Raw genomic sequence first — 72089 nt, forward strand, 5'->3', positions numbered from 1 at the left:
TCTATTGAGTATTTGATCGATTGAATATACTATTTTAAAGATTCAGTATCCAATATCAATTAACAAATTATTTGTTTAATAATAATTTTTATTACTTGTTAAATATTCTTTTTGGTTTACACATTGTTACCAACTAAAATAGTCATTTTTTTAAGGTTATACTATATAAATTAAATAAACAAATGTCATCCCCTGTAACCTTTCAACAGAACCCTATTTTTTTAAAAAAACATAAAACCCTAAAATCACAAAAAGTAGAAAGTCTCCAATTTCAATATCTTTCACTTATATTAAGATATTAAAACCCAAAATCAAGGAAGAAAGCTTGTTATATCTAGGTTTCTACACATACAACTAACTTTAAATTTTGTTTATATGAAGATTGTGTATTGTTCTCTAGTGGGTTCATTTCATTTTTGTAAGCATGGATTGAATTTCATAAGTATACATAAGATTGAAATGTAGTATGAGATTTAGGCATTCTAGGTTGTGACAAAATTTTACAATGTGTAATGCGAGGGGCTTTTGATATCTTATTATGTGTGATACGTAAGGTTAATTGAAATTTCACTATGTGAAACACGTAGGGGCTTTTAATATTGTACTAAGTGTGATACATAGGGTTAATTGAAATTTTACTATGCATAACACGTGAGAGGCTTACTAATGTTTTATTGTCTAATATGTGGTGACATTATTGAAATTTTACAATGTTTAATGGGTGGGAATTTGGATATTTTATGCTTAGGGGGTTGTTTAATATTTTCAACTATAAATGGTGTAAAATTTTTGGTAAAATTATAATTTTTGACACAATTTAGTTTTTTCAATTCTTAAATAATTCATTTATGTATTATATATTTCCATTACAAGATTGATCAAAATGTCAAATGTTATTCTCTTGATTGAATATGGGCCAATGGTGGACAACAAAGGATAACACATTTAATTATACTAACAGGAAACATAAAATGGTGATAATACATCCACACATAATGTACAAGAAATTGTTTTTGTTATTGAGAAAATATCTACATATTAATTGTAGGCACAACCATATTCATATAACCATGAAATTAGAAAATGACATCAATGGAATGTCTTATGACATCTAGGGTGATTATGGCACTACTTGTATCATTGCCCTTCATGAGAAAGTGTCTAACCATTTCTTGTTTTTGTGAACGTTATCCTATGACCAAGAAATGCATTTCTAATAGTTGGTTCCAAAGCACATAGATTCGGGATTTGAGATAACTTGCACATCGAGCCAATAAATACACCTAGTAAACCATCTAATCCATTTTCAAGGGAATATTATCTTTCTTCCTTAAAAACTAATATTGAAGTTCAATAGTTGCAGAATGATTTTGAATAGGGTGATGAACCATAGGAAGATTAGCATGAAGATTGTACTAACAATTATGATATTGATGAGGATGATCTTGCAAATATATCCGATATTAAATTACTAACAACAATGGAGGATTGGCTATGTGGACAAAGAGAAAATATTTTAAGCGGTGGTGTGTGATACCCTTAGGTAAATCCCACATCAACAAAGCATGGAAAAGATATTGGATCTGTCTATGTATCCCACATTGGTTAGTGGTGGAAGAATTTGACTGGTTAAATAGTCTGTGAGCTCCTTAACTATTAAAACGTGTTTTGGGTTGCAAAGCCCAGAAGCAAACCCATGATGGACTGTATGTCCAACGTGGACAATATCTTGACAGTGGGTCGGGTTATTGGATCAGGGATGTTACAAATAGTATCAGAGCAGCTCCGCGTGTCCTCTTGAACGATGGTGGGGCAAACCTCAACGAGGACGCTGAGTCCCGTATGGGGGGTGTATATGATACCCTTAGGCGAATCTCACATCTACAAAGCACGAGAGAGATGCTGGGTTTGTCTATATATCCCACATTGGTTAGTGGTGGGAGAATTTGACTGGTTAAATAGCCTGTGAACTCCTTAACTGTTAAGACGCGTTTTAGGTTGCAAAGCCTATAAGCAAACCCACTATGTGTCCAAAGTGGATAATATCTTGACAGTGGGTCGGGTTATTGGATCAGGGATGTTACATGGTGTCTCTAATCATGGTGAGAAAATATATGATATTTCAATCGAATAACCTATGTCTAAAGAAACAATGAATGTTAACCATAGTTTAAACGTTATAAGAGCATCTAAGCTTAATTACCTTTCATGTATCACCAACATGACTGATCAACCACTATCTACTATCATAAAGAACCAACAGTCTATGATTCAATGCATTGGCTACCTCATTTCCCTAACCATCAAAATACACCTAACATCAATAGAGTGGTGAGTTCTAAAAGCGGTTTTCAATTGATAGATATTTTGAGGGATAAAGACATGTTACAAGATGCATTTAGTAGACATGTTTTAGAGACTTAGTTTCAATATAAAGTTTTCATATCAACAAGACATAGATGGGAGATTAAATGTCTTCATGAACTATATTAATGGCGTGCAAGGGCAATGATATTAAAAGGTTGTGTGTGTTTTCACCTTCTATGCATGGATACTCAACACACATATCTTAGAGATCAAATCATATTGCATCATAGACAAGCATGCACTTGTGCACTAGGACAACTATTGAAAACAATATATGTCATGGTGGATCAAGCATATGGGCCAAAGAAAATCATTCCTAATTCGTACAAAAGTATAAGATTAATATATCTATACATAGGCATGGTGGACCAAAAATTAGGCACTAATTGCATTGAAAGGTATGCTTAAAGAATCATTTATTCTATTACCCAAATACTGCTACAATTTAGAGTTTTGTAACTCAAGGATTGTCACACATATTGAAATGAAGGTTAAGCAACAATATAAGTATTATTTTCATGTCAAAGTTGCATTCACCCAATGATTAGTGTTGACGGTGCATTCTTAAATTTCATTTATTGTTGTCGCTAAATATGACAATAATCAAATTTATCTATTGGTTTTTAGTGGTACAAGCAATAAGGAAACTAAACCCTAGACTTGGTTCCTAAACTAAGTAAGACATTGAATTGGTCATGTACATACCTAATTGACATTGATTTTAAATCGACACCCAAACATTATTATTGCATTCACAAATGTCTTCCTACATGCTCTCATGGTTGTTGTTGCCATCAACCAAAGGCCAACAAGTGAATCAAATACAAAAGAACAAAAGCAATATAGGGTTTATATTGGAAAGTGGTAAAGGCTTATAGAATGTTTGATTTATGAAATGTATTGAGACAAATATGATGTGAATCTTGATATTGCTATTTACCTCCAGACACGTGTAGCTTTGAGCAATAAGCATAATCTCAAATACAATATTAAGACCTCTAACTGCAAGTCAATCAGTGCACTAGTCGAAAACGCTCATAGGTTGCCAATAATTTCACCTTTTGAATTCATTAAGGCTACTTTACAGAGATGATTTATAAAAGACAAAACAATGCATGTAAACATATCAAACAATCTCTTTTTCTAGGATATATTTTCAACAAATCTTTATAGGAAGAAACTCTAATTGAGAATCTTTTGGTCATTTAACTTTTCACCCTATATCTCTTTACATTTTTAAATGTCATTCCAAGGATATTAATTATTTACTGAATAATAATTAATATCTAATAAAATCTAACGAAAATAATAAAATAAATAGTACCTAATAAAAAAAAAAAACTAACATAATCATCAATCATGCAACCAACAACTAGATTATTCAACCATTAAAGCCTAAGAACTAAACTCATTGTTCATCCTCCTTGCATATTGTACTCTTTCATGTTCACACAACTCTCAAGCATTATACATATACATAAATTGATAAAGGGATAATGGAATGGGTGTTCCATTATTGAGGAACTTGCATTCCAAACGATGTAATTCGAAACATGGTCATTCCTAAGCTAGAAACAAGCATTCTAGGATTTGTAACAAACCAAAATGAGACAATTCCACAAAAATATATTTGACTATCCCAAAAGCCCTTTAGCTGTTCTTTTCAAGGACAAGTTATTCCAATGGTTGTTCCAAGCATGTCTTTACCATCTGAATTAGAGGAAGTAGAATTGAAAGGAAAATAGGGCCATCTCCACACAAAACGACCAACATGCATGAGCATTACAGGTGTTCCTGAAGGAAGATTGTTTTGTTGGGGGCTAAAGAATTTTAATAATATTAAACTTTCCAATTTCAGAGTTCCAATTTAATTGTTTCTAGGGTTTTTCTAAGGCCATCTCATGAGTTAGTGATTAATCACTTTTTTGATATCACTTCTATCAATTTGATTAAAGAGGGGTTTGATCACACACTACTTAGTACTCATAAATTTGAATGAGTCAACCGGTGCAAACATGATGATAAATTTTAATGGTTGAACCAGCCTTGTATCAATAAAAAGCAGAAGGCTGCACTTACACTTCTAGGAATATGCTCTTTCAAAGTAGACCTCTCACCAACAAGAACAAGAATTCTTACACTTCGGAAGACAGTAGTGTTTTTATTTCAAAGACTGAATAATTATAGGGGCCATATATATTCAAAATCTAAATCATTATGCTCAATCAATTTCTTCATCAAGGATTGTAGTCTAATAGGGCGTTCAGAAAGAATATATATAATTTGGTGTCAGCTCAATTTCAACTCATCACACAGCCTGTGGATTCTCCAAAATATAATATAGCATATATCCAAATCAAATTATTTCTTTACTTGATTGCTAGAATATTAACATAACTGTTCTCCATATATGATTTTAATCCTAAGAAGATGGAATGTTGCCTAAAGTTAGCATTCCTGTGAATGTTTTACTCTAACAGTGTGGAGATGACAATCAAAACAATGGCTTAACTATTTATATATAAAGTAAGTCAAGTTACTACAGTTGTATGCACTAATCTGGATGTGACAAAGGAATTTAGTCTTGGAATAATTTGGATATATATGGATTAGAATATATTATAAAGTGGATATATGATCATATATTCATATCTTTTAAGAAAGAGATGATGATGAGAATCAAATTTACATGATGTAGCAGTATATGCTAATAAGTTGTATGGTTAGATTTTATTTAAAATTAGATACACATTAGACATTGAAAAAGAAGAATGTGACAAATTAGTTAAACATGCAGACCTTCTCTTATCTTCGAGTTCCATCCAGGGAACAACCTCAAATTTTTAATATTTTATAAAGCTATCCATAATAAAATCGTTTTTTTATTGTCAGAAAGAATTTCAGGTACCCTTTTATAATATAAAAACCATTAAGTGTAAATGCTTTTCCCCTGTAAAGTAAAACCAGATAAATTAGCCCCTTTTTTACCTTTCAACTGTAGTGAACTTTTCGAGGAAGTTCACTGATTCATCTCTTACAAAAATGTCATTTGTTCTTGTCAGTATCATCACAAACTACCATTATTATGAAGGGCTTGCATCATATTAATTAGCTGTATAATTTGTGTCAATGTGCCTGTAGTCGAAACAGCAGCCCTCAACAGTCCAAAACCATGAACACTTCTTAATAAAGGAATATGAAACCTAGAACTTCTCATACATAATAATGACTAAAGAGTACCCACAAGACAAAGAAAAATAAAAAGGAAAAGTTCTTTTGGAGTTGCTTTTCGCCAGGAAGTAGACAATCTTTGTAAAGCATCCAATAAAAATTTTTTAACAGTAGTAGGTACCGAGGAAATAAAAATCTGACACTAAAATTCACCTTAGTTGATTCAAGAGAAAGCAAGAAACATAAATTTAACTCTCCACAAATGAGACTGATTGCCCGAGTAATACGTAACGTTTTATTCATTAGGCCAAGATAGCTAAAGATTTCCTCATATAAGTCTATTGGGCCATAGAGAAAGTCAATTTTGAAATTTCCCACGTCGATTTTACTCTTGAAGAAGAAACTTAAGTTCGATGAAGTGTCGCACTTAAAGTCAAATTGTTATGGCCATTAGTCAATGCATAAATAATACAAATCCATGCATGAGCAATATTTCTTCTTTCAAACAGATGAATATATGCTTTTTAGATGTAGTCAAATTGAAATCATGCATCTTGGTGAAACATAATATGCTGCGCACGCAATAAGAGATACATCGAGCCTGCAAATTTCTTGGTTACGACTCGCATAATCTTGAAGAAAAGGACCTTTTACTGAAATAACAAAGAATTCTTTGTAACTCAATCTAATAAGTCCATTTCAGTATCCCAACTGAGGACAAATAGTCAAGTATCTGATCAACCAACTCAATCACGTATCGCAAATAGTTTTGGAAGATCAAGTTAAAGTCTACATTCATACAAATGGCAGTGGCTTCTTCTTCATGCCAATCTTTTCAAATATCTAATGATGCTTTCACACTTTCGAAATCATAATCATAATACCAAACTTCTCAACTTTTGTAATCCTTAAGCGATTCCTACAAGTATCAAAACTTTCAGCCTGTTTTTGAATCCTTAAAATTGCTGGTTTCACACCTTCAATTTAGAGGAGTTTTTAGCAGAGATAATGCAGAATATTAACTCTATCAATCTGCTACTTTGAAGATGTGTGAACGTGAAAACCATGAATTCATTATCTTAATTCTTTAGGCCAAAGGACTTATTCCCACCAAAGATCACTCTTTTCCCAAGTTTTCATTCTTTATATTTCAAAAACTCAAATATTCACCCTTCAATGTTAGGGTTATGGATAAAAATGTTATTTAACTAAAAAATATTTTTAAAAAACTTATCACATTACCCCCTCTTTTAGTTTAAAAATCTAATAATTTTTTCTCACCTAAAGTTTAAAAAGTGACAAATTCCCCCTAAGATTTTAAAACTATCACTACAGACAACGAATTTCGTCATCTCTAACTGTTTTTGTCCATTCTCTCTCTCTCTCTCTTATGAACTTACTTGTCTCTCTCTCTCCCTCCCAAATCACCTTCATCGAAGATAAAGACAAAATTGTTTTTGTCAGACAATTTCGCCTTCATCTCCAACGAAGACAACCAACGATGGAGGGAGAGAGACCGAAGGGAAAAAGAAGCCAAGAGAGAGAGAGAGAACGCGATTAGAGAATGCAAACTGTACTATCTCTGAAAACAATTTGAAACCCTTATGAAAAATTTGTCACTCTTTAAACTTTTGATAAAAGAGAATTGTTAGATTTTTAAATTAAGACAGAGAAATGTGATAAATTTTTATTTTTTAAATATTTTTAATTAAATGATATTTTTATCCTTAACCCAAATAATGAATTTTAACATAACAATAGTAATCTTTTAGTGATAATAAATCCTTTGATCTGATTCTTTATTTTTTATGAAATATTTGCTCTTGGTGAGCAGAACTGTCACTGGAATAGGATTAAGTTGATTATTAATTATGATAAATTATGATGACATACACTAAATTAAACATTTATTAGTCTACATCTTAAATAAAATACTCATTGCAAACAAAAAATAAAATAAAACTCAAATAGTTAGTATTTATACAAATTGAGTAAACATAGTCATTAATATAATAATTATAAAAAAACAATGTTATGTGTATATATTTTTGAGTATATAAATAAATATACATACATCATATAATTAAGTGTTATTTTATCATTAATTTAAACTTATTCAATTACATAATATATATATATATATATATATATATATATATATATATATATATATATATATATATATATATATATATATATATTTATTTATTTATTTATATACTCAAAAATATATACATATAATTTTATTAAATTATAAATATTACTAATCCAATATAAAATTTGTAGTCTCTCAAAAGTAGAGAAAATAAATACACATGCAACAACATTTGCTTGCACTCTACTTGTCCATTTCGTCTCTCCATGGAGACAAAATATATTCCTCGGTGACAACCTCCTGCCATCAAATTTTAAAATTACAATAAAATAAAAAATAATAAAATCATGTACGTTTTTAACAAATCTAATTATAAGACCATTGAAAATATTGGAGATATATAACAAATTGGTACATTGAGAACAAAATCTTGCAAATATCATCAATCTCGAGCAAATCCTTTTGCTTATGAAAGCATGGATTTTCTGTTTTTAGTTCTTCACTTTATTTATGAGTTTGTCTTCTCCAAGAAACCAAAAAAAAAAGAAAAAAATCCTCATTATCAGATTCTCCTTCTCTCTTACTTTCAATATTCATATTTGTTACGGATGTTTTATGCCTAACTTCATTAAAATCATTAAAAACAATATACCCAAATCTTAACTACCCAACATCAACAAAATCATAAGAAATCTATCATTACTTGTTTGGTCAAAATCAACTCATTTTTATTAGATTTCTCTAATCTTGTACAAGTCTTCTCTCAATCACCCTCATTTTCAAAGTGATTCAGGCGCCACCACAACATATTTTCCTATCACAAAATCATGTTCCACACGACTAGTCAATCTTTTTAATAAAAAATATATATTCTCCATTCAATTAAACACACTCACGGAAGTAAACTAAGAGATACGGTATGGAAATTATGTAGCTTTCAGCCATCAATATGATCGTATACCTATTAATATCATTTAGCTAGATCATCAAGTAGATAAGCAACCAGAAACAATTTAACCAAATATAAGACAGAGGTCAAGAGGTGTTGGTGTGAATATATACACTAAGAAGAAGTACACCAAATTAGGAAAACTTGTGTGTGCAAATATATGAAAAGATGCCGTAAGTAAACAAGAGATAGATAATTTCCGTTTGGTATGTCCGGATAGTTCAGGGGACTAGCTGCAAGTGAGTTGATAGAAGAATATTTCAAGACAAAAAGCTATCAAATGTTTAAGCTAATTTTCTTATGTCTTGTCCCTTACTCATTGCTTGTATAAATAGTGAGAGGGTTACATTTGAGATAATGCAATAATTAAGAGTCATGATGTTGCGGTGGCTTCTAAAACGGTAGGTAGCATAATTGTATTTTAATTGTATTAACTGATTTTTAAGAAGTTGATTTCGTAAAAATAGAAAATATCCATTCAATATTGAGTTGTTATAGATTATTCTTCCCGAGACTTAGTTCTTTGACTTGAAAGTTGGGTTACTACTTAGTCATTATATAAAGTCATATTCAAGAGTTGATTCTGTGAAGGACTTTTTATTGCATAACGATTGTCGAGAGTGTAAATAGCACTATAAAAACTTTAATTTCTCTTTTGCATAGATAAATATCACATGAACGGTCAAGATTTTACAACTAGTTGGAGGGTTATATGTTTCGAGCATTTAATGTTTCACATGTGCAATTCATGTGACATTTGAATCATATCAGAATTCAGATATCTTGTGGGTTATGTCTTTTACTCTTGAGTGGATGTTCGACATGTACATGGGCGATGCTTTGAACAATCCAAATGTTCTCCCACTTTTTCCCCAAATGTTTATAAAAGGGTTGCTAGATTTTACACAGGTTGCAAAGTGTTCCTTAGACATCCTTGAAAATCTTTAATCCCTTCAATTCGAAAATCCTTTTTCAATTTATTTCTTCTTTGTTTACCTTCGTCAAGGAATGTTCTTTTTGCCTTTGTTCTTTTTGCCTTTGTTGGACTATTTGCAGAGATAATTTTCTTTAAGGTTTTATTCCATGAAGTACTTGTTGATAAAATTATATATATTTTACAAATGTCTAAAAAATCATAACGAGGATGATGTCTATTTTTATGTTTATTTAGAAGACTATCTTATGAGGATATCCCTCGATTAGTCCATAGATGGAGGGGGACATCAAAACAAAGAGTCTTGGAACCTCCTACCTAGGTTACTCTAAGGGTGTATTTGGTTTAAATAATGTTTTATTATCAAAAATAAAATATTATCATAAAGATAAATTACTTTAAATATTACTAAATATAAATTATTACTATATTTGATAAAAGTTTATAAGTATTTATAACACCTCTTTCAAAAAACATACCTTTACTTGGAATACTACCCGAAAAGACTTGCACAACTAAGCTACTTAATTTAAAACTTTGTAATTTAATGCATGATCATACATTCACAAGTGTGCAAAAAGGTGTGATAAAAATAAATACTAAAATGCATCATTTATTAGATTTCATAAGGGTATGAAATGTCTAAACTCCATATGAAGTTATCAAGCATAAATAAATCTCATACTATAATTAAAATGCATAGCAATACATAAATGGTAAGAAAATTTGAATGACAACTATGTCCCTTGCTCTCGTGCAATTGCTCACTAGACCACTAGCTTTCCTATATGTCTCGCTACTCAACTCTACTTGCAAAACAACAAAAAGAAAGACTTGAGTGAAAACACTCAGTTAGTCGATGACCTTTTAGCACCTTGAATACTCATAAAACTGATAAATCTAGCGTTCCACTTGCAAATTCGAATGTGGTCACAACTTGCACTCTCATGTTCTAACATAGGTCATCTACAAGGATTACTAAGACTTATATTGAAATCGGCATATAGGATGTCTTAGTAAAAGCATAAGACACTTTGCGTGTCACTACTTGTCATGTCATGCGCACATGTCACAGCCTATTACACTAGCTATTTGGGACACCCTACTCACACAGGGAATAATTTGATAAAAGTCTTTTCCTTTATCACATAAGCTAATCGAAACTGTTATTTAAACCATCTTAAGATGGCCCCTACTATGGGTACATATGTGATCCTGCTGACCACATAAAAAAATATCTGAGAAGCTACCATCCTTACCATGCACACCTAAATAAACTGAGTGATTATGCACACTAGCGTCGAGTGTATAATGCATCTCATGGGTATCCAGTTCTATTGTTTTCACATATCTTACCACTTATGCACACAGTTGGTGATTATGTAGATGTAAATCACTTTTCTTATTTTTGACCTAGATTTCGGCCAGGGTCTCATGTTGTCTTCTACATAGTCGTGCACTTTTTTTAATTGTATCTAACTCATTTTTTTCTTTACTAAAATCTCTTATTCTTACTCCTTTTTCTTCCTTTTTACTATATTTGAACTAAGGGTAAAATGGTTTTTTCATTGGCTACATAGGTGTATGCCTTTTTACATGCGATGTCTATTTTTAAAAAGTCACACATAGGCATGTGTCTTATATATTGCATAGTCATATATGACTTTTCTTATAATGAGCGCACGAAGAATATGAAAATATGTAGTGTGTAAACAAGAAACAAGCAATTTTTACGTGGTTTGGCCAGAAAGTTTAAGGGCCTACATCTACAATGTTGTTGTTGAGTTTATCAAAGAATATTACAAAACAGTAAGCTATCAAATGATTGTAGCCAAATTTGTATACCTTCACTCTTACTATTTGTATATATAGTGAGGGAGTTACATATGAGACAATATAATGATTAAAAGTCATGATAGCATGGTGGCTTCTGAAACTGTAATTACTGATTTTCAGTAGATTGATTCCTTAATAATAGGAAATGCTCATTTAATACTAAGCTATTATTGAGGTCAAGATGTGAGTAGTGAATGTACATCATTTTAAAGCTTTTAAAAGAAAAGTTGTCCTTGACCTGGTCCTTTGACCTACGAACTTGAGTATTACTTAGTCATTATCCGTGAGTCACTATGTATAATTATATTCAAAAGTTAACCATCCATGAGTCACTATATAATTATATTCAAGAGTTAACGTAGGGAAGGACTTTTAACAAAATAACAAGATGAATGCAGTACAAAAATCTTCCAATCTTATACGTACTTGTCTCTTTCTTGAGTTAAACATCGAAAAGATTTTTGCAACTTGAACTCAGAAAAAGTCTTCGTCGCCAGTATTTTTTTCAAACACGTTACATAATCTTCTTGGAAAAAGCCTACACAGAGGGCGGAAAACTTTGCAACCAGAATATAAAATGATGCCGCCTTTAAACAAGTCTCAATCAATAAGGCAGTTAAGTGGCCTGTAATTGGAAGACTGTAAAATAGCATTTGTTGGAATGGAGGTGACATTAGATTGTCAATTTTTAAAATCACAAAATCTATTGCAAATCTATTGCACAAATGAAACAGGCCGGTTTGGAATATATATGAGATTATAGAACTAAGAAAATCAAGAATTGTGATTTCATTTGAACTCCATGAATTATGCAACTGAAAGGAACGTAAAAGTTTATGACTTGTTTGAATAGTCCCATGGAACTAAATGGGTAAAAAGTGTAACCTCGAGTGAAACTTCACGGCAATAAGAATTTGTTTCAATATAGGCCAAAGGACTATTTCCCACCCAATGTTTTTTGTTTTTTTTCAGTTTTGCTAAATTATTTTTCACCCCTGTATTCAGGCTTTAAAATTTAAGGTTTCCCTCATATTTTCCTCTTTTACAACGAACCCTCAGTATTTTGAAACTGCTATTTCACCCCCTCTTGAGTTTCCCTCTGCAAATAACATTTTGGTGACCATCCTTCCTTTGTCTCTAGTGACAATCTCTACTTCAGATAGAGTCGTCGTCGCTTCTGTTCTTCCTTGTAGGTGTTCTCGCTTCTCAACGATGTCATTAATAGATCGACGAAGACGAAACCATCGAGAGGAGATGCACCGTGATTCAACCACAATGTCTGAATTAGGGTGGATTCGAGTCAGGTCAAGCTTGAACATTCCTTGGCTTGAGTTTAGCTCGGACAGAAAATGGTCTGATTCAAATTCAGCTCGAGTTCGTCAAACCAAAATTAAATCTGACTCGAGTTCGATCCGAATAAAAATGGCTTAGCTCAATTCGGTTCTAGTTTAGCTCGATTTTGTAGCACGAATTACTTGTTCGAATTCATAGCTCGATTCGACTCAAATTAATAGTTTGAATTGACAACTCGAATGTATGGCTCAGATTCATGGCTTAAGTTTGTAATTCAGTAACAAAACGATATCGTTTTACCAAATTATATTCAAAATTTTTGGATCGTGCCGAACCAAGCCATATTTTTGAACTACCAATTCGAATTATCAAATTTGAGCTAATTCGAGTCATAAATTTAAGTCGAATTGAGCCACGAATTTTAACTACTTATTTGAGCCATAAATTCAAATTGGATTTAAGTCGAACAGAGTTAAACACCTTTTGACTCAAGTTTAATTTTAATTAAAAAAAAGCCAAATTTTTCGATTCAAGTTTGGTTTAAATTTTAATCAAATGAATTTGAGCCGAGACAAATCGAGCTGACTCGGATCATATCCATGCCTAGTCTGAATTTATTTGGCTTTTCTTGTCAATTATCACATCCCCCTTTGTTGGCACTGTGCTTAAAGTTGACAATCAACTGGATGAAATTCCCATGGAGAGGAGATGTGCGACGAACCTGAGAGAGGAGAAATAGCATCATATCCCCACTAGAGGATCGCTCGAGCATTGGAGAGAAGGCAAGGCCTATGACAATTTGGTCTCAAGCAAAGGATGACACTGGAGATAGAGGGAGAAGTCGTCAGAATTTTAAATCCCCAGCTAGAAAATTTGAAGTTGAAGGAGTGGAGTCAAAGAAGTGTTCAAAAGTTTGAGGGGCGATTGTAATAGAAAAAAGATGAAAATCCTAGATGGGGGAAAAACTAACTAAGGGGAAATTGACACATTTTTAAATCTAAAAAGGGAAATATAATAAATTTTTAATTTATTAAATAACAATTTTAACTCTAACTCTAACAATATATTTTAATAGATTGATAAATATTTTGATTTTTTTAAATAAAAAGAATGAAAATTTGTCTTTTTACTAAATCTTAAATAGGAAATAGTCCTTTGGCCTTCAAATATATTAGTATTGTTGAAAATGTTTCCAATATTTACTATTCATTTTAGAATGATGATTATAGGTATAATTTTGCAGTTGTGTTGGGCCCTCTAGGTAAGGCTTATAGGCCGACTCGAAATTATCTGTAAAAAAATTTAAAATAATTTATAAATTTTATAAAAAAAATAAATATTATATAAAATGACGGGCTGACACAAAAAGCAAATAGGTAACTCGCTAAAGGCCCGCATAAACAGGTAGATCATTCTAACGGGCTGATAAGACATGACTTATAAATACGGTAGATCATTTTAACTTTAATGAAATCAACATTTTTCATCTTTCAAATTTGAAAAGTTTAATTTCTCATATTCATACATTAAATTTTCTTATAAAATTGGTGAGATACCTTAAAGTTAAATAAAATTTAACCTCTAAAAATGTGGGTGATTAGAAGTTGGGAACACTAGAGAGCAACACCAAAAATAAGAGAAAAATGTTAGAAAGCCACAAAAAGGCAACAAAAACAGAAGAACAACACTAAAAACAAGACAACAACGTCAGAAAATCACCAAAAGAGTGTCAAAAGCTAACAGAAGAATAGCGTTTGAAAGTCACCATAACAATTTCAAAAACTGATGGGCAGAGTTAGAAAGCCACTAAAAGGTGTCAAAAATAGAAGAATTACACTAAAAACAGGAGAACAACATCAAAAAAGTCAAGAAATTACTCAATCTGAATCCATTTTTAGTATGTCATGTTAGATCAGATTTACGGGCAAATTATTAACTCTACATCATAAGAATAGACTAATCTTTTAGTGGAACCAAAATACCCTTTAATCAGTGCGCTGTTATATTAGATTATTGCCTATTAGTTGAAAAGGTACACAAAATATTCAATAAAATCGATTATATAACAAAAAAAGGAAAGAGCATATATGAATTATATAAATTTATTGGACGTAAAACAAGTTAATGTAACAAAGGCATTTATATAAATAATATTAGAAAATAAAAAATATGATTACGATTAAGGTAAGCTATAACTTTAATCTATAAAAAAAAAAAAAAAAATAGAAAGAAAGAAAAGGCAAACCTATAAAGAACAAATGACAAGAAGATTTCTCTTAATTAATGATGTAAAATAATGTTCAAGCTGTAAACAACTCTCTTTCCCAGTTCAGAGAGTTATCTTTTTTGTTGTATATAATTCCAATTTGCATAAAGTTAAGTATAGTCGGAATATTTATAAATATGTGGATATTTTTTTTAATTAATTTGGTGTGATCCATGCATATATATATAAATGAATGCCTCGGATTCTCATTTATATCCTGTTATGTTGCCCGCTTTATTACGTGAGAGAAGATTGAATTAAATGCTGTTCCATGCCTTTTCCGATTTGGCCATTTCCTTACTCCCAAACTTATTCATAATAAATGGAGCAATAATGTTTCATGTAATATTTTTAATATATAAATATATCATTATATGATTTAATATTATCTAATTATTAATTTAAAATTATTTAATCATATAATAACAAATATATATATATATATATATATATATATATATATATATGTATATATTTGTATACTATAAATGTATATTCATAATTTAAAGATTATGAGATTAATACTTTATTTTATCATCATAAAATCTATGTGCATACTTACAATATATTAGAAAGGGTAGTCAGTTATATGGGTGAATCTAAGTTAAGTTGAGTTTAAATAAATGTTAGTTTAAGTTCAACTCGAACGCTATATAACCAATTTGAGTTCGAATTTAACTTGTTCGAATTAAGGAACAGTAAAGTTGGAAAAGAAAAAGAGTTTTCAAAAGAGAAAAAGAATAATAAAATGAGGTGTAGATGAGTTTAGCTCTAACATTGACATCAATTTTGAATCGAATTCAAGTTTGATGAATTAATCTTTCTTTAATTCAAATTTGACTCATTCTAAAGCTTCAATATTGATATCAATCTTAAATTGAGTTTAAGTTCGGTAAATGAATTATTCTCCAATTTGAATTTGATTTATTCAAATAAAATACACAATTGAACTTAAATAAATTTGATTTAAATTTATTTCTTTCTAAAAAAGAATGTCACTATTATATTTTTTGTAAGCTGCTAAAAAGCCAAATTAAGCCGAAGGGCAAGGATAAATGTGAAGCAATTAGATGAACTTTATTTATTTATGGCCAAAAGACTTATTATGACCGAAGGTTTAGTTCGTTCCCAAATACCCACTCATAAAGTTTTAACAACTGAAATACCCATCCATTAGCCAATTAAATTTCTCAATTAGTTGTAGAAGTAAAACTACCATTTTACCATTGATATTAAAATAAATAAATTGTATCTCATTTTCCTCTCCTTAATTTAAAAAACTAACAATTTTTCCTCCATTCAAAAGTTTGAAAAGTTATATTTTTCCCTCTGCTATGATTTACTTTCTTCCCCTTCCTTCTTCAACAACCAGACCCCAACCGAGATCCGTCTTCATCCTATCCTTCTACCTCTGCCATTGACGACAACACCAGACAAAGCTTGACGAACCCTGTTGACAACAAATCGATGAAGTTTCTTTAGATTAGTCAAATCGGCTTCGTTTTCTATTGATTTAGCTTCAAACGGAGACAAATTGCACTATGAAAGCTTCGTCTAAAGCCAAATCACATGACGACGTACAATGGAAGTTGGACAAAGATGATTCAACAAATTTGGAGAAGCTTTGTCAATTTGACAATTCGTCTTTGATTTGTTGTCGGTCAAGGCTTTGTCAGACTTGACCAAACATCGTCGATAGCAACAAAGGAAGAAAGATGGCATGAAGATCGATCTCAACTGAAATTTGACCGCTAGAGAAGGAGAAGAAAGTAAACCCTAGTAGAGAGAAAAATACAACTTTTCAAACTTTTAGATAAGAGTGAAATTATTAATTTTTTAAACTAAAGAAGAAAAATAAAATATTATTTTATTTAGTTTAATATTAATAATAAAATAACGACTTTATTTTTATAATTAATTAAAAAATTTAATAGAAATTAGATGATAAATAGATATTTAAATTTTTAAAATCTTATATATAAGAATTTAGAAACGAGGTAAACCTTGGGTGAGAATAAGCCTTTTGACCTTTATTTATTTTGTTTTCCCTTTAGCAGATAGGTTGGTGTTTAGGGTCTGATTGTTCTGTGTTCCTTAAACAATTTTTCTTTTAATTTGAAGCCTACTACTGAATTTTATATATATCGTTAGGCATACCGCATACTTAAAAAATCAAATTGACTTTCCTGTAGTCAAAATAACAAGAAGAAGCTTCTCTTTTAATAGCCCTTTGAAGACGTTTAAGAGGCTACAAATAAATGCCATGCCCACCCACCTTCTTCTATTTTAAGCTTATATTAAAATAATAACATCATAATGAAAACACTGAATTGACCAACCAATACCAAGTCTAAATTGCTTATTCTAATAATATTATGGTGTTGGGTTCCTTGAATCTCTCTCTCCCCTTTATTTTTTAATTTATTTTCCTTGTTTGGTCTGTTTCAGGTGTTACAATTTATAATGTCATAATTAAGTATCACGAGACTTCTTTACTTTGAAATCTTTTATCAAAATATTTGACATCTTTAATTAAGTAAAAGTAAAAATTTAAAATTTTTTTTAACGATATTTTAATATTATATTATTAATATATGTAATATAATAGATATAAAATTGATCGTTGAATCCGTTTTATTTATTTAATATAATCAATATTTTAAAAGAGTTATTTGATTCAACTAAAGTTTCCTGGATACCGAAATAAAAATTATTTATATTTGGCATCTCAACCACCTATATATGGACCACTTCTATCTTACTTCTTTATTTGAAATATTAATATAAAAGTGGAGTAGCATAAACAAAGAAATATTAATAAAAATTAATCACTACACTTACTAAATTTGGTTGCTGTTGTCAACAAATCATTCTAATATTTTAATTAACAATTAAAATTCCACTAGCCTTCTAACAGTGTGGTCCTATATGACCAAATATATATATATATATATATGGGGCTGAAAACAAAGGGTTCCACTCTAGATTGTTTTTTATGTATTAATAAATAGTTTAGGGTAGAGAAGGGAAGTTGTTAGTGTCGGAGATGGTGGTCGACGATAAAGGAAAAAAATTTGAAAAAAAATAACTTTTTAAAGTTAAAAAACTTTATATAGTGATCAAATTATTAGTTTTTAAAAATTAAATAATAAAATATACCTTTGTTTCTAACAGAAAATTTTAACGACAATTTGGTTATTGATGAAATTTTAGATTTTTCAAATCATATAAATGTAACTTTGAAAACATATTAAAATTTAGATGAGAAATAGTCCTTCGGTCACTTTTATATATATATAAATTATTTGTCTAACTAATTAAGTAATTAAGGTGAGTACATGAAATGTTTTCTTTTTTTTTTTTCGTTAAGTGGAAATCTTGTTTGTATCGATTGGATAAATAAATTTTAAAATATAATGATCAGATTTATAATTATTATATTATATAAATCAATATTTTATAAATATAACAAATCTCAAACTTAGATTTTGTTTTTTTAGAAATTTTATTAATTTTGTTAACATTGAAATTTTAGCACGTGAAATATTGATCTACACTGACGTGAAAGAGGCACCTACAATTAAGCAGCGAAGAAATACAAAATGGCGGCCCACTCTTCAAATTCTTCCGCTTTAAAATTGTGTGTGTTTTTACATGGAGAGGAGAGGAGAATAGTTGGCATGTTGATAGGGCTCTTTTTTAGACTTCCAGGTAACTCTCAACCAATTTAATTGAAGCTTTCCACATGTTTAAAATTTTAAGTAGACTCATTTTCATCATCATAATTCCTATAAATATGGTATTAATTTCAATGGAAAACCAGAGGCGCCGAGAATTGAAGCAAATAAATAGCCATTATAATTATTATTATCATCATCATCATCAAATCTGATATAAAGAGGAAAAATAAAAATAAAAATACGTGGAAGTGGCAGACAGAGGATCACAACATCAACAGGCTCTTTGAAACATACACCCACGTCATCGTTATTATTACTTAATTAACTTCGTTTGATTTCTAAATACACCCCAATCTTCTCCTATTTAAACCCTGAACTCACAACCACAACACAGACGCTTATTTCTCATTTCTTCTTTCCTAGAAATAAGCAAACAAATTTACCCTTCGCCGGCGAATTTATCCATTATAAATCAAAATCCGTTTCAATTTTCGCCGGAAAAGATGATAGCTTGTCTTGAGAGATTCGTTCCTGAGAACGACATCGAATCGAGAGCAGCCGTCGAGGCTTCAATTATGTGCAAGACTTTAGACCTCCAAGGAAGTATCGAGAGTACGGCCGCTGCCGATAGAGATTTCGGTGGACTGTATTCTCGCAGACCATTGGCCGTAATTAGACCATCCAGCGCCGATGACGTGGCCAGAGTAATTAAAGCAGCTTCACGGTCATCGACTCTGACGGTGGCGGCAAGGGGTAACGGCCACTCAATCAACGGCCAAGCGATGGTGGACCGTGGACTCATCATAAATATGCGCTCCACGGAGAACAACCACTTCAAAAGAGTGGAAATTGACGGTTCAACCTATGTTGATGTATCGGGAGGGGCATTATGGGAAGATGTCCTAAAACGCTGCGTTGAGGAGTATAGATTGGCCCCGCGGTCGTGGACTGATTATCTGAGTTTAACGGTGGGAGGAACTTTATCCAACGCCGGCGTTAGTGGTCAGACCTTCCTATACGGCCCACAAACGGCAAACGTTGCCGAGTTAGAAGTGGTAACGGGAAGAGGCGAAGTTGTAGTTTGCTCAGAAAGGAAAAACTGTGAATTGTTCTTCAGTGTCCTCGGTGGTCTTGGTCAGTTTGGAATCATAACCAAAGCTAGAGTTTTGCTACAGTCAGCACCGGACATGGTGGGTAGTATATTTTATTTTGTTATTAATTTAACAAAGAATTCTTCACATTTCTCTTTACTTCATACGTAATCTGATTGTTTTTTTTTTTTAATGTTATCAGGTGAGATGGATAAGAGTAGTGTATTCCGAGTTCAATGAGTTTACTCGGGATGCTGAGTTACTGGTGACTTGTCAAGGAGGTGGCCGATCGTTTGACTACGTGGAAGGGTTCGTGTTTGTGAACAGTGATGACCCGGTTAACGGACGGCCTTCGGTGCCACTGGACCCGGACCATGGGTTCGACCCGGCTCACTTGCCTCGAAACGCTGACTCAGTTCTCTACTGTCTTGAACTCGCTCTTCATTACAACAACGGTGACAAGCCTTCCGCAATTGATATGGTAAGCAATTTTCACCATGAAAAAAAAAAAAATTAGGTCGCCAGCTATTGGCGTAAAAGAGTAAGCCATGTTGTGTTGAGTGATAACTGAGGTTTGACCTAGTTGGATGCTAAGTGCGTCGGGTCGTGTTTGAAGATGTTGACCGTGGATTGAGGGGCCTGGGTCCCTACTCCAAACTGTCCCGGCGGACACAGAAAAAGTCAAAAGACTCAGATTGCACTAACACGTGGTGAGCGTTCAGCGATGGAGGACGCCTTATTCTCGTCCTCCTTTCATAGCATCAAAGAAGGGAATTATATGGTTCTGGACTTGAAAACTGACTATACAGCCTAATGTATCTTCTATTGGATTTTCTGACACAAGAGAATATCTTATTTCCCCCTTTATCCTTATTTTATTAAGCAATTGACATTCCATTGGACTACTGTTTCTCCCTCCTTCGCTTTCTGGTGGGGTCATTCTGGTAATATATTAAGTCTGTCAGGGTTAAAACAGTATCTCCACATCTAGTCGCTGATTATTCAGATTGTGAAGACTATGATTGGTCCCCACGCATGTAAAAGGACTAAAAGCCTTGAATTTTCTGGAATATTTAATTTTAAATGACATAAATACCCATGCTTTGTACAGGTGGTGAAGAGATTACTTGGACGGCTAGGATTTATCAAGAAGCTTAAATTCCAAGTGGACGTGAGCTACGTGGATTTTCTCTTGCGTGTAAAGCGTTCAGAGGAACATGCAAAAGCCAACGGAATTTGGGAGTCTCCTCACCCTTGGTTGAACATGTTCATCGCCAAATCACACATAGCGGAATTTGATGAAGCGATTTTCAAGAAAATCTTAAAGGATGGTGTGGGCGGGCCCATGCTAATTTACCCTCTACTTCGAAGCAAGTAAGCACTTCCTCTTCTGCCAAGTGTATTTAATTTTACTTTGAGCTGATTGGATCATGACACGTTTCATGTCTAGTGGGCCATACACAATTGCCAATTAAACACCTGATGTGCTTGATCATTTGCATGGCGTTTTAAATCAAATCTAGCGGTTAGGATATATTTTTTTTAAAACAGGTCAAATAATATTTTTTTTCTCCAAAGGGTCAGCCATATCTATCGTAAGGAATTTCTGGTGGACCTGGGGAGACTAAGGGTATTTTGGGAAATTTAGATTTGTGAAGGTCGAGGGGTAATTGCGTCAGTGAAGTTTCTCTTTTAAAGGACAATGAGTTAACAAGAGAGGTAACTTTCATTGTAGTCTGTCATTTGGGAAACGACAAGGATATTTATTCGCCAACCTAGCAATAATGACACCATAATTTGTCTGGGCTCCAGTTACCATTTTTTAAAGTGACTAATTTACCCCCTATGGTGCCCACATTTAAATAATATTAAATTATACCCAAGCACTTAGGAGTTTGTTCTCTTACAAACTTTACCCAATTAAGTTAAAAGAAAAATACCATTAGTGTTCTGTGACTGCAATTATACTTAATAAATTACTCCTTTTCAAATGTGTTAGGTGGGATAATCGTACGTCCGTAATGACACCAAACGAAGAAATCTTCTACATCGTCGCATTGCTTCGATTTACTCCCCCCGGATCGAATGGTTCAGAGGTCGACAAACTAGTGTCACAAAATCGTCAAATTGTTGAGTATTGCAGCCAAAATGGATTTGATTATAAGCTATACCTACCTCACTACCAAACACAAGAGCAATGGAAGGAACATTTTGGAGGTAAATGGGAAAGATTTGTTGAGAGAAAGGCGTGTTATGATCCAATGGGCATTCTTGCCCCAGGACAGAAAATATTTGGAAGGATACGTAATACTTAATGTATTGGTGTAAAAAAATCAATTGTAATTTCGATGGGACTTAAAGAATATCCAATTGAATGGTGGGTCATGTTCATGTTGAATCCAATTATTAGTTGAATGTCCAAAAAATTTGATGGTTTTTTATGGGTTTGATTATCGAAAACTTAAAACAAGAAAAAGCAAGAATAGATTAGATTAGATTTGACTACAGAAATAAAAAATAAAGGGTTGGAGTTAGGTAACAGAATCAGATTCTGTGCGAAAGAATTCATGCAAAAAAGATGAAAAACTCAAAAGCAAATCTAGCTACTTGGTTTCAACTTTAACTTTAGGTTATGAAAAGGGTGGAAAGAGGAGGGTTTAGACTTTACAAGGCAATATGTTTATATTGCATGGCAGAAATCATGCACGGACGTGGTGTCTGTTGTTCCCCGACGGAAATCTTGTTTTGATTTGCGTGCAAGTCAATTCAATTCAGTCTGTGTCTATCCATAATAATAATATTAATCCCCCAACTTGCATTGCAACTTGCCGTCTGCCTTTCACCTATTCTACTCCCTACCAGCTGTTCCTTCTAATCTTGTTTCTAACCCAAACTTTGTACGATTTCCCCCCCCCTTCCAACTGAAAATTCCATTTACCAACCGTTATTCATTTTTATTAACAAAAATTATTTAGTTTATTATAAATTATTAATTTATCATTTTTAATAAAATTATATAAGGCATCTTGTCATACAATGAATCATTAAACCCATTGAATTGTTACTTCGAACACATCTCGTCATCTTTGTCACCCAAACGCATCTCATCAAACACGATTTGGAATGCATCCTGTCATCTCTATCACCCAATCACATCTTGTTGCATCTCGTTTGACCCATAAAAAGCGTCGATTTGAAACAAAACTGATCAAAAATGAAAGAAGATAAACCGTTGACAACTTCAATTTAACAAATGAGATTCAGTGGATTTTACATATTCCCCCAAAGCATCTATTGTCGTGAGACAACATGGACAGAGAGGTCGTTGGGAGAGAAGGCCATTGACAAAGAAGGTAGCTGGAGAGGAGAAGTTGGGCAAAAAATGTAAGAAAAAAATTCTATAGGGAGAAAAGTACTTTTCAAAATTAAAAAAGTTTAAGGATGAAACTATTAGTTTTCAAAATCCTCAGAGTAAAATAAGATAAAATTATATATTTTTAATATTATTGTTAAAATAACGATTTTATTCTTACATATAATATAAAATTTTAATAAAAATTGTATAACGGATAGATATTTGAGTTTTTAAAATATTACAAATGTAAGTTTGAAAATATATTAAACTTCGGGGGGAACAAGTCTTTTAGCCTAATATTAATCCTCCAGTTGCATAGCAAGTTGCTTTCTACCTTTCACCTACTCTACTGTCTACAACTACAATTCATTCCTTTTAACACTATTTCTTACCCCAACTTTGATACAGCTACGGTTTCCATTCTTCAAACTCTGACCCTATCTCTTCACCATGATCAGTTTAATTTTGTTCCTCACATATCCTGCAACATCACACTCTTACAATTCAAATACATCCATTATCCAACCGTGTTCAGAAACAATATTCAAAAATTACTATTAAACATCAACCCAAAATAAATAAAAAGCGTATCTTAAACATCAACACTTTTGGTGCAATTCCCAAGGCAGAAAATACTGTAACCAGAATGTGATTCCTCCAATAAGCGATCTTGCCCATCTTCAGTCTGGTCCACCATGGCTGAGTCCATGGTTTTGCCAGATCCCCCTCCGTCACCATTTCAAGCCCAATCTTTTTTGTTGTCTTAGCAATATCAGCATAACTTCTAAGCATAGGTAAGCCATCTACTTGTGGCGGTCATTGATTGTGATGCCCGCCACTTGAGAGCGCAAGTAGGCGACGATGGCACGCCTGGGCCTACTAATGCTGCACTGTTCTTGTAAGACTAATTTTATATTCGGATTGCATGAGCTAACATCCTATAAAATATTGAATTAAATTAATTTAGAGTGACAAAAATATCTAGAAGTCTCATGTTTTTTTAGATACGTAAAGTGTAGTTAGTAAAAATATAAATAATTTGTATTTAATTTGTGTTCTATTTAATTTGTATATGAAATATAATATTTCAAATTTTTTAATCTAAAATATATTAAACACATATTTTATATATTTTTCATATTAAACATATATTAAATAACTATTTTATTCGTTTTTCACTTTTTAAAATTTTTAAAGAAATCTAAAACAATATCATTTAGATGCCCAAGTCTAAAATACGAAAGTGTTCATTTAATTTTAATTAATTACTATAATGCAAACAAAAAAAACTCATTTTTTTCAAACCTTTAATCTCGTCATTTATCGCATCATGTTCATATTCATAAATAATACTTTTACACATGACTGGTGCTTTTCTTTTCTCTGACTCAACTCTTCATCTTTGTTATTCTCTAAAAAGTAAACTTTCGTTGTTTTTTCCCTTTACTTATTTGTAATTTTGTTATTTTTATAATCCATTTAATATTTGATATATGAATTGTTTTGAGGTATCAATCTTTCATTAATTTTGTTTAATATTCACCTGGTGATCCTACCGCTAAATATAATGTATTATATTATATTAGTTTTAATAGTATTTTAAATGTTTTACATATGATTGTTATATTAATTTTAACCAAGAGATTCATAAAAAGAGTTATAATTATAATTGATATTACTGTATTTTTAAAAATGTATTAATGATAATGTATCGTATTAAACTCATATATACACATTCTATATTTTTTTATATTCAAATTTTATTATTGTTTTTTTATAAATATATTTTTCACCATTTGTCGTATCATACCCGCATATTTTTAGTACTATTTTTTTCTTATTCTCGTATTTACTAACTAAGATGTAAAGTTCTTAAAATTATTTGTATTGAAGTGTCTAGCCTTCCTCCCCAAAAACCTCCATAATGACAAATTTCAATAGGTAAAGTGATATGTTATGGTTTCAAAGGAAAGAGTATGTTATGGTTTCAAAGGATAGAATATGTTATGATTTCAGAGAAGAGAGCTAACCAACATATAGTAGGTACGTAGACCTCCATCAAAGCGCTCATAAACCTTAAAACTCACAATAATATTGTCTGCATAGATAATAAAATTTAAATTTATTAGACTTAGTTTTATTGATTACTTAAACTCATTTAGAAACTATCATTATATTATTAATTTACCCAATTTTATTAAATCAGAATTATGATTAATGTTAACCTACATTAGAAAAAATTTTTAACATTCTCACATTCGGACGACATTAATTATTTTTCTTTTATTTTTAAGAAAAAGAAATCAGTTTTTAACTCCTTTGTAACCATTAGTTAAGTGACCATTATTTTTAAAAGATAAAATAGTCCAAAGATATATAACACTACAATCATCAATTTAGTTAAAATAATTACTAACAACGAACCAAAATATTACTAATATCTTTAACATATATAAAATCATTCATAATCACGTAAGATATTTTATTTCATTAAGGGCTCAGTCCTTAGAGTAAACCCCTAACCAAAGGACTAAAACCTGGAGCGTTTAAAAAAGGGAGGCTTACATGATCATGCCCTCAAATCATCCAAGGTCACATAAACCACCCTTCTTTATAATGCATCCTACTATAAGATATTTGTTATAGTTGTTTTATAACATGCCACAAATTCAATGTATGTGGCCATTTGATAAGTATAGTAATATATCTAAAAGTGGATTTCCTTTTATCTTTACAACTAGCATAAGTTGTGATCTTTTACAAATATCTTATTAACTCTTTAATTACAACCTAATATCTCATTAACTCCTTAATTACAAAGTACTCAATTTTAGTGGGCTTTACAGTGGTAGCCATGATTGGCCCTTGTGCAAATTTTAATATTTTAATATTCAAGTCCCTTCCCCAACCATTTCATTTTTCACGACAGGAATATAAACTTATCCCACCCTCGGAATTGCCAAGTCCTTGTCCGGAATGTGGTTATTCTGGTTTTCAATTTAATCACCATTATAATTTACTTAACATACTAATATTTTAGTTTTAGATTTCATTTAAGCAAACCTCATAATTAATTATGCTTAGAAATTAATGGTTAATCATTTAATATATAAAATATAACTAAACTAAATCAATATTGGGCCTGAATTTAGTGGACTAGAGCCACTTCCATGGATGAATTATTATTTAAATTTTTTTTTATATATTAAAATTTCTTAGTAATGCACACAGACAGCAAAGAAGAAATTATTGATAGTAAAACTTGTTAAAATTACAACTTATTGCTTAAAGAATAATGTTATGTATATAAATAATATGCATAATTTTATATATAAATAATGACATATCACTATATGATTGGATAGTTTTAAATTAAAAATAAAATAACATATAATTATATAGGGGTATATTATTATTTGTGCACAAAGTTATATATATTGTCTTTATACACATAATTTTATAGTTAGATAAAGAACTAGGGGTAGATACAAATCAAATTGAACCCAAACACCTCATGACCTAAGTTCGGTTCAAATAAAAACTAGTTTGGTTTGAGTTCGATTTGAGTTTGTCAAATCAAAATTAAGAGTGATTCGAGTTTAGCTTGAATAAAACTCAAATTCATAACTTAAATCGATGGGTCAAATCGTAATTTAGTTTGACTTGAATTCATGGTTTGAATCCGTAGCTCATATTGTGGCTTATTAACAAAATAATATTATTTTATCCAAATTATATATAAAATCACTTATTCTAACAGTCATGAATTTGAATTATAAATTTGAATCGAATCAAATCGAACCTCTCATAGTTTAAGTTTAATTCGATTTAAAAAATAAATCAAATTATTTAGTTTAGATTTAATTTAAATTTAAATTAAATAAATTCAAATCAAGTTAAACCAAACTGAGTTTGCTTTGGAGATTAAGCCGCCTTGGATCAGACCCAACCCTATAAAGAACAGAGAAAAAAGTGAAATGGGATTACAGAGATCTAGCCAATAAAATTTGTCCGTGCCTATAAAAACAATATTCATATCAATGGTTTTCCTTTTGTTATTCCTTGAGACGAAGAAAAAAATGTTGGAGCAAGATTTTCAAATTCTATCAATGGTTCTAAGGGTAATAGAGTCAAACTGAATTAAGTACTTTAAAAAGAGTTTGAATTTATCGAATTAGTGAGATTTTATTTTGAGTTTGAATTTAAATTTTGATTGATTCGAATTCAGTTTAAAAAAATTATTTTAATCCTTTTATTTCAAATTATTATATTTTAATTATACAAAATTATATATTTATTAATTACTTTTACTTTTAATATTAAAAATATAATTTTAAGTGTATAAATTTAGATTTTAAAACGATTTGAACCTTACTGATATTTCGATCGCAGGCAAGCCGTGAGCTGGGCTTCACATCTGTCTCAATAACAAACCCAATTCTGTGCTTTATGGGCTTGACCATTTCTATTGTTTATTATGGGCTACGAATGTTTGCTTTTTGAAAATCTTAATTAACTAAATTTTAATAGATTATTAAAATGTTTTAAGTTTATTTTTACTTTTTAAGTTATGTCAAATAAAAAATAAAATATTTTATTTTTATTGAACTACAGAAACATAATAATCAATAATAATTTCTTTGGTCAACAATATCTATATTTTTTACACTAAACAATGCAATAACATCATTATTTATAATTTTTATATAATTATTTTGTCTTGATTATTATAAATTTGACAATTTGAGATTTTTTAAATGTGTAAAATATATATATTTTTAATAAAGAACGATTAATCAAAACATTAGTTTTAAGATATTTACATATATAAAAACAATATAATTAATACTTTTAATCAATGTTTTTAAATTTGAATTAGTAGTCAAACTAGTTACCTCACTAATTCATAGTTCAACTGGTTAATTATTTTAAGCTATTATAATTAAATAAATAATCATAAATGGTTGAATTAAGAATTTATAACAATATACAATTATTTTTCTATCAAATATTCTCAAATTTACTGTTATAAATAACCAATACGGTTTTAAATATAATTCACATAAATTGTATTTTTATTGATAATACAATTCACAATATTAGAGTACAAATAATTCACATAAATTTTATTTGATTCATTTTGAGTTTTTGACTCTAGATTTTAATAACACAAACCATTTTGCATTTAGAACCAAGTATGTACAAAAATCCTTATAAACTGAAATTTATATATTATACATATACTAATTTTATTGGGTTTGTCCGATTTTTCAATTGGTCAATAATTATATGAAAACTGGCACGAATTACATACTAGTTCTTGGTTAAACCAGTCAAACCAACCAATTCGATCCAGTTTTCAAAACACTACTTACAATTTGAAATTTAATAATAAGATTTCTCCTCACCAATTAAAATACGCAATTTAAAGTCATACTTACGTTAGACTACAATAGTAATAATGAGAATTCAATCATACCATAATATCTACTATAATGAGATATGAATAAAAAAGAATAACTGAGACACAAAATTTTAATGTGGTTTGATTTAATGATTGAAATGTCTACATCTACGGTATAATTATTATTTATGGTTTAATGTGTTTCTCATAACTATTTTATTGTGTCTATGTAAGTTCCTATCCCTCTCTCAGTGGTCTTTTACACTCATGAGACTTGTGTATACATTTTTTATTGTGTGTCTATGTATACATATCTCTATGTAAGTTCCTATCCCTCTCTCATTAGTGCTTTACACTCAAGAGACTTGTGTGGAGAAATTACATTCAAATAGGATAATCAAGGGTTCATAATTCAAATATGATTACATAAATTTATTCCTATTCCAAATTCTAATTGAACTAAAGGAAAATATTTATTATGAAATAATTATCCTGATTAGGAAAAAGAAGATAATTTTTCATTGTTGTCACAGAGGAGAATATGAAATTTTTTTTTAATAGATTTTAAACCAATGTATTGTTAAGTAGAGATCTTCCCATTGCCTCGAATTGGAAAGTCTACCTATGTCCTTTTTCATTGAATGGATTGTGAGTGCTCTTTGATTACTACTCTTACAACAAGTTGCAGTTGCTTAGGTAGGTTTTCTCAAAGAATTGCTTTTCTAGAGATATTTTGTGGGTAGGAAAATACTCTATAACAATTACCTTCTGGTTCTTATAGTGTGGGAAGTTCTTTAGGAAGTTTTGTCGCTATCTATCTTATCTAAATTGTTACCATGTAGAGATTACCATATCTTAGCAATAAGGACATCTTAGATACCATCATTATGACTTCATAAGTTTTGAACCATGTATCAATATTCACATTCTATTTCCCCATGAAATATGATTGTACATGCACTGTTTGCATCACGTGATAACCAACACATGTCTAGGGACTACATGTAATGAGCAAGATTGGTCTTTTATTCTCTTTACTTGGCTATAAAAAAAGTGGGGTTGGACCATGTCTCTCATAGTTCAAACACTTCTCTGCTTGGTATCTTTATAAGCCTTTTGATAATATTATCTTCTATTGGTTGATTGAAGGTATATCTTCACCACTCCATAAGATGATGAGTTACTCAACTTCAAAAGTCTTCAATTATGTAAGGTTTAACAGGCTTTGTTGTTTTTGTGTAAACAAGAGTTGAAGTAGTATAACATTCTTCTTTGTATGGCATAAGAGGGAAGTTCCAAATCTTAATCCTATTTAGAGGGAAAAGATGCAATGGACAGGAATCTGAGTAAATTTTATTATATCAATCAATAGGGGGTATATGTTTTCTTCTTGTTGTAGCAAATAAGATTTTGCATCTTGCGTATGTGTATGAAGGTGTCTTGCACCATAATGGTTTTCTTAATGCAAAGGTATCGAGTGACTCCTTTTGTGCTTATTTCTTATTGAATGGACTTAATGTTTGATTCTTATCTCATTTCACACCCTAGACTTCTACCACAGTATGAGAAAGTCAAAGGGTGTGAAATGTGGCAAAAATCAAGCATCAAGTCCATTCATGTAATATCCTCAGGTATGTTTTAGAGGCATTTATGTCTTTTGATCATGTTTTGAGATATTTTCAATTTTAAATATATATATATATATTCACATGTATGTGTGTTTTGTTTTATATATATATATATATATATATATATATATATAATATGGACAAAACAAAAAAATAAAGTTGTATATACATATAGATGGACATAGATCTATATCTCAAGAGAGAAAAGACAAAAATAAACATTTTTAAGCCTCTTTTTCCATCTTTTCTCATCTCTTCCAGAAGAAGGCAGATTTCTTCTTGTTTTTGCTGTGTTTTTGAAGAAAAGTGGGTGATTTGGAAGAGTTTTGGAAGATAAATAAGGAAGGAAAATAAGAGGAAGCATTTTGAGAGCCTTAGTAACTAAAAGATCTCTTCCTTTTCCCTTTACCTATATATATATATATATATATATATATATATATATATATATTGGATGCATGTTATATAAATATGTTAGTATGGTTTGGTGTTGATTTAAGGTGATTTTGGTGATAAAGGAAGCAAAACAATGGGAGAGAGTCAACTTACAAAGATTGGTTTAAAACAAGGTAAGGGGTATTATCCTTGATATATTTCATGTTTTATGCTTTTGGTTCCTTGGATCTATGTTATAAATGATGATTTTGAAATTGAGGAATGTTGTTTTGCCATTTGGGGTACCTATGTGTGTGATTTTGTTCATGACAAAGAGTTAGATAATATTTATAGTTTTGTCACTGATTTCGTCCTACGTTTGACTATCTTATCTAATGAATTATGAGTGCTATTATATCTTGTTGGAAAGCTCTTTGAATTCTCTTTTCAATGATATATAGCTTGAATGAATTAGAGACCATTTGGACTATTAAATGACATGAACAAAAAAAATTGTCTTACCAAATAAATAATGAAGACAGTTTTTTGCCATTAACTTCATCCCACATTTTGGCTGTCTTATCTGATGAATCATGAGTTCTATTATAGCTTGTTGGAAATCTCTTTGAATCCTCTTTCCAATTATATATAGCTTGTATGAATTAAAGATCATTTGGATTGTTAAATATTGTATGAACCAAAATGACTATTTTACCAAATAAACAGAAAAGATAGTTTTTGTCACTGATTTCATCTTACGTTTTGACTGTCTTATCTAATGAATTATAAGTGCTATTATAGATTTTTGAAAAGCTCTTTGAATCCTCTTTTCAATGATATATAGCTTGTATGAATTAGAAACTGTTTGGACTGTTAAATTGTATGAATAAAAAGGTTTCCTTGTCTAATGAATATTATTTCACAATTTTGGAAAGAAAGAAAGAAAAGGAGGAGAAAAAGGAAAGGAAGAAAGAAAGAAAATAAAGGAAATGAAAGGAAAGAAATGAGAGAAAAAGAAAAGAAGAAGAAAAGAAAGAAAAGTAAGAAAAGGAATTTGGGGCTTAAGATTCAAGGGTCGTCCCAAGAGTATGGTCTGGTGAGTTATAAATAGATTTAGATGAAAACAAGACTAATAAGATATAAGACACGCATGCATGCTATGAACTATAAGAGGGCACTTTACACTACACCGCCCGCAATAGGGTATGTCCGTAGTATGACATAGACCCCTAGTAGGGTCCGCTCGCAGTAGAGCATGCTCGTAGTAAAGCTCAATTCAAATTCAAAAATGGTGTAGTGAGAGAAGGGAAGAGAACTTGAGCTTAAAAAAGTATCAAATCCCTATAGTCAACTTCCAGAAGGTATCAAATAGATGCCAGATGGGACAAAGTATGACCCAAATAGTAAAGAACGAACTAGATTATCCCCTCGATTTCTTATGAAGGTTATGAATGAGGTTGAGTCCCGAGAGTGAGTTAGAATAGGAAAGGAGATAATTTACTTAATTCTTTCCCCTTACTGAGTGTTCTTATCTCTCACTTCTTTTTCTTTCATGATTGCAGGTATAGGTGATCGAGGTAGCTGCGAGGCAGGGTCAGGTCGGCGAAGATAGATCCGACTGAAACATGTTATCTCTGGTTTATATTACATGCATATAGTCATATGTTCTTATTAACTTTCGACTTTTTTGAGATGATTGTACAATTGCATATGATTACTTTATGTTTTGAGATGATTTCAAATGAGTTTCATATAAGTATATACATCTTTTGTTCGTTTCCAAATTTTCAGTTTTCTTAGAATAATTTTTAAACACTTTTAGTAATGTGTTCATTTTAAAGTATTTTAAAAGAAAAAAAATATAGACGCTTCGGATATTAATTCGTAACATTTCTCTTTCGATGGATAGTACTTTTAGGGAGGCATGTTACAACTCAATAATGAAATAAGCAGAAAGGGAGTTGTCTAGCACCTGATTTTTCTTATGGAACCTAATTTTCTTGCATGTGTGTTACAGTAAGCAGGTGTGGTTTTTTAGTATGGTTGTTTAGTTATCCCTTATCGATTTGGTTTATCTAGTTTATTTATGTTTTTAGCTTCCTAACATTTCTTTCTTTCCACTTAAGAGAGGATTAGATCTTTACCAAAATATGAGGGCATTGTTGAAATTAGTATTCACAAGATAAGGTTGGTATAACCAAGGTTAGGGGTGATACAAATGATAATTTATCTTATTCGATCAAGTCAAAGTATTACATGTACCTTTGTTTATTAAGATGATGTATTCAAAAGACATTGGAAAGATTATTCATATGAAATCCTTTTGGTGAGCCATTATAGTGGACATATCTATAGAACATGCACCCATGTGTTGCATCAAACTTTCTATGGACAACTTTGACACATAAAATCTATCATTATCTTATGAAATCCTTTTAGCGAGTCATTTTGGTGGACATATCTACACAACATGCACTGATGTGTTACATCAAACTTTCTATGGACAACTTTGACACATGAGATCTATCAATATCTTATGATATGATTGTTCAACATTATGATAGTTTTCATCATATTACTAGTGTTTTTGGTCAGAATAATATCAAGACTATAGACGTTTCTAAAACAACTATCTTATGTGAGCATATGGTTCTTACGATTAGTTGATGCAAATCAAAGCCTTTATCATGGTTTAACTATTTTTATGGCATTTTTGCACACAAGGTTTATGATAAAGGAATTTTATTTTATTAATTCAAAATTATGATTACAACCATTTATATATTAGTGATGATTGGCTCTAGGATACCTGTCTTAACACCATATTGTATTTCATAAGATGAATCCATTCAAATCCATTGACATCTGCTTCGACAAAAAGTAAAATGTTGAGGTCTTTAGATTCTCTTTTGGAATAAATATTTGCAAAACTCTTTTGTTATAGGTTTGACCATTCTTAAGAAATAGTATAATATATATATATATGTGTGTGTGTGTGTGTGTGTGTGTATATACACACACATATTTGGGGACAGTTTGAAAGAAGAAACTCCAAATATATCAATTGCCTCTAAGACAAATGGATATAAAGATAAAGTCACTCTGTACCTTAGAACAACATTAGACAAAAGTAACCTATCCTTCGATGGATCATTATATGAACATTCCTTTGGCTCATGTAACTTGACAGAAAGGTCATAACTCTCCTTAATGTGGACTAATTCAATCATAGTAGGGGGAGATAAAGTTATACTCCTAACCTCAAGAAGGCACACTAGAAAACCCTCTTATGAAATTTGTTCCCCTATTAGGACAACCTTGTCAAGTTAAACACAAGAAATGGTTTTAGTTGGAAAGCTCTTAGATCCCTTATCTTGATGATCTCTTCTTTTTGTGAATAACCAAGAGAGGATTTTTAAGGGGAAAACCTTCTAACTTTGCACAATAGCAAACACCATCATTGTTAGAATCTCAAAAGACACCTAACATATATTCTCATTAACAAAGGAATAGTGAACAAAACTTTATAGAAAAATATTTGTTTGAAGAAAACTTTACCTTGGCAAAAATAGGTGAGAAGAACAAGCTTTGGAAAAATGTTTGATTTTGAAGACTAGGGTTTCTTCAAGGAACGCTTAAAGAAAATTTTATGGCTTATGAAATGTTCTAACAACCCTCTTATAAGCAATTGGAGAAAAAGTGGGAGAACATTTGTATCATTTAAAGCCATTTCTAAGTACATGTCAACCATTAGCTTAAGACCTTTAAGACTTCATGACTTTGAAAGCAACTTAGCTAACACTAACACATGACTCATGCATGCGATGCAGTGAATGTTTATCACCTATCACCATCCAACTAGTCAAAATTTTTACCATCTATGTGAAGTTATTTTATACATCATAAGAGTTATAACATCTTTATTCACACCCATAAAATTAGAGGACAATTGTTATGTGATAAAAAATTCTGCTCACGGTTAACCGTTAAAGATAATTCTAACAAACAACAATTAGTGGATAACGGTTAGTGAATAACGACTTTAAGTGATAAGTGTCAAAACTCAAGGAAGGCTAACTATCTTTTAGAAACCTTACAACAAGATAATCGAGATCATATATACCACAATCTTAACAATAACTCCAAACTAAATAGAAGTGTCATATCATCATATAACTAGCTTCCTAAAATTTGGTAACAAAATGCAATTAATCTTTCTACCATTTCAAAGGCAATTACCATATTATTACTCATAATAACTACATTTACTCAAATGTAAGCCCTCACTATAAATATAAGTAATGAGTGAGAAATAAACTAAAATCATCTCACAAAAATGACAAGTCTTGTTATCGTCTTGTAGTACATTTCACTTATCTCAATAGTATCATCATGGGCATAGACTCACATAAAGTTTTTTGGTTGAATCACTTAAAAAATCACTTTTATTGTCTTTTTATAGTCTAACTCTTTATATTCTTGTATTCAAATCTTATTGATTTGATGTATTTTTTTGTTGGTGTAACTTTACATACCAACAAAAGAGATACAAGTTAAAAGTGGATGAATCAAACGATACTCAGTCATCTAAAAACTAAAAATTTGTCGAAAGCAAAACTGATTATTGTTGAAACCAACAAAATATATTGATTTGAGTGACTTAAATCAAAAAATTTTATTTATCCTTATAAATAAAGCTTGCCCATCATAACAGTTTAATCGTATTTTTCTAAATTATAATTACAATTTATTTCATATAATAATAATAATAATAATAATAATTTCTACATATTATAAATGTGTAAAGAGTGATATAAAAGATATAAGAGTCTGTATTTCTAAATTTTCTTGTATCAATCATCTAACTTATTCTAAATCATTACCAAAAACATTTATCGTATCAACTAAAACAAATAAATAAGATTGATGTATAAAGTCGTGGTTATAGGTTTAAATATTGTATTTCAAATTTATTTATTCAATTAATTCGAATAAAATCTCTAGTTAAAAAAATAAAATAAATAACTGATAATTGGTTTAGTTTTTACACATTAACATTACTTGATGCATAGTATTTTTATATTATCTTATCCTTCACCATCATTTTTATTATTTCATATTTCCAAAAAAGAGTTGATTCTTTCATGTGAAATTGAATATTCTAATCTAACTGACTTGACCATTCGAAATTCAGCATATCTTCCCTTAACCATTTATGAAATATCCTTCTTCCATATTTAGGCTTGTTGCTTCATCTTTATCCTATTATCGTTAATATTATTTTATCATTTTTTGGACCAAGATTATCTCCATTATCATTAAATAAATTTTCTGTTTAGATTTTATTCTTCTGAATATTTGACTTTAAGGTGGATAATATTTTATAAATAATTTACATATAATATCTTACCAAAGCAAACCAAGTCAATTACTCGTATTTATTATTCTCATTTCCAGTAGCTTAAAATTTTTCCCAATTGACAAGGATTTGATGCGTCTGGTCTTTTGATTTTTTTTTTTTTGGCCGCTGATTCAATTAATAGGAGCAAGTAGGTGGATTTTTAATGACAAATAACAAAATGAAACTCAACTTACCCTTCATTTTGGCTTGACAAACTACATTTGAACTTGAATCAAAGGGTATTCAGACTCAACTCAATTCACATCCATTCATAAAAATAGGGTCACCATGTTTAAAATAGTTTTAACTAGTCTTACAATTTGTAATACCTATAGATACGTTTAAAGGGTAAAATGATCAATTTATATATTTTAATGACTATATATAAATGTGGTATGAGTTAAGAGTTAAAATAAATCTTTGTGTTGAATAAAGATGTCAATTTCAATTGGTAATGGTATGTTATGTATAAAGCTATTAAGGTGCATGTATAGTTATGATATGATTGTTTGAAGACTTAAGTTGTCCCTTTAAAACAATAGAAACGTGTTTGGAAAACCTGAAATAATGTTAGTATTATGTTTGGTGCAAAATTTGTTAGAAGATAGCCTAAAAATAGGGTTATAGACATACATGCATGATTGTCCCAAGGACAAACACAACCTTGTCATACATATAATTTTATGATAATAACATCATATATGACCATTCATAAATGTATGCACAACACCTTAAGGCTTTTTTTTTTTTTTTGCGACTGATGGACTTCGAAGGACACGCATGTCTGTTCGTGACACATAGACTGGGTCACAATGGACAACCATATATATAAAAGGTGTACGACTATTCACAAAGTAAAACGAAGAAATTACCTCTAGAACCTTAGCACAACTGTGAAGAAGAAAGTGATCTTTCATGGGAAAATATGCATGCTCATGCACCCAAGCATGCATACCCACACAATAAGTTACGATCAAGGTTGCCCGTGAGAAGTTAGCAGTGCATAGAAGGAATAGATGCATGATTGTGAGCCCAACTGTGCACGGCCGAACATCAAACGAAAATAAAATTAAGTAAAGAACCCAAGCCAAGTGGTTTTGAAGGATCGTAAAGATGTAAAAGGTACATAAAAGTACCCAACCATGGTTAGGGAAGGAAATCCTTCTTAGTTAAAGGTATGAAAGAATACAATCAAGTGAAAACTACTACAAGCCTGAGTTAAGTTAGTGGTTTTAGATGCACGCATTCTTAATCATGGGCAAATCTTAGTTAATTAGCATATGGTATTAAAATCTCTCATGAGTGAATATGTTTCACAAGGGTCGATATGAGATGACATTTTTGAGATTTTTCTTCCTAAACCACCCATAGTAGGACATCACCTATAATAAGGCATAATAGTCCACATTAAGGCATCATGGCTATAGTGGGGCCTATTTATGTTATAATAATCCAACAATTTAGGAAAAATAGATTTCATAGTATTTAACCTGAATATCTATATCGACCAATATGTCAAATATTCATATCGACCAAGTTCTATCAATATAGAAGTTCATATTAAAAGTCCAAATAATTTCACCTAAATATCCATAAATTTAGAGAATTATCCCAAATAAAGATTTTTAGAGAATCCTAAATAATCGTATGAGTCGTTAAAACTTCTCAAGATAGTTTATGAAACCAAAAGTGATCATAAGTTACATAAGTGAGTAAAGTAAAATCTATGTCATCTAAGTATAGAGTCTAAAAATATATTTTTGATGACCAAGTTAAGATGAATTAAGTTAAGGGTAAAATGAGAAATAAGTAAATTACAAATAGATCTCCTACTTATTGAACGAGTATCATTCACATTTCTACTTTCATATTTTTCAAGTAATAAGTGATCATGATGACTTCAGCGTGAGAAAATTAGCTAGCATAGAGCTATCAAAAGGGGCATAGCTGTCATTTTATTCAATTTTATGTTTTTCAGTTATTTTGATGTTGGGATTACATATTAGATTATTTTTGCTACGCACATAATTTGAGGTTATGGCTGTTATTTTGATGCCCTTTTATGTTTTCGTATTTATTATTAATCAAGGGCACTTTGGGTATTATATTTAATTAATGTCTTGCATAGATGAAAGTTTAAGTTTATGCTTGCCCTTTAACTCAAGTTTCATAATGCGTCCCTCCAGAGGATAATACCTTTACATGAGAGGCGTTAATTGATGCAACTTCTAAGATCAAATGGAAGATACAGTAAAAATGTAATAGTTAAAAATAAGATGACAATTAATTTATTTAAAACAGTATCAAAACTTAATTTATTAAGAAAAAAGGATTATTTAAACATTTAATGACGTGTTTAATTTAAGTAATATTTGATTATTAAAAATAAAAAATTGTCATAAAAATATGTTACTTTTAAGATTACTGAATATCAACTATTATCATATTTGATAAAAATTGATTGTTATAATATAGCATATATAAATAATTATTATATTCGATTAGAGGTAATAAAAAAATACTAAAATAATAATTTATTTAAAGCCAATGGATTTACTCCTATTTAAAGTTTACTCTTTTATCAAATTTTTACTCACTAATTTTTAAAAACCTAAATTTTTATTCATTTGTTAATTTTTTCTATTATTATCAAAGGTAAAATCGTTTTTTTAAAATTTTATTTAAAAAAAGAATAATTTATTATCATTTCTCATTTTAATTTTAAAAACTCACAATTTTCTTATAACTTAATTTTAAAAACTACTTTTTCATCCCACCATTTAGGGTTCCTAAATTTTCCATATTTTAGGGTTAACATTTGCCTTCTAAAAGTTTAAAAATATTGCATTTACACTCCAAAAAAATTCATTCTTTCTTTTCAATAACTGTTTTTCCAAACGATTCCCTCTTACATGTCTTTTAACCCACCACTAGTATGCTCTCTCCCTCTCTAGTGGTTTTTCAATACGGAAACTACTATATCAAAGTGGTTGAATTATTGCACAGATCTATACGAAATTGCACAAATACATCGATTAACATCACATGTCACCCTTTGATATCTTTGAGTATAATTATTTTTAAATTGAAAAATTTCTCACCTTAATTGATGCTGCCTCTAAGATCAAATAAAATATGCAGAAAAAATGAAATACCTAAAAATAGGATGAGAATTTATCTACTTAAAACAGAATCAAAACTTAATTTATCAACAAAATTACATTTAAATGATTATTTAAGCATTTAAGCGGTTATCAAATTTATTTCCCAAATCTTGAATAAGACTCTTTAAAAAAAAAAAACCCTGTGACATGAGGTCAGTGAGTCAGGTACTCATTGGCCAACATTTTTGCAGTTAAAAAGGACCACCTGTCTCCCTTTGATTAAAGTCTTTGCTCCACTGTCATTCACATTCCGCATTTACATTTACCTTTTAATCTTTTTCACCGTCCAAAATTTACCTGTACGTTTTTTTTTTTTTTACTGTGGTGTTGCTCAGTTCAAACACTGAAATGACAAGCCTGTGGTAAATGTTAAAACGTAATCTGTTTTCGCGTGAGAGAGAGAGAATGTTACGATTACCAATCTCATAATTATATAATTTTAATTATCACATTAGTCTTATAATTATTATTCTTAAACATACTTAACCAGGCCTAATTATTTTGCACTCCCCTCTTACCTTGTTTATTACCTGCTTTTTTATTTTTATTATTATAGAATGCGTACAGTCTAGTTTGATATACTTTAAAGCTCTAGTTTGAATAACTGTTTAAATTTATTAAAATAATTTATTTTTAAATATATATTATTTAATATAATTAACTGAATTATAATTTTCTAACAAATAACATAAATATGTAAAATGAATATAAAATATACATGCAATATATATATAAAGAAAATAACAAAATACATATGAAAAGAATAAGTTATATACGTAATTATTTATTAAAAAATTATATCAAATATAGTTTTTTTTAAGTAATTCAAATTATAGTTTCGTAAGTGTGAAAGTGACTTAAACTCAAACGTTTTTCTTGAAAGTTTTAATATTTCATCGGTTTTATCTATCCCTACAAAAATCTATCAAATATAGTTATATATATATATTTAAAAAAAAATACAGTTTACAATTTGGTTTGGTTTAAAAATTGTTTAAATCATAACCCAAATTAAAAATTGATTTTAAAAAATTTATTAATCCAGACTAAATATTTTATAAACCAAGTTAAATAGTAATTTTTAAATAATTTGCTCTAATTTTATGATTTAAGCCCAATTATTTATACCCTAATTTAATAGTTTTCACTGATTGAAATCAAATAGATTTTTTTCTTATTTACAGTAAAAAAAAACAACATTGACGGTTAAATAGCAGTCTTATAAGTAAGTTCTCTTTTTTTTCACCATCACATTTATTAACACCAGACCATGGTGACAATGAGTTGATACGTGTACCATACGACGTCGTGTATGAGACTGAAAATTCAAATATAATTAAAAAAGTAATTCTAATTTTTTAATTTTCATACAAAGTATCTGTTTCTATCTTTTCTCAGTTTATATCACCATTACTGCCTATCTCTCTTTGTTCGAAGTTCTCACCTATAATAATAATAAACAATAGAAAAAAAATCCTCAAAATAAATTGAAATTCTTCTTACAAGATCCGACCAGATCCAAACCTTCTGTTTCTCTCTGTACCTGTAAATGTTTTTGTATGTGTCCATCCGTTCATCTGTGAATTAACTTAAACAATTTTCTCAATTCTTGCTCTCAAAATTAGGGTTCCACCAATACTTGCATAATCCCTCCAATTTCCGCCTAAATTAGAGGTTTTCCTTCCGTTGAAGTAATGTGTTAGATCATGAGCTAGGTTTTTGTATAGCAAAGTCGCATCTTTTTTCTTTTGTAGACTTTCAAAGTGCATGAAGATTTGGTGCTGCTTATGCTTCACCGAAGACGAGGAAGACGAAGAAAAGAAGAGAATGACGCTAATCGATGACGAATCGGATGGTAGTGTCCGAAGCGACGAAGACGTGCAGATGCAATTTGGGCTTGATCTGGAGATGTTTGATGAACCGCTACAGAGGCCGTTCCCCGACTTGATGACCGTCTTGCGTGAGTCGGATGACATGGGGCCTCCTGTTAGGAGGGCTCCCAGGTGGCGCTTGCTGAGTCGCGAGACCAGGCAGTATGAGGGGGAGAGTAGTAGTAGTAGTGGCGTAGAGATCGGCGATGGGGGCTCGAGTCTTGCCATCGACGATTTACAACATAAGCGTGCCAAAGTGTTTTCTACTTCTCCTTCGTGAGCCACTTACATTCTTTGTTTTTATAACTTTTATTGTCAGCATTAAATTGTGCTGTTTTAGTATGATTTGAATATATGGTGTTTGGTATAATGATCTGTGTTGTGTCCTTAGGGGCATAAAATTTTTAGGGATTTATGTTAGAAGTTGACAGTGACATTTTGACTGGGATAATTTGATATGCTAAAGCAGAAGTTTTTTTTTTTTTTTTTTTATAAATTTTCTTCAGGTGTCATTATGGAACCGTAAGGCTTTCTGACCCTGGGTGTTCTAGTTCATTGCGAGAAAAAAATTGTAATATTAGGATGGGGTCTTTTGCTTCTCCCGCTAATGAAATGTTGTACCACAATTTTATGTGGAACAATGGTGGTGATGAGAGTCATTCTGACCCTACCATTGGAAATGATGATGGAAATGATGATGGAAATGATAATGGTACCTCTAGAATGGAAGATTTTGAAGTTGAAGTCCGGTTGGATCTTACGGATGACTTGTTGCATATGGTAGGGGTATTTGTTTTTGATGATTTGTTCATCAGAGATTTTTTTTATTGTATGTAGTTTCAATTTGTTCTCTATTTCTTCCTCAGGTTTTTTCTTTCTTGGACTATGTTGATCTTTGTCGAGCTGCTATTGTTTGTCGTCAGTGGAGAGCAGCTAGTGCTCATGAAGATTTTTGGAGATGTTTGAATTTTGAAAACCGAAGGATATCTATAGAGCAATGTGAGTTTACTTAATGCACCTCTGTTTAATTGCATTTTTCATATTTCTTTGTTATTATTGAAACTAGAGCATTTTGTGTGGATAGGAGCTTGTGGAGATGTAAACAAGGGTATTAAGTTGATATTCTTGAGAAAATTAGTATTATCTGAAGAGTCTTTTGCAATTATGCTCATGAAATCATAATTGGGGCCAAAACTGTGTGGTATAACCATTTAGGGGACTATTTACAGATATTCTCCAAAATAACTTAGAGAAACTAATTCCTACAAAGAAGTTTTATTTTTTTTAAAACCTGAGAAACATATCAAGTGGCAATTTAGTTAACAAAATATATATTTGGTAGTAAATAGTAATGTATGGAAAAGTTGAAAACTGTGAAAACACTGTTGGCATTACATGTGGAAATGTTGAAAACACATTTGTCAGGCACAAAATTTTTAGTGGATCTTTCTTTGAAAATGGTGCTTGTATGGATGAGCTTAAGGGGATCTGACAGGGCTTTGAGTTTGTGGATTACTTGGTTGACTATGCTGGTTTTTGATATGGTTGTTCTGGTTGTGATGGTTGTAGATGAGAATAGGAAACAAGGAAGTATCAAAATAGAGCATTGATCTTGGTCATTGTTGTGGTTTCTTGAAATGCTCTGTTTCTTTTCTTTGTTCTAGTTTACTGTTTCTTGATTGAAGAGTAAGTTTTTAGAGGGGATGAGGGTTTTTGAAAGATTAGTTTTGTTGGGAGAGATTAGTAGGAAAATATGGATTGGAGTTCATTTCTGGTGTTTTGTCTTTTCTGTTATAGAAGATAAATATAAATGTGTTTTTGAGGTTTAGTTTAATGAGTGAAGAGTCATATGTTGTTTATTAAATATTGTTTTGCAAAAACATTTCCAAACAATTACTTCATTTACATGTCAGATACATGCAGTTCTCTACCTAGAGTTTGAGACGTATGAATTGACCATTGAAGCTGCAAATTTTCTAATCTTCTTGCATGTGAGGGTTGATTGTCATTTCTTTCTTCAGCAGATATACTTTCAATTTTTACACTTTCCTACACTTTTTCCCTAATATTCTTTTTATTACTAAATATTTCACTAATTAATCAATTTACATCAAACACAAAATCGCTCCTAGTTAACAAATTGCTCGACGCTTGCTTGCTCTTCTTAAGGAATAGTTAAATTGAGTTATAAACTTTGATGATTAATGCATTTATGAGACTGATGTGTAGAGGCTTTATAGGAGGATTATAGAAGGCTAATGAAGTGAAAGCTCGAGGTTAATGAGGCTTGGTAATTTTGTAGTCTTAGCTTGGAGCTAGGTTTTGTGAGTCTCCTTTATTGATTCATATAGGTCCTCTAGGTATATATGTTCTTGTATAGGTGGTGATTGAGAGTTAGATTTTGGTAATATCCTTGTGTGAAAAATTTTCCTTGAAAATATCTTTCTCAATTTTCTGTTTCTTGCCAGTGATAAGGAGCCAATTTTAACAGACTACACAGTGGTGTAGTAGTGGTTCACATTAGAGTCAACCATTTGTTAGAGCAATAGGTTGGGTCTTTCTAGTCATTTTCAACCTTGTATGCTCTATGGAGGTAAGAAGGGTTTGTTGAAGTGGAATTAGTATGCCAACAATGGTGCTTTGGTAATTCAAGTAATGTTTTTTCATGTTCAACTGTATAGAGTGCATTATGACCAACCAATGCATTTTATTTTTTGGTCAAACTGCTGTTGGAAGATTGGAACAGTGGATAGTCTTGTAATGAGTCAACCTATTATTGCTGGTCAGTGTTTTGTGTAAGAAAGGTGGTGAATTTGAGTACTGTCACTTGCATAGCTTTGGTCCTTATTCTTTAGCTATATGTAATTGATTGAGTCATGCAAAAATGGTGATTAAGACGTATGAAGAGAATTTTATGATGGAATGTGGTTCCTATATTCTCCGTGACTAACTATAGTAATGGAATTGTTGGACATTTGATTCTTTCTAAACATCAATTGGGAGGGTTGGTCAGTTGAATCCTGTATATTTTGGGATATTTTATGTCCTGGAAGAGCTTTTGTCATAGGAAACCGTGTTTCTAAAATATTCTATTTTGGAACTAGTTAGTTTGTTTAAATATTCAAGTGATTTTTCAATGCTGCTCTTGTTTTTTTGTGGATGGCATGTTCATGGTTTTGTTAATCACTGTACATGCTAATCAAGTTTTTGTCTATTATAAAAAAGAAGCTTATTAATCAGCAAGATCCGAGAAGGATAGACTCTTGGAACGTGGAGAACAGTTTTTATCACATCCTATGTCTGGTCATATGTTTTGAATAAACTATTTTTGCTTTTGAAGTTAAAGTACTTCTGCATTTATGAAGTTATGGAACTTCCAGTTATGAAAAATTTTTTAACTGTTGGACATCACTTTTTTGTTTCTTTTCTAATACAGCATTTCTTGGTTGCTTGGCTCTATTGGTCTTAGATGATAATTTTGTAGTTTTATGGTTATGGTTATTTTCTTTTTCTTTCTATGAGGCCCTTTGCATTCTTTTATATATATATATATATAGTTTTTAAAATATTTATGAATGTATGTTTATGAGCATTGTGCCACTATTTTATGTGGGTATGGTTTCTGATTTGGAATTTAAAATTGATAAATTAGTGACTTTGCTAGCGTAGTCATAAAATCCATAGAGTGCTTCAGATTTTGCAATTTCACATATGCATGAATATTGATTCGATCAATAATGGTAACCTAATAAGTGTGACTTCAGACATTGTTCTTCAATGACATTATGTAATTGTAGCTTAAAACTTTAATTATGGTTTAAAATCTAGCATGTTATGAACATTTTAGCCATTGATGAATTAATAAAGGTTGTAATGTTTTCACTGCTACATATATTGAGTTAATAATCCTTTTTTTGTTAATAGAAGGTATCATATCTAAGTTACGTAGCCTTTTAAGTATGTTCTTTTTTATAAAGTTAGAGATAGCACAAATACCTTTTCATATATTTGGTTTATTTTCAAAATTGTGGCTGATTATACTCCTTTGTCATTGCATTTTTAGTTGAGGATGTGTGCCGGCGATATCCAAATGCTACGGAAGTGAATTTATATGGTGTCCATGATATGCGCTTACTTGTCATGAAAGCAGTATTATTAAGGTAGTTTCTTTTGTTACGTTTGGCATTGCTATTGTTCTTAGATGAATATTCATTGCCTGGGATGCTTGATTATGAAACCCTTTTTCTGTTATCAGAAATCTTGAAGCCTTAACTTTGGGGGGAAATCAAATAGGGGATACCTTTTTCCATGCGATAGTGGATTGTAGTATGTTGAAGAGATTGAATGTCTATGATGCTATTCTTGGTACTGGTGTTCAGGAGATACCAATAAATCATGATCAATTGCGTTATCTTGAACTAAATAAGTGCCGAATGATGCGTGTGTCCATCAGGTGAAGCAGTGTTATTTTGTTGAATGGTCATTTACTATCAATCAATATTTTTGCTAAAAATATCTTTGTAGGTGCCCGCAACTCGTAAATTTGTCCTTGAAACGTAGTACCATGGGACAGGCGGTGCTTAATTGTCCCCTTTTGACTCTCCTTGATATAGCTGCTTGCCACAAGCTTTCTGATGCAGCCATTCGCTTAGCGGTTACTTCATGCCCTCAACTAGAGTCTTTAGATATGTCAAATTGTTCATGTGTGAGTGATGAAACTCTTCGTGAAATAGCCCTCAGTTGTGCAAATCTTTGTATTCTCAATTCTTCATACTGCCCAAATATATCGCTTGAGGTTAGTCTTTATATTATAGGTGGTTGGCGTATGTTGTTTTGATGTTCCTTTGTTTGACACACTTCCTTGTTTCTTCTTTGAAGTCTGTAAGGCTCCCCATGTTAACAGATCTTAAGCTTCACAGCTGTGAGGGTATCACATCAGCGTCAATGGCTGCAATATCTCATAGTTATAAGTTGGAGGTTTGAATTCTCATGGCTTATTTTTTAGTGTTTCAATATGGTAATTGCATTCAACATGTCAAAACTAACATGATAATTTTTTGCAGGTTCTGGAGCTTGATAATTGTAAATTTTTGACTTCTGTATCTTTGGATCTTCCTCGTTTGCAGAATATAAGACTTGTACATTGTCGGAAGTATGCTTGGCTACTCCATTTAATAATTTTCATTTATTTTTTCCAATCCTAGAGGATTTCCTCAGTTTCTGGGTATCTAAAGTTCAATCCTCCTGATCAATTTCTATGTTCTCTGCAGATGTGTTGAATTGAATTTGCGGACTATCATGCTATCATCTATAACTGTGTCAAATTGTGCTGCTCTCAACCTCATAAACGTTACATCAGACTCTCTTCAAGTATGTTTTTCAGGGAGATGTTACATTTGTATTGTCTATTCATTAATATTTATTAATTAGGAGATTTCTGAGTGGTCTTGTGGAAATGCAGAAATTATCATTGCAAAAGCAGGAGAACTTGACAACATTGGTGTTGAATTGCCTGAGTCTGCAAGAAGTTGACCTTACAGATTGTGAATCATTAACAAATTCTATCTGTGAAGTGTTCAGTGATGGTGGTGGTTGCCCCGTGTTAAAGTCTTTAGTCCTTGACAATTGTGAGGTGTGTGAATTATGCTACTATAATATGTTTATTTTGAATTGGTCAATGTTCCCATGCTTGGCATATGCATGGAAAGAGGCCTTCGTACTTGATCATGATGGTAACTATACTTTTGCGCTATATATATATATATATATTTGCCTGTTACTGCTAGACCCAAAAGCTTAGACTAATAATAGGTTAAGAGCCTGAGAACACAATGTAATCACGACAACACAAGTCCACTTGGTCAACCTGTCTCTGATACTATTAAAGCAAAAGCTTAAGCTTGAGGTATGGGGAACCAATAGTTTATAGACTCTAGCAATCTTCTTTAGAAAGGTTTCTATGTGAAGAATATGAATTTGCAAGCATTTTTATGTCTCTCTTTAATTCATGTCTTTTTGGTTTATATGCATGAAATGATGCATTCTGACTTTTCATGATCTTCACGTTTTTGAAAAGTTATGCACATGAAGTTGGTTTTGCAAATGGTTCTAGTGGTGCATCATTGTCTTGGGTGTATGAAATATATTCTTAAATTTCATGTCAAATAAATAAACATCATTTTGATATGTTAATTTACTGCCATTTTGTTGTAAGATAAACTCAGAATGGCCTTGTTAAGCAAATGGAAGACAAGTGTGTAAAACCTTGCTTAATGATTGCTGGTAATTGTTATTTTATCAGCATTGAAGATGAGATTTAAAAATGAGATATATCTTAGGCTTGGGTGGGAAAATGAAAAGATGCATAAAAAATATTGGCAAGATGAAGCTGGTCAAGTTGGGCTGTATGATAGGTTCACATGCTGAATTTTAGTTTTCAGAAACTGACTTGCACCATTTTCTGTAATTTGATATTGTTTGGTTGTGTTGAGGATATCTAGCTCCCTTTTTGTGTTGCAGCAAATAGATATACTGATTCTAAAGTACCTCTTCTAATGACTTATCCATGGTGTCTAACTGAATTTTATGTTGCCCAGGGCTTGACAACAGTGCAGTTCTGTAGTACATCTTTAGTCAGTCTCTCTCTTGTTGGTTGCCGTGCTATCACATCTCTTGAATTAAAATGCCCCAATCTTGAGAAAATTTGTTTAGATGGTTGTGATCATCTTGAAAGAGCATCATTTTGTCCAGTAAGTGAACATGATTGCACAGTTGCCTTTCCTGCTTGAATACATATGTATTTCTCTGTTTGTACCTTTTATTCTAGAATTAGCACTGGTTGTGGCCAATTCTGTGAATTGATACTTCTAATTCTTATAATTCCAATACCCAAATACTGACCTGTCGAATTGCCATATGGATTTAAGTCTCCCTTAGAAGCGACATGAGTATTATAGATTTAATGAATGTAGAAATCCAAATTGATTACATCAACCAATTGATTGGGTCCAAGTAATACTAAGAACTGAAAATGTTCTCCATGTTCTCTTCTCTTTTTTGCAGGTTGCTCTCCAATTGCTCAATCTGGGTATATGCCCTAAGTTGAACTCACTTGTTATTGAAGCATCAAGTATGTCGGTGCTTGAGTTGAAAGGATGTGGTGTATTGTCAGAAGCATCCATTAACTGTCCTCTTTTGACATCCCTTGATGCTTCTTTTTGCAGGTGTGTTGTCTATAGTATCTTTATGTGTGGCTTCTTTTATGTGTGCTGTGATTAACATCTTTTTTCCTTTTTATCTGCAGCCAACTTAAGGATGATTGCCTGTCTGCAACTACCACTTCTTGCCCACTGATTGAATCTTTAATACTTATGTCATGCCCATCTATTGGTTCTGATGGGCTTTACTCATTGCAATCACTTTCAAATTTGACTATGCTTGATTTATCATACACTTTCTTGATGGATTTGGAGCCAGTTTTCGAGTCTTGTTCACAACTGAAGGTAAGTTTTTATTTTTTTGTTTTTGGATATTTGCATGACTCTACTACTGATATATGTCCTTTTGCCACTTTGCCTACTAATGAATATAGCCCATCACGTGGTAGAGGTTTTTTAGCTTTTCTATTCTTCTCTTGTAATGTGTTTCTGTGCTATTTTATATTGTTATAAAAAATTGTTGGTTTTTCCATCTTCATTTAAGTAGAAGTTGGGTTCATAGTAGTTTGTGGATCCTGGGCATTGTTTTTGTATTGGAGCCTTTGCTTGGAATTCTGATGTCACTATCAATCTTTGAATAATAACTGAACTAGACTATAAGGTAGATATAAAATGCCGTGTTAGTTTCTAAAGTTTTTCTTACACAATGTGCCCTATTGATAGTCTGACAATGGACCAAAACCAGAGCCTTATATTTTCATTGCCTCATCAATTGAATCGAATTTATGCTTTAGTCTGAAGATTTGTTTTTAAGTTTAAAAGCTAATACCCTTTAATTCTTTTACTCTTATGCTGCCAATGTTTTGCCTTTTTTATCAAATACTTGTCTGGTTAAGAAGACTTAGTTCACTTGTTTCTTATTCTTTGCCCTCTCTTAATCTTCTGTCATTCTTGTAGGTGTTGAAACTACAAGCATGCAAGTATCTCAGTGACATGTCATTGGAGCCTCTTTATAAGAAAGCTTCACTTCCAGCTCTTCAGGAATTGGACTTGTCTTATGGGACTCTTTGCCAGTCAGCTATCGAGGAGCTTCTTGCATACTGTACACACCTCACCCATGTTAGCTTGAATGGTTGTGTAAATATGCATGATCTGAATTGGGGTTCTAGTGGTGATCATCTTGTGGAATCAACTGTATATAGCTCATACCGGATGTTTTCTCATAAGAACGTCTATGACTCAATGGAGTTTCCTGAGCGTTTACTACAAAACCTCAACTGTGTAGGTTGTCCAAATATCAGGAAAGTTCTCATTCCATCCCAGGCACACTGTTTCCATTTGTTATCATTGAACCTTTCCCTGTCTGCCAACTTGAAGGAAGTTGATGTTGCATGTTTCAGTTTGTGCATTCTCAATTTGAGGCACGTGCTCGCTTTTTTCTTGGTTTACCTTATCATTTACATGCTCTATTATGCACTAATATTTTATGTTTTTCAGCAACTGTTGCTTATTGGAAACATTGAAGCTTGCTTGTCCAAAATTAACAAGTCTGTTTCTTCAGGTATGCAAATTTACCTCCTGTAGTCCCAATCAATCATTTATCATTTAGACCTGTCTTTGCAAATAGTCTTCTCTGTGGCAGGTGATCTATATGATGGTGCTTGATGTGCCTAATTTTTTTTACACATTGATCATCAAGTTACTTTGGCATAGCATTTATATGGATAACTGTGCATCCACTTTCTAATAGATTTGTGTTCTATCAAATTGCTGGAATTGAAAATTGTAAGCCAAGTTTCTTTCTGGGGGTGGTCTCTACTACTTTATTCATCTTGTAAAAGCAGAGTCCTGTTTCCTTCTTAGTTCTCCGATTATGAGTGTTAGATTTATATACATATGTGACTATTTTCCCTTGTGCCTTGGTCCAGTCATTGTTAAGATTTGTTCATGCGTTCCATGGGTGTTCTTAATATTGTTATCATTCCATTTTAATGATTGATATGACACTCTTCCCATTTAACACTGTTTCATAATCTTTGGTGCAATTGGGGCCTTTATTAGTCGTGTAACATGAATGAAGCAGCAGTTGAAATTGCCATATCGCAATGTAGCATACTTGAGACTCTGGATGTACGCTTTTGCCCAAAGGTGAGATTAAAATTGTGTTATTATAAATTAATTACTTCTTAATGCAACAGAAGTTTTGATTATTTATTGATCATGAGTGATTATTGAACTTTTTGAAAATTGGTATGTATAAGAAGTGTTTACTTTATGATGCAGATATGTTCAACGAGTATGGGGAGGTTACGATCAGCATGCCCTAGTTTGAAGCGCATCTTCAGCAGCCTGACACCTTCATAAAGACAAGATAATTGGAAATTTTTGATTGCTTTAGCATTTTCCAGGCCAGTGGGATTTATTTCATTGAGGTGGTGGCAAGTGGCTTGTTATGTTTGCCAGGATCTAGTATGTGTGATATTGTAAATGGTATGATATTTTCTGTTGCTGTCTTTGATTTTATTATTTGTACCAGATGTGGCTGTCCTTGTGTATTTAACACAAATAAATGTTATTCTATGTTCATTATTTGTAAGTTATCATTACTAGTTTTCTTCTTTGTCCTTGTTTTCCTGGTCTGATTTTTGGCCTGCCAATCTAGTCATTGTTAGTTAATGCCATGGTATATTTCATGACTCTGAAATTAGTACAAATATAGTTCATTATGACTTTGACAAAAGTAATATGTAATTAGAGTTGGATTCAAAGTGAGTTTGTTTGAGCTTGAAATAAATTTTGTTCAAACGAATTTGAAACGAGTCTATCGTATACGAACCTGAGCTTGAATATGTTAGAGAATAGAAACACAGATCTAAACCAGCTTGGCTTACGAGTTGGGAGCAACTTGCTATCTGAGTTTTTGTTACTTTAAGAGGCGTCATTGCTTCTTTAAGTTTAAGAAACCCTAAAACATCATCTTCAGATCTCTCATTCTCCTACTGTCACTCTTGTAGACATGTCAATTGGGTTGGGTCAAAAGGAGGTCTGATACGAAACACGAAAAAAGCATAATATGAGAAGACACAGTTTGATACTGTAGCATGTCAGATTGGGTTTATTGGGTTAGGCTTCGGGCTTTAATATTAAGCCCATAGGTTGATCCGGTCCGATAATGTTTAAAAATAAAAATAAATTTTTTTCCTAACTTTGCTGGCAGAAGCTTTGCATTCCTCTGTCTTGTGGCAAAAGCCTTGGCCTCAATTTTTTTTTTTAAATTTTTAAATTTATTTATTTTTTGATCAATATAAACTCATTCAATTTATTTTCATTTTCACTTTTATTCACAAATTTTTCAATCTCTCAATCTAAATTATTTCATTATATTTTTAATTTTATTTTCTCTTATCAACTTTCTTTCATAAAATATTTAAATTCATAAATAATAATTTTTTGTGTTTATAATTTTATTTTTATTTTAATTTTATCATTACAAAATATTACAAATGGATCAAGTATTAAATGAATTTAATCCCTTTGAATATTATCATAGTATATATTTATTTATGTTTTATAATTTATATAGTATGTAAATTAATTTATTTATACTATGTTACAATTTATAATATTTTTCAATATGTAATCACGATATTTCTCCGTCATAAGTGAGAAATTATAAATAAAATATTTATGGTACTATCTTCGATTTTAATAATTGAAAAATAATTTGTATTTAAAAGTTTTAAATAAATTTTTTTAACATTTAAAGCTCGGCTCAATTAAGGCTTATTATTATATGGGCTGGGCCTGTATATATTAATGAATCAACTCTATCCGAAAATTTATTACTGTTTAGGCTTCAGGCTTGACCTGCCCATTAGCTTGATGGGCCAAGCCGGAGCTGGCCCAACCTGACCCATTGACACCTCGGCTTTGGTGCTTTTGTCTTCAACTCTTCGACGTTGGCTATATTTCTCCTATTCTCTCACAGTGACTCTTACTTCTGTCTTTGACTTTTTGACACTGTTGGCTACATTTCTCCCATTCTCTTGTTATGACTATGCCTCCTCTTGCTTTTGTCTACAACTCATCGGTGTCGTCATGACTCCATTGCTTCTGTCTTTTACTCCTGGTTTCAGTTCCTCCTTTCGTGAAAGACTTCAACTCTCTAGCATTTCTCCCACCTTTGAGCCAAACACATTCATTTGGAGTAGAGTAATACGTTCACCTCTGATTATCTGGTTGCATTGTCTTAAGAATGTTTGAATTGATCTTGAATTTCATAGCTACAAAACGAGCCAATCACGAGCAGTCATTTTGTTAGGCTTGCTGAGCCAAAGCTAAAGCTCAGGCTCGCCTTCAATAAAATGAGCTGAGCCATGTTCAGGCTCAATTTGGTTCAAATTCAGTCTTATATGTTTGCGAGAGAGTTACAGAGAGGCTATCATTTATAATATCAAATTAGTACGAAACTAAGAAAAACAAATTCTATAATAAAAAGAGACCATGCTATTCAAATGACTCAGAAAGAAAACTTTTAATTCATGTAACACTGCATTTAACAATCCTTCACAATTTTTACCAAAAATATGCACATCAATTTGCAATATTTAGTTTCTAGGTCCAAAAAACAATTTCAGTTTCGGCCTCTTCGTCTGCACTTGTATAAGCATCAACCATAGATTTTCCTTCATTTAACACATCAGAAGAGACGGATTAGAGGAAACTGAAGCTCCTCTTGATGAGTATGACGTTGACAAAGTATGAGAGAGATGTTGGGTTTATGTGTGTGCATCCTACATTACTTAGGAATGAGATATTTGACGAATAGCTTATGAGCACTATGATGGACACAAAATAAATAATATCTTGACTGTAGGCTAAACTATTAAACTAGAAATCTTATACTAAGAGAGAAAACTAAAGAAAGAGCGTAGATGTTTTTTTTTTTTTTTGAGAGCTAGTTAGCAAACACTGTACTCAGAATCACACTATTAATGAAGGTTCCAAAAAAGAGCAAACACAGCATTACCTGTCCAATGCATTAACAGCAGTTCCAATCTTTGCTTTCATTGTTTTCACAGAAGTTTATCCTTCGTTTCTTGACACATGCAGAAGCAATGAATCCCGATCTTCCAAGGCCCATCAAGAGTAGATTACTGGTTTGATTAAATATTATTGCTTCAGAACTTTTAACAGTATGAACTTAATGAGTGCTGCCCCATCAGACAATTATGAGTACATTGATTGCAATTGAGACGCCAGATTACACAGCAAAACCATAAGTTGCAGGGAGATGATAAATTTAGGATACCTGAGACATTGTTCAACATCATTGAAGGCAGATTTACCATTTCCGGCATCTGAAGCATACTGTGCTACCTCAAGAACCCAAGAAAATTTCCAAACCTCAGGAACTCGTGTACACAAAAACTGCCATAAAGCAAATCAGAACGAGAATGTAGAGCGATGTTTTCGATATTTTATTCCAACATAGCCTCTGAGATGAAAACAATCTATAACATAAGATGGAAAAATATAAAATGGCATTCCGAACCCATAAAATTTCTTTACTTCAAGGAGCCTGTCAGTACCTAAACATATTGTAACTTCAATCTCACTAAAATTTTTGTAACAATCCATATTCAGAGCAACAGTGGTCCACATCCTGTAACTTTTTTCCCTCACAGCACAGCACCACAAATTAGAACTTCTATTATTCTCGCTATCTCAGTGTAGTGGCTCATGTAGTATATTTTTACTATGATATTAAGATTTCAGCTTGATCAGCAGAAGATAGGATAAACATTATTTATATAATAACCACAGCCAGGAGAACAAGCAAAAAATGCTTACCAACATGTTTTTTTAGCTGAATAGTTTACCGCACATTTCAATAAAAAAAAAAAATTCTTCTTAAATGAATAGAAGGTTGATGTGTCTTTGATCCAAAAGAGATTGATAATTCTGAACAACACATGGTACAAAGTTGAATGGCAGTATATAAGTGTAGATAATAAGGAACATGCAATATTTACTACCCAAGTCTTTGATCTGCAACCGTGTTAGTATGACAGGGGGCCTATAAACCCCCAATGGGTCAAGCTGTATCCTGTCAAATACATGCAGAACCAAGAAATTAAGTTGTGATTTATAATCCTTTGAAAGCGCAAAAAGATTAGATGAGCCAACAGGGCCCCAAAAAATCCCAACAAACATCCAAGTAAATTGTTGAGGAAATTACAACAAACACCAAATTAAATAAGTACATTTAGTATGCAAGAAAAGAAGAAATCCCAAATTCCCTCATTTCACCACTTCAGAAATATTCAGCAGCAACTGAACTTGATATTCAAAAAAAGTCTACTCTCGCAGGCCCAAGAGAGGGAGAAACAAGGTGAATCCAGCAGTGGGAATAAGCCTTTTGGCCCATATTTAAATTGATAACAATTGGTTTTGTTATTACTTATTATTCGGGTATAATTAAAGATACCTGACTTGAATATTATCATGATAATTTATAAATTTAATATTAAAAAATAATAATATTATCGATATAATTTTATATATAAAAAATAATATATTATTATATAATTAAATAAATAAAAATTAAAAATAAAATAATTTTTAATTATATATTCACATCATGTTATTTATGTATAAAAATTACAGCTAAATTGTGGCAAGGGTAAAATGGTAATTCAAAAGACAGCAGGCACATGAGTTGGGTTAAACCCGAGACCCGGTTGCCGATAGTGTCGGTGATCAATCTTCAAATAAACGAAGTAGACAACTTAACCCAAATAAAAAAAAAATTAAGTAGACAAGACAGAGCACCGACTGTGCTCCTCTGTTTCATCTCTCTTCAAATTTTTTCTGAAATTCTTAGTAACTCTACGAAAATGGCAACGGCTTTGTGGCTTCTTCTAACCACATTTCTCTTCGTTTCAGCTACTGCCAACATTCAATGTAACCCCTCTTCCTTTACTTTTTCTCCATCAATAATCTAGTGCATTATGGTTTTGAACTTTGAATAATGGTTATCCGTTACTACAAATGCTTGATCTGCTTCACTACTTCGTTTCTTTGAATCTTATTGTTTCTTCCTTCTGTAATTTATATGGGTTTATTTTCATTTTTGCAGAATGTAGTTAGTTACTTCTCTTGAGATCATTAATGCTTTGTTAAGTTCATTGGTGCTTATGCCATGCTTAGATTTGAGCAGATCTCTTACTAACTAACCGGTCTTAAACTATTTATTCTTCGAAATTTCTACTGAAATTTCTGTTGCTGTTTTCTATTTTCTATTTTTCGTTTTGTTTTGAAAGATTTGGGTGAGCGATTTGAAAATTTGATCTTTTTTAGTGTTCAGAAAGCCAAAGGATGTCAAAGAACATAAAAGTCAACACTTTTGTAACAATGTTGAGTGGCTGAGCTCTGGAAACTAAAACCAAATTCACCTGAACTTATGCTGATGTTTCTTTCCTTTGCATACTTGATTTCTATAACTAGTGCGGTATATTGATATCGTCAAGCTTAGTATAGAGAGTTATGATGAATAAGATAAGGATGAGGTTTCAAATCCGACATCATTGTAAAGACTCCCTTCCCATTACTGAGACTTAGTGGTTTTCTGAATTGAAAAACTAAAAACAAAATCGTGAGAGTTTTATGTCTAAAGTGATTAATATATTGCCTAATGGGGTTCATATATTACAAATGGTATTACATGTATCCATATTATTACACTGAATATTGTATATGCATAAAGAAGGAAGCACCTTGTGCACAAAACATAAGCAACATAGATGAATAAAAGGAGAGCTGAAGAAAGGAGAGATATTATGCTGCTTGTCAAAAAGCATCTTTCTGAAGGTTTCAGTTTGGGTATTATATACATTCGAAGCATAACGATAAGGTAGGGTTTTAGTTTACATGTTTGAGTTAGATATTTTGCTTGACATAGTAATGCCTAAAATTCTGGTTCAATCTTTGGAAAGGGATAAACAAGAAATCTTAAGTGTTATTGTCTGTGTTCATGGATAAACGGAGGCTTTGTTTCTGTTTTTGAATTATTTGGGGGTTTATTTGTGTCTAGCTGCCTATCATCATTTGATTTAAATACAAGCCATCCTTGTGCTTTTTGCATTTCTTGTCCTTTGTGCAATTAGTACTTTTTTTTATCTCTCTTCTAGTTTTTCATATGCCAGTTATAGTTATGCAGCCAAAACTAAGCCGGATCCTCAGATGGCAAGGACTTTTAATGTAACACCTGAATGGTGAATAGGGCATTGAGGAATGCTAACAACAATTTCTTATTGACTTGTTTACTCCTTATTCTGACGCATGTATACATTTTTGTCATTTAATTACGACAATGGGATGTTGATTTGGCAATGTTACAGGATAATGGTTAAATTATTTGCTAATGATAGAAGTTTGATGGACACATATGAACATGAGGGGGGGAATAAGGGAACAACAATGTCTTTGATAGATCATACTTAGCATTTCTTCTAATGTGATATTTTGAAACACAATATTGATGTGATCTCATAAAGGGGAAAAGCTATTTTGGAGACTAGTGAGTTGCTAGCATCAAAACTTTTACTCATTCATTGTGCAGTGAAGAGGAGTTGTTACCAATCTTCCATCTGTCTAGATTGTCATAAATAACTATTTCAATCAGTTTATTTTAAGAAAAAACAGTTGAGGCCATTACTGAAGTGAAGCCAGATTGAAGCCCTCATCAACAAAGTGATTTCAAAGTTTACTGAAAGAAGTTTTCTTTGGATTAGTCTCCCTCGATATTTTTAAAGTTCTTTTCCTGATGGAGCTCAAGAGCATACGATGAAGAGGATGGAGAATGGAGAAATAGACGAGATATAGGAAGAGAGACCATAAGCTGTAGGAATAGAGGGAAAGGAGGATAGAATCAAGGAGAATAAGCAAGAAACGGAGAAATCCAGAAGAGTTAGAAGAGCTAAGAGATAAGTATATAGCCTGTTGGGAGAGAACCAATCCTCATATTGAATAATAAATAAAAGTCTGTTGGCTTATGAAATGGAATCTTAGTCGTGTGCTATGCTTCCTACATAACCTTTGCTCAGTGCTTTTTCAGCCTTTGCACAGTTTATCTCATAATGTAGGAACTGTCACACGAATCTATAAGACATCTGAAGCATTTAAGTACTCCAGATATTTTATGAGTTACGGAAAGTAACTTAAAAAATATGCATCATTTTCTTATATACTGAAAACTGTAAAGCATTTATCTTCTCCTTCTATTCTAACTTGTAAGATTTGTATCTTTGATGTATTTCTATGCTTTTTCAATAATGAATAGACGGCAGTTAACCAGTAAACCACAATTCTGGATAGCAGGTTATGAACTATTTCTGACCAAAGAATGACATTTATCGTTGTTTGCCTTGATAGCAGAATTCTATTTCTTCTTCCAAATCCTTGATTAAATTGTGTCATTATGCTGAGCATATCTTTATTGTGACATTTCAAATGACTACAGTAAAAGTAACTGACAATCCTGCTGATGAATTGGTGGCTGTGCTCAACAAAAATAGAACTGCACACAAGGAATCATCCCTCTATGATAACGCAGGCCTGGCATGCATTGCTTTGCAGTATATAAAAGCATATGAAGGCGATTGTGATGCTGTAGGAGGGAAAGATGCCAAGAAACCTCCTGATTCTTCATTTGCAGACACTTTTGCCCCCAATTGTGGTGTTCTTGCATCTTCCCTTTCTCAAATTACTGGTCGTTTGTTAGGCTGCCAGTCATCTTATGCCAGTCCCTCTATAGCCTTTTCGGAAATCCTGATGGAAAACAGCGAAAGCTTAGATATTCTATATAGTAATAATCACACTGAAGTTGGGGCTGCTGTGAGTGGTACGGACGGTGGGTCTCCCTATTTCTGGTGTGTCTTGTTTAGCAATGGCAAGCATAATGCAAGCTTTCTTTTTGAGGATGGTGTGGCTAAAATATCAAGGCCTGGGTGTTTTAGTGGCGCTAATGATGAATGCAGTGGTGCTGATGATTTGCGTAAACCCCATCACTTATGGCCATATGTTGTTACAACTTTGATTGCAGCGGCTTATGGGTTTGGTTTATGATCTTGTTTAGAGAAGTCCCACTTGTTTTTTAAGGTCTTTTTTATGATTTTGTATGGGTTTACTTGGCTTCTGTAATTTGTTATCTATTTATAAATTCGATTGTATGCAAATTCATGTCATTCATTTGTTGTTGTAAAATTCTGAATGTAAAATTGTATGTTATGACGTATGTTTTGCGGTTGTTTAGACTTCTTTTAGGCTCGTGAGAAATTATAAAAATAAAAAAGAACAATATTTAGTATGGGATATTGGAAAAAACTCAAAAAGAGGCAGACTTTGAGGGAGGCCTATACTCAAAACAACATCGAATTTTGGGAGAAGGTTTTTTTTTTCTCCTCGTGTAAAGGATCTCTTGCCAACACACTTATACTATTTTCTTTTTGTCAAACTAATTCTTGTATGAAATGATAATTTGAATGGTAAAAATGAGGCATGCAAACACGACCTACCAAACAAAGGTATGAAGGGTGATTTAGAATGTGTCACACCCACAAGTATGTTGTGAGGGTGATTTAGTTATTTTCACTTTGGATTTAATTTGTGCTCAAGTGTTAAAGTCAAATTACACTGTATGATCGTGCATACCAAGAGTACAAGACTGTGCATGTGCCGTGAAGGATAGAATAGCCTTTTTTTGCAGGACAATTAATTTTTTTTAAATATGGGAGGGCATACAACCATGCATGGAGATGTCATAGGCTTATGCACTGAAAATGATGAATAGTGTCAGTTGGTCACCATGAAAGCCTCTGCATAAGGAGATGTATGATCATATGCAATGTTTGAATTTTGGATAAACACATTCTTAGAGATCGTGTGATGTGATTTTCAATATGAAAACGTTTGGATGATTGTGAAAAGAGGTTGCACGGCTATGAGTGACGTTATTTGGCCAAAATAAAAAGGAGTTGGTGTTGTGGTTGAATTCACTTACACTTCATATTTTCGAGAGTCCTAAGATAGAGACAGAAGTTGAGAGAGAGTTCTTTTGTGTGACCAGAAGCCACCAAAATAGGGTTTGGATCATTGAAAATTTCTCAAAGCCACGTGAAGACCAGCTTGACATAGGAAGTTTTGTAAGTAGGCTTTGGTCATCCCATTGCTTTGATTATGATTTTGTGAAGCATGTATTATATGTTTGGGTGAATTCTATTTACAATTTGTGATAAAGATACGAAATAAGCATGCTAGATATATGTAAATGGCAATGAACATGACAAAACTTAAGATATGTGTGATGCCTAGTATGATTTTTTTTATCTGTATGATATCCATGTGTTTAAATGTCATGGGATGACAAAAATGACTTATAGGGTGGAGACTTACATTTCCTGCACTAGGGAATGTAGCCTGTTCATCGAAAAATGCTAAAATTTTTAGGATAGATGATGGTGCACAAGAAGGTGAATGGATGCACATGCGCTAGGAAGATGATGATCTAGTTATGCATGGGGATCACGATTATGATTTTGTATTATAAGGATGAACTTAAAGGATGTTAGGAAAGGTTAGAAGACCATTAGTTAGCATAACAATGCACGATTGTGACTAAAAAAAGTGCACGCTCGTGCATAGTCATTAAAGTGAACAGGGTGTGCAAGGTCAATCACACATGTACATGTAGGACAAATTACTATTTACCCATATGATGTGTGTTGATCAAAAATGGAAAAAAACCTAAAGAGCCTAATTAGAGGAGAATTAAGGTGTTTAGTAAATGAAAGGTGTCTAAATATGTAGAAGACGACACATACCTTAAATAAAGTGGATTCAAATCAAATTCAAGAAAGTTCATAAAAGTGACAAACGACTAAGTAAACAATCATAACCACCAGTTGTGTGCAATGTGGCATGTAATATGGGAAAGATTTAGGTTGTAGTTAGATAACTATGAGATGTTTCATGCACTTCGCGCCAAGGTGCATAACAATTCATTTTATTTTAAGGGTGCATAGAAAGGCAGAATTGCACTAATTTATTTGTCACGTGGTCAATAAGATGTTTCATGTACATGTTCGTGTTAGAGGCCATCCAAGAATTATTTTTTAGTTAATGGTCTTGTAGCTATGCATATATGAAAGGGAGAGACTATGATTAGATTTCTTGTGTAACCAAGGTGTCGAAGCTTAGTTAGCCATAAGCCGAACTAGTGTTATGTTATATACACTAGTCTTAGTTAGACATCTAGGATGTCATTTTGCATATGTTTTTACAAGATATTCAAGATGTCCAAAATCAAGAGATAGGTATCTGATTGATACCATGAGCTTAGGACTAATCATTTGAGATGACAATACTTACGTAGGAAGGATATATGAAATGTCGTAGTATAATTTGAATAGACATCTTGGATACTAGAAAATATATGAGAGTATATCTTTATTGAGTTAAGAGTAAAACAGAGTATTAGAACGCCAGTTGAGCTATCTTTTATTGTGGTGCCTGAATAGGTCACTTACTTATTGAGTACTTTTACACTCACGTATTTATTTTGTATTGTTTTACAGGTAGATAAGGTTAGTAGTGGGGCATGTGAGGGAATTAGTAGGTTAGCCTTAGGCGAATTGCTTGAGGATGAAGTTTAGTGTGATTTTCAGTTTATATGATTGTTTTTATGTTGTCGAAATTAGTTGACATTTGTATTATAGCTATGCACATTTTTATGAATTAGGTTTATTATACTTTCAAACAGTGATTATTGGTTGTTATGTATTATGATATTAAGTTAATCTTTAGACACCATTTTGCATGCAATTTAAGATGTGTTTTATCATGCTTATGAGAATGTTTTACTTTTCTTTATAAGAGTATAAAGTAATTTTAAGTCAACACGTTTTTTTGGGTCTATATTTTCTCTAAAAATATATATTTGAAGAGAGGTATTAGTGGGTAAAAAGTTATGCAAGTACTATGTAGTGACTAAACATGTCATTTGCACATAAGTTGCTAAAAAAACAGGTGTAAAAGTTCCTCTATCCAAAAATAGTGAGAAAAGAAAGCCTTCTAAATTTCACAACTTGCTTTTTTGCAGTTCACCTTTATCATATACTTCTTTGGGATAGTAATCATTTCTTACTTTTACAAGATAGCACAATCAACATATTTCCTTAAATATTTAGATTTAATATACCATGGTATAAATATATTTGCTTTTAACTATGTTATTACTCAATAATCTATACCTTTGTCCTATAAATATAATTGTAAAGAGGTAAAAAAATGATATTTTATGTTCTCATATCTTACTTTGCCAAAATCCCTTCTGAAAACTTAATAATATAACAATGAATGTAGACTTTTGATCTATGAGTTAAACCACTTTAAAAATCTCATTTTGTTCATTATTCTTAGTGTATAATTACAACTAATTCTACACATCTGTCGTTAATGATTTTGAATTAATAATAAAATAATACTCAATAATATAATAACACATCATCTATATATTTATTTTATATACTCAAAATATGTATATATAGTTTTGCTCTTATACAAATATACGTTCTTGTTTAGAAATTGAATATTATAAAATAAAACATAAAAATTAAAAAGTCATTTTTTATACCTTCTTTACCTTTTAGATTTTTGTATTTGTAGACATACACAAAAAATTAATTATAGTGAAGTGATACACTGTAGAATCTATTGAAGATTTTTATTAAAGTCATAAAAATTACCTAAAGTTGACATGGTAACAGGTTGTGATGTGTCGGCGTTAGCGTGACTTTTCATGTCTGATGGCCCTTTAGGTTGTGCCTCCATGAGCCCTTAACAAGCAAAGTTGAGGGTTTTCTAAGGCTAAGCTATTAATTTTTTTAAAATTAAAAGGTATAATTCATAACCATTTTCAAATTATTATGAAATAAGGGTAACACATCTAAAATTTTATTGAAAATGTCTCACTTATAGAGAAAAACTGTGATTATATAATAAAAAATAAAATAAATCGTACATAATAAAAATAAACTGAATTATACTATTTGCAAGTACCAATATCTATCTATACTTGTTTACTCATCTTAAACATCTATGTTTTTGAATTCTTCAAAAATATCTTTAGCTACGCGATTTTAAAACTTGAATTATGATATCATCTAATCTTTCATGCACATAATGTCTTGACCATAATTGAGTGTAAGTTCGATCATCTATTATTGCAAACACATCCACCCACACTAAAAACAAATTTTGATGCTATAGTAGACATTAGAGGCGTCAGTACATCATTTGTTATGATAGAAAATATAAAACAAGTATTTTGATGTGATTTCCATCATGTCAAAATATCAAAATTTTCACTTTGTTGCAAAACTTCAATTAAATTATCAATGTTAATATAATTAAAAAATTCATCATAATTTGAACTAGAACCTACCTATTGCTTTCGTTTATGTTGGATAGACCATAATCGATGTTTGCCCTTAGACAAACCATTTGAACTTACCCATGGTTCTAAAGTGTGTGTAGTGTTTCCATTTTTAGGTTCATAAATAGAATAAATTTCAAGCATAAATTCCTTAACATCATCTGTTATGATACTAACCAGTGTGTGTAATAAATAAAGTCTAACATTAATGATAACAATCATAATAATAATAATAATGACAATGATCAAATCCTAAAATGAGTAAATCCGTTGTATGCCCACAGGTAACCCGAAGGGTATTTTAGTTTTTTTTCTTGCATTTTTAATTGAGTTAAAGATAACTTTTTAGAGGGATGCACACCCGTGTATGTTGGTATACATGGTTGTGCATCATTAGCAAAGTTTGAATTTTAGATAAGATAAGAATCGTGGCAAAATCAGAAACTAACTTAGCTGTATAACACCATACACTCTTGTGTATCACGTTCGATAGTGAAAATAAAAAAAAGTGTTTAACCTAATTCCCATTATTTTCATGCCTCAGTCGTACACCAAAAGAAAGAAGAGATTTTTAGTCTATAGAGAAAGTCATCGATCGTTGGAAATCCTATAACCATGTGAAGACTTAGTTTGTTCAACGAAAGACAAGTAAGTTGGCCCTCTTCTTGGTTTTTTAAGATTGACTTAAAGGGAATTATGCACTGAGTTGTTGAATGACGAATTTATGGGTGTTGTAATGGGATATAATGATCTCATGTATGTTAATATGTGGATAGTCTATATTATATTGATATGATCAATCTTGTATACATGTTAGTTAGGATAAAACTTATGCTTTGGTGATAAAATTAATACGATTTGAGGATGTTATACATGTATAAATGTTTACAATTAGAGGAAAGTGTTTATAATTGCTTAGAAGCATGCTAGGATTAGTTGTGTGTGAATTGATTGTTGGGATTTGGCCAAAAAAGCATAGAATCAGCAAAGTTGTAATTTCCAGATCGCAATACACAATAGTGTACGATATCATACATGTTTGTGTATCCTTTGCATAAAGAAGGAAATATCACCTCTTTTGTGATAGTCGTAAGAGGAGGGAGGCACACATGGTCGTGTGGTATGTGATACACGACCGCATATGGGTTTCCAAAGGTGGACATCGTGTTGGGAGTCTAACATAGTCGTGTATGGGTGTTAACAAGCATATGAGGGTGCAACTAGCGTGACATGCCCATGTATGGTTATGTAGAGGTACACGAGGGTACTTTTTCAATACATGCTCGTGTAGGCACCAAGAAGTAGAAAAGACCGTTCTACCCTAAACTAACTGTAAGAAGGGGGAAAATGAAAAATATGAAGCTTAAGAGACCTTAGCAGATTAAGACAAACAAACATGGAAGATGTGTCCAATTATGTGGAAGACGACATACACCTAGACTGAGTTGATTTTAGGTAAAAAAATCAAGAAATTTAAATAGAGCACCTATTTCGGGCAACTCTCTATCATTTTTCTTTGGCTAAGTGGCATGTATTTCCATGGTGCTCGTTTTTCCAATTCTAGTAGTACACACCTAGATAATTATCAATTGTGTGTGTAAATAACAAGATAAGTGAAAAAAAATAAGGTTTTATGAGAGATAAATACCCATAAGATGCATCATGTACTCAACATTAAAGGCACATTAGCCACATAGTTTAGTTCAAATGTGCATGATAAAGGATGTGGCCTTTCAGTTAATTCCTCACGTGATCAACAGAATACATCACATATACCCATGGTATGAGCCATCTAAGGATGGTTTTCAGATAGTAGTCCCGTAGCTAGTGTATATCATAAAAGAGAGAGTACGATCAGATTCTTTATGTAATCAAGGTATCATAAGTAGCTAGCCTAATATGTTGTATGGCATGTGCGCAAAGCACAATAGTGAGTAGACAGACAAGGTGTCATATGCTTTCACCAGGACATTAGATATACAAAAATCAACTTAGACCTTAGTACCTTTGTGGATAACCTATGTTAGGGCACAAAAGTGACGAATTATGACCACATCTAGCTTTACCAAAGGAACGCCAGATTTTTAGTTTTATGTTTTGTGCAAGGTGTCAAGAGGTTACCAACTTACTAAGTGTTTTCACTCGCGCATTCATTTTCTGTTGTTTTGTAAATAGAGATGAGTAACGAGACATACGAGGGAGCCAATAGTTTAGCAAGTAACTGCATAAGGGTAAAGGGCAAAATCATCTTTTGCTATTTATTATTCCATTCATGTCTTTTGTATTCCAATGCAGTTTGTTATGAATACTTGTGCACTATTTCAGTATAACAATGTTTTGAAATACCATTATTTGAGTAATTAAATATTGAACCTTTTTGCATGCATAGGTATAAGCGAAATTTCTTGCTTACTTTATCACTTTCTATTGTTTTTAATTTAAGAAGTTAAGTTGTACACGCTTTTTGGATCATACTTCAAGGAGAAGTATGTGTTTGGAGTGGGATGTTACAATCCCTTTCGTTTTCTATTCTATGCATCCTAAGTTTATTTTCTATTCAATTCTAAGGTTGATCGAATCTCAACAGAAGGAGGGAAAATTGGTACTCACTCTTATGACTGATCTCTAAGGCTTCTTAGTCTTGGTTATCTTATTTAATTGTCAATTGATAGACTTATGATTCTAACATTTCAATCTTTGGACCTTGATCAACAGACTATTTACGTTCTAGTAAGTCCTAAACCAATTAATAGACTTGCAATCCTGACAATATTATCTATGGATATTAATTGACGAACTATCTTTTACCTTATCTATGAGTCTATGACTACGTCATAGGTTCTCCCTCGTGTCAACTAGAGTCTTATATAGGTATTGATTTATTTATATTTCATGGGATTATCTAATCCCTAACAATATTTGAATATTTGGAACTATAATTCAAATCTTTTAGTTGTTGGTTCATATATTCATTCCACATGCCCAATCTATCCATTTATATCTCAGACACTTCTTGGCACCTCAATAGCCATTAATATCTTAGAAATTCATTTGAAATAATGTCCTGCACGGGCTTTCATAATTTAATCACAAACTTGCATGATTCCTTCTATGTATGATCGTACACTTGACTATTTATGAGCATGCTATATCCTTTTGCTTATAGACGTGCCTCTTTCGAGTGCACAACCATACATCACCTAATGCACAATTCATCTTCTTTCTCAGTGAAACCCTAAAGGTGTTATTGTGAATTTTGGTCATGCAAGACCGTACATAATCTTGATGCACAAGACTACATAACATTGATAAAACATTTCAGATCATGGACGGTCATGTCACATGTTCAAACACCAATGAATCCAAATTTCTAGATTTTAATGCAAGTATGGTTTGCATAACCTATGGATCTAGCAAGAGTCGTAATTTTACGGATTATACCTCTATAAGCTAGACCAAAAAAAGGTAAGTTTTTTTAAAAAAAATTTCTCTAAATGAAACGGTTAAACGAAAAAGCCACCGATTATCATGTGACACGTGTCCAATTACATGTTGTTCAGTTAAGAGCATCAACACACTAAAAAAATCCTTCTTGAAAATATAGAAAGTAAATAAAGGCTATTATTATTGCCTTACTGGTGTGGTAGATGAAAACTTTTCAATTACTTTTTGCACCTTTTTACTCCCTTCTTTTTCTTCACCATCTTCCTCTTGATTTTAGGTTGACAGTGGGCATATCATATTTATATCAATGGATTTTGACTCCACACGCCACAGCGGCTGACATTTCTTTTCAACTCTAAGGTGCGAGGCTTATTCACTTACTAAATTTATATTACATGTCATATTATTATTTTATTTTTCAATATAATTTATTTTTATGTCTAATCTTTATTAAGAATCTCAAAATTATAATAATAAGCACATCAGGTCTTTTTGGATTGTAGAGTGAACCTAAACCGGTATGCTTAAATTTTAAGTTGTTTTAAGGTTGCATTTTAGTATCTTAAAGAAAACCCTAACCCAAATCACACTGTTTCGATCTTCGAATTCGGCTCAATCGTAACATATTAATTTAGGGGTATTAGTATTGTTAACTAAAGATATTCAAAACTAATTAACTAAACTAGTTTGACAATATTTTAACTAAATCAAATTTTTAGTTTAAAAAAAATTATAAATCAAAAACAAACAAATTTAAAAATGAGTTGATTTTGAATCGAACTAAAAATTCTAATTAACCAAATCAAATTTTTGGTTAACCGATTTTAAAAGGATATCTCAATTTTTTTAAAGTATTTCAACACTTTATTAATTTTGTATTCAATTTTTTTACATCAGTTCAGTTTTGTTAGTTGATTTTAAAATTTTAAATAAATTTATAATCGAACTGAAAATTTGATTTTTTTTATATTTTTGAATTGTTATTCAAATTTTTTTTCAAATAATCTATTTTTTGATCGATTTTTAGTTCTGAGATCAGTATGATTTGATTATTTGATTATTGAATAATTTTGAACACTATTATTGATAGCCTAGTGTCTTAATCTTATAAAAAGTTCCTGAAATGTGTATTGTATTACTTTATCATATGATGTTAAAATCATTAATACGTGAGCCAATAATACAAGTTACTTAAAAAAATAAAATATTAAAATTTTTAAATAAAAATGTTGGATTCCAGCCTTTTTAACTTACCGTAACGCACAACTTCGAGAATGAGAGACCCCGTCACATCCGCACTTCCAAAATCTACCTGATAAGCATCACTTAAACACCAACCACAGGATTCATTCTACCATTCAACCACATCCGTTGGATGGCTTTATTATCTAACGGTTAGGATCAAAAGACAAATCACAATTATTTCTTTCCGACCTTTGATCGTAAAATTAAGAAGGATAGAGTATTCATAATTATTAGCTCTAGCTCATGTAGTTTTCTCTTTATTTTTTGATCAAGGCACACAGCTCAAAAAATTTTCTGTTAATTTTAGCGGGAGGTATGAGCACACCTTAAGTGTGAGATTGTGATGACTGGTTTTTGATTAGGTGAAGAATTGGAATCGGGTGTAATTTTGAAGCACCGGTAGAGATTTTATTCTTCAAACGAAATGAACCAGGAGAATAATAATCGGAATAAAAAAATGGATTTAAATTGTTTTGGAAAAGGGCAAGGGAAATTGAATCTGGATTTGAATAGGCAGCCAGATGGGTGTGACAGTGAACTAGGGTTTCAGTTTGGGGATAATTATCTGGAGAAACAAACGGAAGTAAACCAGTCTGTTTACAGTGATATAAGAAGAGTGGAGGACAACCCAGATGGTTCTCAAAGTAAAAGGAGGAGATATTCGACTAAAGAGAAGGGAAAGGCTAAAATTGATGAGACTGTGCCGTTAATAGTCATTGACGATTCTGATGACAACCTAAGTCTTGAATTGGGTCAGAAACCAGTTAGAGGAGAAAGTGAGGAGAGAAATTTAAACAATATTTGGCCACTAAGTGAGGTTCAATCAGCGTTAAAGAATACGGGGCCTGTGGTGGAGAAGAATTTCTATGAAGCAGAAGCTGAACCTTTAGGTACTGATAGTGAACAAGAAAGTGTTAAGGCGGTAAATTTTTTGTTGGATTTGAGCGAGGAGGTGATAAAAAGAGAAGAAAGGAAAAAGTATCATGAAATTGCAAAATACCATGCGCGGAGTCTTGCGCGTCCTGATGAGGAGTTTCATAGGAGAAAGTCTCATCCGGAAGAGACCAACGTGGCGGTAAAGGAAGCTGACGATGAATTTCAAGATTTGGATAGTCCTTTTTGTGTAGCAATGATGATGATCAAGAAGAGGAATTCAAGTTCAAGTGGCCCAAAGAAATCTGAAGATGGAAGCTTCAAGTGGGTGCCTTCAAAGGTTACTGGAAGTGGTGTTGTGAAGCGAGGTGTTCCTTCATTGTTGGAGCTTAGTTTGAATGTTCTTGCGAAGAATTCTGAGGCAATGGTGTCACTTGAACATGTTCCAAATTTCTTGAGGCATAAGCTTAGTAGGATGATTTGTGATACAAGGAAAATGGATGCTTCCTTTTTTGAGCTTCTTGCCAGAGGGTCTCCCACTGAGATACGTGTGAAAAACTGTGCGAGGCTGGAAGAAGATAATTTCACCAAAATCTTGGGTTCTTGTAACACTCAATACTTGACTGTAAGTTAATCTTTCCTTACTGCTTTCGCCATTATTAAGAATTCATTATCTTTCTTTTATGTCTTGAATCACTAGCTTTGTTGATATCAAAGTTTGAATTATTAAAATATTATGTAGAAGATTAATGTATCATCTCAAATTGTTCATGTAGGCAATAAGCTCTGTGTCCAAGGCGCATGTTTCAATAAACTTGGCCTCGCGAAAGTTTAAAATCAAGAAGAGAACTAGTGCAATTATTGCTCACAAATTCATTTGAAGATTTAGAACTTGGATTTCATCTTTTTGTTTTGGAATAAGTTCTGTTAAAAGTAGAAATCAAAATCTACAACCACTTATGAAAGTATTCCAAAATAAATATCATAAATTTATCATGTCAAATGAAAAATAAAATAAGAATAAACTTTTTCATATGGTTAAGAATTGAAGGGATGGTGTATGAACTGATTTACAGACTTTATATCATATAAACTGAATTGAGCACCATCATCATCCATCACTATCCTTATCATTTACTAAGAGATATTCTTTTGGGCACCTGATGGCTGATGCTTTTATGCTTCAAATCTTAGCTCATCTTAAGTTCTTTCATCTTAATTTGTAAAACCTAGATGTCAATTAAAATGTGATGTTCTTTTGGTTCTGGAGGCAGGTATTACAACTTGATCTTAGTGGACAGTCTCTGTCCAATATTGTATTGTGCAACACCTTAGCCAAGTCATCCCATAGCCTTCCTGCCTTGGCTACCATATCTCTGAGTGGCGCTCTCCGTTTGACAGATATCGGGCTAACTGCACTTGTTGAATCTGCCCCTGCACTCCAATCTGTAAATCTAAGCCACTGCCCTCTTCTCACATCTTCTGGCATCACTGCTCTGGTTAGCTGTCTTAAATCTACTTTGAGAGAGCTGTATATAGATTACTGTCAAGACATTGATGCCATGGTTATATTGCCTGCCTTAAAGAAACTGAGATATCTTGAAGTGTTGTCGCTGGCAAGTATTAAGTCTGTTTGTGATGATTTTGTTATTGAGATAGTCAAAGGGTATGGCGTAAATATGAAAGAGCTTGTTTTCGCTGAATGTGTGTGAGTCCTGCTTACTTAACTATGTTCATTGCAACATTAAATTATATGTGTATCTATCAGTTTCTGATCAAGGATTTTTTTTTTTCCCCGGATGCAGGGAATTGACTGATATAGCTTTTAAAGCTGTGGGACAAAACTGTTCAAGATTATGTGCCCTAGATCTTTCTGATTTACATAAGCTAACAAATTCAACATTGCAACATCTTGCTGATGGTTGCCAATCAATTCACTGCCTTAAACTTCACCGTAACAGTTTCAGGTTTCCTTTCATGCATATTATATTTATTTTCTGTTTACATATGCATTAGCATGAGTTAATTGAATATATCATGTCATTTTTACCCTAGTTATCCAATTACTGCATACCAGTTCACTAAATGGTAGATAGCATTTAACAACACAGAATTTTCTTTGACTGTGGCAGTATCTGTCTTTTGCACTTGCATTAGAGGTAATGGAATAGACTTATTTGTGACTTGGTTACAGCAAGGAGAATCGTCTGGATGGATTACAACTTATGAAAAGTATACCATGTGACAATTTGAAAAATTTAGAAATACACCAGCGACCTTTAAGAATCTCTTTGGTAGTTGCATTTTGATAAATCCCAATGTGCAGAATTCAGTAAAACACAACAAACAACCCAGCAAACCGCCAACACAAAGCAAGTATTATTGAATATACTGGTTTTATTTATAAACTCAGTAGGATTACAACTTGTAACCACTTACGACGACAACTAGGATTTCATGACAGACTAACCTAAAATGGAAATTGGATAGTTTTGGCAATTCAAGGAGCTGAAAACCTCCTCTTTTAGCCAACGGCTGCCCAATATCCAAAACAATTTTCTCCCTTTCTCTTCCCTTATTTCCCATCTTTATATCATTTGCATAACCAAATCTTTATCCTTCTTGAGCCACGTGTCCCTTCCCATGATTGAAGAATTTTCCAATTTGAGTTATGGTCCTTTGGTGTGATGATCTTCTACTCTCTCTTATGCTACTTATGGTTAACCCTTAAGGCTAAGGTTGGTGTTCTACCATTGCTCACCCTATGAAGTTTCGTCTCATTCTCAAGCTGAAGGTTGGAAAATTGTTGTTTGATGATTTCAACACCCTCTGAATATTCTCATGGTCTAGTAATCCAACCCATTTAATCAACCACTCCAATGTATTTCGTGTGAGTTTCTAGGACACTCTTCATAATAACATAAGCTCCAAGTTCTCGAATACCCCATAGGGAAGTGGTTGACTTTGACCAAAGGGTCTTAACCAATGCTTCCCCTTACATTCACTAATCTCAAGGGAGCCATAAAACTGCACCATTAGTTGGAAGTTGGTGGACCTTTTAGTGCTAAGGGTAATCATATTAAATATCATGACAATGTTCACGGATATTAGCCAGGCCACCAAAAGGTTAACCTCCATAGTTGATTGTAGTATCATAGCAAAAGATTGCCCGAACACATGAGCCAAGCCCACCTTGAAATTGATCCATAAAGCATAACCTTTATACATTCAAATTGAATAACCTCAATTATCATTGTCAATAACAAATAACAATCTTCTTTAACTATCTCTTTTCTCGTCCTCCTAGAATCAACAATAGCAATGCAAGTATCAACCACAAATATAAATGCCACAACAGTATTTGCCAAGGACCATATAATCAAGAAGCCTAAAATTTTTGTCTCAAACATTCTTATCCACGGTGATATAATAGAAAGCGACATCAATTTTAACCTCACAAAAAGCTTAAAAAAATGAGTGTTGATCCTCAATTTCCCAAAAAAAAACATAAGCTCATCAACTAGGTCAATGCATCTCCATTTGTTCATCTCATTAGAATAAGCCCAGTAAGCCTTTTTATCCCTAATCTTGAATTTCCTTGAATATCTACCTCTCCAATTAAAGTTGTCATCATTTCAAGTAGGGTTGGACTCGAGCTGAGCCAACTCGAGCTCGGCTCAGTCGAGCCCGAAACGAGCCAGGCTTGGCCGAGCTGGAGCCAAGCTCGAGCTGGCTTGGTAGATTTTTTTTAAAAATTTTTTTATACAAAACGATGTCGTTTTGACCAATATATATTAAGAACGATATCGTTTTGATAACGAAAAACAAGCCGAACCGAACTGGAGCCCGAAACGAGCCGGCTTTAGCCGAGCTCGAGCCGCCCATATATGAACCGAGCCGAGCTCGAGCTCAAGCAAGCCAAGCTCGGCTCGGCTCGGCTCGAATTCAGCTCTAATTTCAAGCAATACAATCAACTTTCCTCCATTAGTGCACTCG

At 31.9% G+C, this 72089-nt stretch overlaps 4 protein-coding genes across 5 annotated transcripts in view; all 4 read left to right on the forward strand.

The window, feature by feature from the left end:
• Window positions 1-18913: 18913 nt before the first annotated feature.
• LOC123206413 (cytokinin dehydrogenase 7-like) lies at window positions 18914-22085 on the forward strand. The gene is made up of 4 exons (XM_044623601.1): window positions 18914-19781; window positions 19885-20163; window positions 20794-21056; window positions 21682-22085. The coding sequence occupies exons 1-4, from the start codon at window positions 19095-19097 to the stop codon at window positions 21995-21997; spliced, it is 1545 nt and encodes a 514-aa protein (XP_044479536.1). The 5' UTR covers window positions 18914-19094; the 3' UTR covers window positions 21998-22085.
• Window positions 22086-40388: 18303 nt separating this feature from the next.
• On the forward strand, window positions 40389-50657 carry LOC123206424 (F-box/LRR-repeat protein 15-like). Of its 2 annotated transcripts, XM_044623614.1 has the most exons (17): window positions 40389-41156; window positions 41387-41660; window positions 41747-41879; window positions 44944-45040; window positions 45136-45333; window positions 45405-45675; window positions 45759-45857; window positions 45944-46032; window positions 46151-46250; window positions 46342-46512; window positions 47477-47629; window positions 47943-48103; window positions 48184-48382; window positions 48995-49458; window positions 49535-49598; window positions 50099-50185; window positions 50321-50657. In XM_044623614.1, the coding sequence occupies exons 1-17, from the start codon at window positions 40777-40779 to the stop codon at window positions 50399-50401; spliced, it is 3021 nt and encodes a 1006-aa protein (XP_044479549.1). In that variant the 5' UTR covers window positions 40389-40776; the 3' UTR covers window positions 50402-50657. The 2 variants fall into 2 exon arrangements, with proteins under 2 accessions (XP_044479549.1, XP_044479550.1); XM_044623615.1 differs by lacking the exon at window positions 40389-41156 and having other exon boundaries at window positions 41519-41662; window positions 41748-41879.
• A 4173-nt stretch (window positions 50658-54830) lies between these two features.
• Window positions 54831-58334, forward strand: LOC123206414. The gene is made up of 2 exons (XM_044623602.1): window positions 54831-55003; window positions 57561-58334. Exons 1-2 carry the CDS (start codon window positions 54937-54939, stop codon window positions 58163-58165), a joined length of 672 nt encoding a protein of 223 aa, XP_044479537.1. The 5' UTR covers window positions 54831-54936; the 3' UTR covers window positions 58166-58334.
• Window positions 58335-67434: 9100 nt separating this feature from the next.
• Window positions 67435-72089, forward strand: part of LOC123206423 — a 13284-nt gene continuing 8629 nt past the window's right edge. Inside the window, exons 1-3 of the mRNA XM_044623613.1 lie at window positions 67435-68718; window positions 69368-69801; window positions 69899-70060. Coding sequence (XP_044479548.1) covers window positions 67645-68718; window positions 69368-69801; window positions 69899-70060 — 1670 coding nt within the window. The 5' untranslated portion in view covers window positions 67435-67644. The remainder of the gene's footprint in view (window positions 68719-69367; window positions 69802-69898; window positions 70061-72089) is intronic.

This window comes from Mangifera indica, unplaced genomic scaffold (genome assembly GCF_011075055.1).
Source record: "Mangifera indica cultivar Alphonso unplaced genomic scaffold, CATAS_Mindica_2.1 Un_0035, whole genome shotgun sequence".
NCBI lineage: Eukaryota > Viridiplantae > Streptophyta > Magnoliopsida > Sapindales > Anacardiaceae > Mangifera > Mangifera indica.

Bases quoted from the DNA above. Each gene is read 5' to 3' on its own strand.
- LOC123206424 (XM_044623614.1), top strand. From the start codon at position 40,777: ATGAAGATTTGGTGCTGCTTATGCTTCACCGAAGACGAGGAAGACGAA. The intron at 41,661-41,746 runs GTAGGGGTATTT...TTTCTTCCTCAG, and splicing joins CGGATGACTTGTTGCATATG to GTTTTTTCTTTCTTGGACTA. The intron at 47,630-47,942 runs GTAAGTGAACAT...TCTTTTTTGCAG, and splicing joins AAAGAGCATCATTTTGTCCA to GTTGCTCTCCAATTGCTCAA.
- LOC123206414 (XM_044623602.1), top strand. From the start codon at position 54,937: ATGGCAACGGCTTTGTGGCTTCTTCTAACCACATTTCTCTTCGTTTCA. The intron at 55,004-57,560 runs GTAACCCCTCTT...AAATGACTACAG, and splicing joins AGCTACTGCCAACATTCAAT to TAAAAGTAACTGACAATCCT.
- LOC123206413 (XM_044623601.1), top strand. From the start codon at position 19,095: ATGATAGCTTGTCTTGAGAGATTCGTTCCTGAGAACGACATCGAATCG. The intron at 19,782-19,884 runs GTGGGTAGTATA...TAATGTTATCAG, and splicing joins TACAGTCAGCACCGGACATG to GTGAGATGGATAAGAGTAGT. The intron at 20,164-20,793 runs GTAAGCAATTTT...TGCTTTGTACAG, and splicing joins AGCCTTCCGCAATTGATATG to GTGGTGAAGAGATTACTTGG.